Consider the following 72,089-nt stretch of genomic DNA (forward strand, 5'->3'; position numbering starts at 1 on the left):
CTTCATCTTCGTCCTCCGGCTCAGAAAGCTCTTCATTAACGACCTCTAAGGTCGCGATGCGATCATAAGCCTCTTTTTCCACCATGTATGATGACAGTCGTTCATGTATCGAGTGGAAGGCCTCTATCCCCTCCTCTGAGAGGTCGTAATCCATTAATCGGTTAGGGATTTGGGCACAGCGTGGCCAGGCCTTTCCAAGCTTTCTTTCGCGAGCGTGAGCCCCCATTGTGCCAGTTCAGAAGCCGTCACCCCTGTGGGGCGGCCCTTATCATCGATGCCACTTACCTGCAATGGAGTGATAGGCTCCAAATAGTATCTGGCATCTACATAATTTGCGGAGACTGGGAATGGACGGGGGTCTGCTTTGACTACCTCCGCCGTATCTGTTCCCCTATTCCACATAACCAGCTCTTGATGAAGTGTCGAGGGTACACAGTAACTACTGTGGATCCAGTCTCTGCCCAAAATGGCACTGTAGGCCGCATAGCAATCCGTCACGAAGAAGGCATAGACCTCCTCTGCTGGGTCGACCTTAATGCGCAAGAACAATAGCCCTAAGGTTTTTGTCACTGTGCCTGCTAAATTTTTGAGTGCAAGAGACGTGGACTGGATTTTCTTCCGCTTAATCCCAAGCAAGTGCATGGTCCGAGTAGTGACGACATTAACGGCTGCTCCGGTGTCAATCATGATTTTGCTAACTTTGATACCGCTGATGTCTGCCGTAATGTATAGTGGTCGCATGTGCTGGACCATAGCTGGCGTTGGCTTGGAGAAGTGCATGAGTGACCCCTTGTTCGGAATCTCTTCTATTTCCTGCTGGACTCCATCTTCTGCAGGCGTTGCCGCTGCTGAAGTAACCTGCAACTGCTGTACACCCTCTTCTTCTGTCCCCACGCAAACCTGAGCAGCGACTGGCAATGCATATCTTGCGGGGAGTACATAAACCATGTTGCAAGAAACGTCAGCTGTCTCGGTCCCTTCCATGTCATCGTCCAACTCAAGCTTGGGCTCCTCGACCGGGATATCGGTTTGGAATTGCTTAGCCAAATAATCTACCAACGACTCTTCCGTGAGGCCTTTTACCTCGCAATGCTCACGCTCTTATGATTCCAGTTCCTGCTCCACAACAACCGGCTTAGCGCTTTCCGGTTCCAAGCACTCCTCTGAGGCAGAGATGACCATGCTTTGGATTTTCTTAGGTCGCCACTGCAAGGTGTCACCAGTCCTATCTTTGCCCCCCAACCTATCAAAGACTGAAGCTTTGACCACTGGTGCTTCCCGGAATAGCCGGCGCCTGACATGCGGACGCCGAGTTGGCAAGCTCTCCATTCGCGCAAGAGGTGGTGAGTGCTCCTCTGTAATCCTGCAAAACACACTGGGCTTTGAGGCCCCTGTTAGTGAATCTGTTTGTTTGTTAAAACCACGGGGAGGTCTTAACGGTTTAGCAGCCAACGCTTCCATCTCTTTCTGGTATTGTTCGGGCGACTTGACCAGTTGGGAAGGTTTGATCAGGCCCTGATCTAAAGCCGCTAGAGCGCGCTTGGCTTCTCCAAACCACCGCCTTCCCCTTTTCCCTGGTGTACCATCTGCCCTCCTTGATAGGGTTAGCTGACGTAGGTGGTATATAGGGCTTGGTCAGCATATCTTTGCAATCGCTTCTGGACTCTTCCTGTTTCGGACCAACTGCGGCTGCTTTTAGCTTCATGAATAAGTTGGAGTCTCTGGGGGATGGTGGTGATCTCGTCTTCTCCCTTTCTCTTGGGCTGGAAGGCTGATAGTTCCGTGACGAGGAAGCCCACTTGATTGGTGGTAGGGAGCCAAAGTGAAACGTCTGCTCGACCTCCTCGTGCGGTATTTGGATACCGCACTCCTCTTTACATCGCGAGCATAGGATCACGGGTGAAGGCTGGTTGGTTGGCTCAATTCTACCCTTGGCTGGCGCTTCACTTGTGATAGACTTATCAGTCTGCTTGCTCGGAACCAAATCCAGAGTTGTTTTCCGTCACTGCTGCTTGTTCCAATCCACATTGACCATATTGATCCCGGTGTCAGGAAAGGGATCCACGTCAACTAGTGCCGCCGCTGTGACTAGAGCCTCTACCTGCAAGCTACCGTTATTAAGCCATACCTGAATCTGGTCTTTGAGTTTTACACAGTCCGCGGTATTATGGTTCCAAAGATTATGGAACTTGCAGTACTTCTTTCCTTTCAACTGCTCTGGTCGCGGAAAAGGCCCAAAATCAGTCTTCACCATCTTCGCAGCGATCATCTCGTCGAGGATCTCGTGAGCTTTATTGGCATCATAAGTATATGTCGCGAACTCCGACTTGGTGAGGGCTATTGATTTGAGCTTAACAGGCTCCTTTGAAATCTTCAACTGCTTCAAGGACAAGTTCTTCTTCCCGGTTAGCTCATAGGCTGCTATATCATTATCCTCGTCCTCTTCATCGTCCTGGATCGCTTCTCCGGCGTTGTGAGGGTAATAAGGGTCGTAGGTGGCCGGCTGGTAGCTCAGGGCTGCTATAGTACGGTGTTTACCTAGCACATACGTCCCTCTGGAAGCATTCTTCCTCGCATCTGTTTCTCTGAGGAGATGCTCGAAACTGCCCACCTCCGTGATGAGTTCTCCCATCGACTGAATCATGCTGCCATGCTGCTTCTTTCGTTGTCGAGGTTCCAAACCCTTGACCGCCAATTTGACTAGCTCCTTCTCAGGTAGGATGACATTTAGTTTGGCTTTCTGGATTTGAAAGCGCTGAAGATAAGCGACTGCCGATTCTGTAGGCTGTTGGGCCATCTCAGTGAGAGAAGCTAGGTCTATTTTAGGTTCAATAGTCCCAAATGTCTCACGAAAAAGTAGTTCCATTGCCGGCCAATCCGCCACTGTCCCTGGTCTGAGTTTAGAAAATGATTTAAAGGCAGCGCCCGACAGCAAAGTGCCAAAGATCCTGCACTTGAGGACATCATCATTCTGGTATTGGCCACATTGTACCCTAAACCTGGCCAGATGTGTTGCCGCATCTTCAGTGTCCTCCCATGAAAAAGTAGAGAAGATAATGTTCTTATAACCTCGGGGAAAAGGTGCGAGCATGATGTGTGGCGGGAAAGGTCCCTTATAAACCCCATCCGGCTGGGCTCTAGGGTTTGCCAATCTGATCATCTCCTCTACCTCATCACGTCTCACATAACCTGGTCCCGGAGGCGGAGGAGGCGCCACCGCAGTATGGTGAGTAGCTTGCATAGGTACTGGCTGGTTCACCATTGTGGACTCCCCCCCCCGACATGCACAACGCGAGTAGTAGCCTGTTGCTGAAGAGTTACCGCTGGCCTAACCTCGTCCTTCGACAGAGCTGTTATCTGGATGGGGGTGCCGGTTTGGTCGAGCCCATAATAATTTCCCGGCAACTCGTGATACACCATTTCTACCCCATCGCTGTCGTACTGGACGATAGTCACGGGTTCCGGCACCGTTCCGGCACAGGTAGTTTTTCACTGTCGTCTGATTATAGAGTTTGCTGTTGTCTATCTCAATGCCGTCTGATACATAATCAGACAATACCAAAAAACTGTCGTCTGATAAAGTTTACTACAACAGCGAATACTATATTGTCTGTTGTCTGAATACCACGAAGAACAACAGCAATAATACCAAAAAACTGTCGTCTGATAAAGTTTACTACAACAGCGACTACTATATTGTCTGTTGTCTGAATACCATGAAGAACAACAACAATTGGCAACTTAACTGTTGTGCAAAGTAATTTCAGTTGACAGACCCTAGAAGAATATGGACGTGTAATCAAAATTTAGAGAACATTGATTTGTAAAAAAACTGTTGTCTGAAGGAAGCTTGTACATCTGCAAAGTAATTGAATACTATTGACTGACTTTGAACAAGACAAGAGCAAAACTATTAAAGCCATTGTGTATCATTGCTTCATACTATTGTATCCTAAAATAAACTGTTGTCTGAGATTTTGTTGAACTACAGCTTTCTTGCTTCATGGATCCTTAAAGTCTCTTTTCAACCATATGGCCTCCCAAGATGTTGTACTAGTTGATCAATTCATACAATTGTAGCTTTTCAATTCTCTATGGTCTTCGTTTTCATCAGACAATAGAACATATTATTATTTTTTTGTGTTATATCTTGTTAGACAACTGAATATTTTTAATAACTATTGTAGATAGATGATTCAGACAACAGATTTTTCTTTCTTTTTTCATCATGTTCATTTGTTAGACAATGGTTTGCTGTTGGTTTTGAATTGTCTAAGATATAAGAGAAGACATACATTCTGTACAATTGAACACATCCTTGATTCCAAAAGCCATTTCATTCATCAGCAATATTCATCCAGACATTTACATAAGAATTAACATTGCCTAAGTGGCTATAACTGCATATAGCCGGAAAACATAAACGCGTCCACATTGCATTAACCATGCCTATAACTAAAGCAAAAACTAAAACTAGCTAGCAGGAGGCTCATGAAAATACCAAAACAAAAATGCCTTCAACTACGCATTAACCATGCCTAAAACTAAAACTAGCTAGCAGGAGGCTCATCAAAATACCAAAACAAAAATGCCTTCAACTGCGCATTAACAATGCCTATAACTAAAGCAAAAACTAAAACCAGCTAGCAGGAGGCAGGTGATCAAAATACCAAAATAAGAGCCCTGCCTTGAACAACCATCACAGCTATGCAATATGATACTTCATCACAAACTTAGCCCACTCTGACCTCACAACATCAACGTCCTTTTGGGTGTAGAACAATTTGGATCGTCGCTGCCACTGAAACAAATGATCATTGTTAACAAAGACAGATACGGAACTGATGACATATCATAAACATGCATCTCTGGAATAACATATAAACTTACATCTGCAATTAATGCATTTTAAGGGATTCATATGCATTCATTTTACGAAGTTATCTGTTAGGGGCCTATAAAATCCCTTTGTAGCCTGGAGAACGAATCTAGAATATCATATTTGAATCAGAATATTAGAGAGAAACTCTCAATCTATCTTTTGTTTTCTTAACTTTCGCTTGAGATTCAAGGTCCTTACAGAGAGGGCTCTCTACGACCCTTGGTTTTTACCAGGCATTGGTTCTCTTGCTTGCTTCCGCTACATTAGGAATATAACAAGCGGAAGCGGGTCACATCTTTGACAAAAAAGTATCCAAGGTTGATAAACTACATTCCTACCTTTGTTGTTTTAGACGTCCTCTGTTATAAGGTAGTAAAATTATCATATGCGTAATTCGATCTGGGGAAAAACATCCCAACTTTAACAACAAAAACAAAGATAATAGTTGAAAAAGAGAGAGATACTGTTAATAAACTAGTTTACTAGCTAAGCTCCTCACGCAGAAGTCCAGGAACTAGGGCACATACCTCAAAGCAGTCGCTCTGTAGTCAAATTTGAACTTATTCATGAGAAATAATCAAACCAATATCTTCAAGTCCCAAGAGAAAGATGATAGAAACTTACAAATCGTTTCACGTTAATTTTCACCCAATCTGCTGGCTGTCCAATATCGAATACCTTCATATCTAACCTATAAACAAAGAAAAATAAACATTGAGCTCTAACAAGAGAAAAGGTACTTATTAGTTATTATAACTATTACTATTTTGTTGTTATTATATATGAACAAAACCAATGACGCCTGAGGAAACGTAGTAACCGTGGCTTTGTCGCTTTCATGTCAGTAATCTGGGCAGCACAATCCCCAGGAGATAGCTTTTTCCGCTTTAACAAACCTGCGTAGAGAAACCAATTTTCAAAAAAGAGAAGACCAATACTGCAGCAAAATGTGGTCAAAGTATTACACTCATGATACCAGAGCTCTTGAGCTGCTTGTCGCTTTTTGGCATAGTACTCAAATGCTTCTCCTAACATACAAGCAAAAGAAAAAAGGATTACCAGGAAAGGAAAAAGGAAAACAGAATATAAATATATATATATATATATATATATCATCAAAATTCTCCAGGCCTTGGTATTTGCATCACCAACCTCGCCATTTCCAAAAAGGCATTGAGAGTGCCAACCCTGCATGGCACGAGCTGCACTGCTGCAGCATCCCTTAGTGTCCTGCCTGATCCACAAGTTTGACTACCATCAGCCTGCATTATAAATCCAAATGATCATTTAATCAAAAACAAATAAAAATAAACCAGAGACAATCAGGTATAGTTCCAATAACTAAGTACTACTGATTTAACACTGAGCATTGCTTTAATCATCTTATACACCCTAGTAAATAACAAACATATACACCCTAGAAGGCGCAAAGGCAGAAAAAAGAGCACACGTTTTATAACTGTAGAGAAAAAACCATCAATCTTCTTGAAGCACTTAAAACAATATTAGCATCATAAAAAATTAGCTAACTTTTATTACCCGAATCTCAACTCTAGAAGGTTCAGGAAGAGCAAGCTCACTGCCATGCCATCTATGCTTTTCAAACTCAAGTAATGCCTGAAAAAAAATGGTAATTGGGACTCAAGATCCATACAGTAAGGCATACAGTAACCAAAACATAATAAATAGAGCATAACCTTCTCGTAGAAAATCCGAAAAGTCAAAGAGACAGTAGTACAAGTCCTGTGCAGCATGAGAATCTACCCCTAAAACCCAAACAAATACCACAAAATTAAACCAAAAACTGAAACACAGATAGGGAATTGGCGATGAGATAAAACCCCGAAATCCCTCAAAACCACCAAGTCGAAGCTTTTGATTGAAAAAGTAGATCAGGTAAACACAAACACAGAGAGAGAGAGAGAGAGAGAGAGAGAGAGAGAGAGAGAGAGAGAGAGAGAGAGAGAGAGAGAGAGGCCGGAGTACCTGAGAGAGGACGGAAAGAAGCGGTTTGTGTAGGTTTGGCTATCTTCTTCTTCGCTCTAGTGGTTCTTCCTCAGATCTGAAAGGAATTTAAAAAAAAAAATCAGAAACAATCCTCAATTGTAATTGGGAGAGACATATTTACTCACCTAATGACCGGATTATTGGCTGCCTTTACACTGATGGCTTCATACTTTCCAATCATGTTCAGTGTATAGTTTATACTTAACTATAAAATAGTTTATACTTTCCAATCATGTTCAAAGAATTTTAGCATCCATACAACATAATTATACACAAGAACTGGTAAAGTCATAATCATAAACACCCATACACAGTCAGAAGCAAATACTTCAAGTTCAAAGAATCAAAACCCAACCAAGCACACACAAGTTTAGACGTTTATTACCTAATCAAAGACCTCGATCACCTGTCTGCCTCAGGATAAACTGATAAACCCTTAACTCAAATCCATGGTCAATACCTTCAAGCTTCAAAGGACTTTCCTACCAAAACACATATTAACATATATGTTAGATAACCACGATCAATTTCAACCATGAAATTAACATAATCAACAACAGAATCCATTTTTTTCATACAGATTAGGGCAAAAAGAGTAACAAGAGAACAAAACTAAAAAGAAAATGATTTTACCTAATTATTTGTGCTTGAAAACACCACTTGAACACCGTATAAGCCTCCGAGCAACCACGTGAACCAAGCAACTGATCGAACGATATCTGGGTTGGTCGAACGATTTGGGGATTTCAAAATCAAACAATATCTGGGATTGGATTGGGGCTGGGGTTCGCATCAATGTTAGTGAGGTTCTGATCGATTGTTGTTTTTGGGATTGGATTGGGGCTGGGGTAGTTCTCAGAGGAACTGAGGAACGGCGTACAAGAGAGGGACGAGACTCGAGAGAGAGAGGCGCTGCAGGCAGAAGTCGCAAATGACCTAATCGGATAGAAAAATTTGGGGATTTCGAAAATCAAACGATACTGGTTGAAATTTATGTTAGCGAGGTTTGCATCTTGCTTAGATTGTGTTTTTGGGACTGGAATTAGGGGTGGAATCAACAAATTGGGGCTGCGTTCTGAGAGAAAGAGAGGTTGAGAGAATGCCAGAATCATGTCGCGAGAGAGGGAGAGAGAGAGGGTCGAGAGGCTGCTTTCGGGAATGAGATCCCTAACTGACCCCCTTAGGGTTTTCCCACTTTCGACTCAGATCCAATGGCTTAAACTGATTGTTGATATACATCAACGGTTAATAACACGCATACTAATTAAAATAATAAAAAAATAGTTAAAATCTATCCTATTCGGTCGGTTCGGCAATACCGAACCTCCTCTATTTGCTAAACCGCTACCGAGCCGATTATCAACATTCGGTACGGCATTACCGCACCGCACCTCCGGCTGCCGTTTTGGTCAGCGCAGACTCCACCGGTTCGGCCGGTTTCCGATCGGTTCCGGCAGGTTCGGCATTTCAAGCCAGCCCTACAAAATATGGCTTAATGGTATATATTAATAGGCATATAAGGATTATATGTGATCCAAAAATTCTGAAATGGAAATTGACCAATCTGAAAATTCTCATATGTTTATATAACATTGATAGGTATTGTGTAAAAAAATTAGGCCGATCTGCCATGCATAAGGCGCCCAACGTAGCGGTCAACGCTTTGCACAAGCAAACTTTCATAAGGGGAGCGGCACCATGCGCGGACAAACGTTGCGGAATTTTGACATCCGTAAGTAGACCCCCTACCCATGAGAGTGTGGGAGCTGAAAGATCAAAAAAAGTGAATTGCCAAGGACCGGTTAAGAGCATATTTGTTTTATGTTCTATTTAGGGTATTGAGTTGACCGGATAGATCGAGGTCCAACCGAATGCGGAAATTGTTGAAATTTCTACCACTAACATATATTCATATGCAAACAACATCCAGCGGTTCATTTTAAAAAATTCCATTTCGTCCCCCATTTTGCTCATGGAGGGTAACAAGCCTAATAAACTAGTTATACATTACAAGACATATAAGGATTATATGTGATCCAAAAATTCTGAAATGGAAATTGACCAATATTCTGAAAATTCTCATATGTTTATATAATATTGATAGGTATTGTGTAAAAAAATTAGGCCGATCCGCCGTGAATAAGCCACCTAACGGAGCGGTCAACGCTTTGCACAAGCAAACTTCCCTAAGGGGAGCGGCACCATGCGCGAACAAAAGTTGCGGAATTTTGACATCCGTAAGTAGACCCCCTACCCATGAGAGTGTGGGAGCTGAAAGATAAAAAAAAGTGAATTGCCAAGGACCGGTTAAGAGCATATTTGTTTTATGTTCTATTTAGGGTATTGAGTTGACCGGGTAGATCGAGGTCCAACCGAATGCAGAAATTGTTGAAATTTCTACCACTAACATATATTCATATGCAAACAACATCCAGTGGTTCATTTTAAAAAATTCCATTTCATCCCCCATTTTGCTCATGGAGGGTAACAAGCCTAATAAACTAGTTATACATTACAATACATATAAGAATTATGTGCGATCCAAAAATTTTGAAATGAAAATAGATCAATCGGAAAATTCTTATATGTTTATACAATAGTGATAGGTATTGTGTAAAGAAATTAGGCCGATCCGCCGTGAATAAGCCACGTAACGGAGCGGTCAACGCTTTGCACAAGCAAACTTCCCTAAGGGGAGCGGCACCATGCACGGACAAACGTTGCGGAATTTTGACATCCGTAAGTAGACCCCCTACCCATGAGAGTGTGGGAGCTGAAAGATCAAAAAAAGTGAATTGCCAAGGACCGGTTAAGAGCATATTTGTTTTATGTTCTATTTAGGGTATTGAGTTGACCGGGTAGATCGAGGTCCAACCGAATGCGGAAATTGTTGAAATTTCTACCACTAACATATATTCATATGCAAACAACATCCAGCGGTTCATTTTAAAAAATTCCATTTCATCCCCCATTTTGCTCATGGAGGGTAACAAGCCTAATAAACTAGTTATACATTACAATACATTTAAGAATTATATGCGATCCAAAAATTCTGAAATGGAAATCGATCAATCGGAAAATTCTCATATGTTTATATAACATTGATAGGTATTGTGTAAAAAAATTAGGCCGATCCGCCGTGAATAAGCCACCTAACGGAGCGGTCAACGCTTTGCACAAGCAAACTTCCCTAAGGGGAGCGGTACCATGCGCGGACAAAAGTTGCGGAATTTTGACATCCGTAAGTAGACCCCCTACCCATGAGAGTGTGGGAGCTGAAAGATAAAAAAAGTGAATTGCCAAGGGGTGGAAATAACATATATTCATATGCAAATAACATCCAGCAGTGCATTTTAAAAAATTCCATTTCGTCCCCCATTTTGCTCATTAAGAAGTTAACATTACATTGGTAAAAAGGTTTCAACTCGACCAATTGATTATTTTTAGTTATGTTGATTACTTGATTTATTTCAAAATTGGTATTACATGAATATATTGTCCAATTTGAAATAATAGCTTTGTAATTATTGCAGTTAATTAGTTAACAGTAGTTATTGGTAAATATTAAAGGGAATACCCATAAGATTATATTAAAACGGCGGCGTTTTTGCCGAATTAACGGTTAATTCTTTAAAAAAAATTATTTTTTTCTTCTCAAAATATGGCTCAATTTAAAAGACTCATTTCCTAATATGGCAGATTGAAATAATTTTCTACACTTCCATAGTTTTATACATATAACACATGTAATAGAAAATAACAAAAATAAAATATAAATTTTAGGGCCGGGCTTTAAGGGCCTGGCCGGGCCGTAGGGTAGGGCCGGGCTTTATTTGTGTGACCCATACCCTACCCTAAATAAAAAAGGGTCGGGCCGGCCCGCCCTAATGGAAGGGCCGGGCCGGGCGGGCTTAGGGACCAAGGGACATATGATGAGGCCTAGGGGAATCTAACTTCAGACAACAGCATTTAGGGTGCATTGTCTGAAGATAATGTGACAACAGATGAATAAAAACAGTTGTGTGAAACCAAATCAGACAATATCTTTTAGCAAGTATTGACTTAAAAGTTATTGCACAACAGACAATGAATAACAGTTGTGTGATTGAACAATCAGACAACATCAAAAATCAACCATTGTCTGAATAAACCTTGGACTACATTGAAATAATAACTGTTGTCTGAATTGATCCATTCAGACAACATAAAATATCAACCATTGTCTGAATAAACCTTGGACAACATTAAATAATAACTGTTGTCTGAATTAATCCATTCAGACAACATCAAAATCAACCATTGTTTGAATAAACCTTGGACAACATTGAAATAATAACTGTTGTCTGAATTGATCCATTCAGACAACATCTATTATATCAACCATTGTCTGAAAATTAATTGCACAAGAGCCAAGTAATGACTGTCGTTGGATTCGAAAATTCAGACGACATATATTTTTTTGCTGTTGTCTGATTATTTCAGACGACAGTTAAAATGTTTGCTGTCGTCTGATATGTGTTGTCTGATTGAAAAATTGGTGTAGTGTGGAAAGCGAAGTAACATAAAACATAGGGTGGGACTACTGCCACCCTACTAAATACGATGTTCACCCTACTTGTAATTTTTAGACTATAAAGTTCCATTTTTATCCTTGAATTCAATCAAAAATAAAACAAAATGAAGTGAAAAAGATACAAAATGTAAATAGTCAAATACTAACTGAAAAGCTATTACCCTTCCCAATAGAAAAGCTCTGCGTTTTCGTATCCCTTGAAATTTTGTGTTTGTTTCTGCAACAGAAAAGCTAATACCCGCCCTTTGTTCCATGATCCCATCTAACAAGACAACTATGTTGTTGAGACTTGAGAGTACATTCATACATTCAATGACACAGTTAAACCAAGAGAAGAAAAATATGTTCATATTAATCTCGCAACGATACTAAAACAACCTCTCCATTGATACACACAAAATTAGGAAACTGAATGCCTCAATTGAATGTTTCTCAGAGAGAGAGAGAGAGAGAGAGGATGTCAGCGTTGTTGGTTGCGGCAAACATCACAGGTTTGGGTTGCTGGATGACAGCCTAAAGGTGAGTTGCTCGAATAGGACTGCTGGCTTATTTGTTTTTGTTATCTTGAATTATTATTTATTTTTTCAAAATTCAAATACTCAAGGGTAAAATTGGGTTATTATCATAAAAATACATATGTAGGGTGGATATAGCCACACCCTAAACATATAGTGAAAATTTTTGATAATGTAGTGGTGGTATTCAATTACTTTTATCCTACTCCACTACTTTAGTCTTTCAATTCGGTATTGTAATCCTTCAACTTTTACTAATGTGTTTTCCGTCTTACTCCATCAGACTTTTGTTACATGTAAAATGGTAAGTCCAAGTCACCTCCTTGTTTTATGTCATCAAAGCTTCCTTGTTAAGCAATTCTCATATTGACATATTCTTCCAAGCTTGCAAACGGGGAATGCTCAACCTTCCGACGCTTCTGTCTACTTTCTCTTTGAACGCTCTCAATATGGTCGCCCTCATTCTTGTCATCTTTAATGTCAATAAAATCATTATACTTTCTTTTAGATGTCTTTAGCTTGATAACATCTCATAATTTTTGTCCCGGTGCTTTTAAACTTGGAAAAATAGTTTTCAATGGTGGTCATAAACTCACAAATATTGTCATATTGAGATGAGATGTGATTGGAGAATCAAACGGTCTCTAGTGGGACGGTCGAAACATTAGGTTCGGTTGATCGTCTATCCAAGTCTCTTTATGTGTTAAATAAAACGAATCGAAGTTTCTTTCGAGTTTTTGCATCGAAGAGAGTGATGATTTTGGTGTAATTATTATTATTACTCTTAGTTGTGATTGGTAGGGGAAAAAATAATAAAATAAAATAACAACACATTTTGGGTAAATTTTTGTGTTCATTCTGCACGTTAAATTTTTGGGTTAAAAAGCACTGCAAGTATTTTCGAACACTCATGCAGTGTGATGTAGTTGTGACACTGTTTGGACCTAAAATGAGCATTTTGGCCTGACAAGGCATGTGTTGGAGAAATTGAGCCAATGCCAGTGGCTCAAGCTATATATTGTCGACAATTTCAAAATATATTATTTAGAGGCTAAATAAAGCCTACTATGGAGAATTATGCGAGCTGTAAGAAAAGGAAATGATGGAAGCATGGAAATGAAAAGTCAACTTTAGCACATTTTCTTACTTCGGCTAGGAGAAACCGAGCTAAACAAGGAAAGAGGGGCAGAAGACTAATCAAACAAGATTCAAATAAGTTGAAACTTTCCAGATTTATACTAGACATCCCAAGGATCATTTCTTATGAATAGTTCCAGAGCTAGTTTTGAGTGGAAGGCCTTCAAACAATCAGTCCAATTTTCTACAGAAGCAAAACTGGAAAACCGGACCTGTAAGAGGTCCAGCAGCATTTTCGGCCCAACCACATGGAATAAAGCTCTGAAAATTTTTCAGAATGATCTACACTCATAGTGGAACATTTTTTATGAAGAAGTCGAAGGCTCATTCTGAATTCTTATTGGAGAAATAATTGAAGGAATAAAGGGGCAGAAACTGACCTAAAACCAGCTCAATATTCACATGTTCATGTTTCCTACCCACATGAAGAAAGCTAGATGCTTTTCTTTTTTTCCTTGGATATATTTTTCTACTACAATCTCTTTAATAGATCATCATCACTTCCATGTTTCTGCACCTTCATGCTTTGCTTTCATTTCATCATTTCTCTATCTTTTCCATATTTTACAAATCACTTTCATACTTCACTTTCATTATTTTTCTTCCACTCATCATTTCACTCTTCTTTTTCTTCCCTATATAAACACCTTCTCCTCTCATTCTAAAGACACACATTCACAACAACAACATCTCTAAGATGATCTAAGTTCTCTCAAGAGCAAACCTCTCTAAGAGCAACTTCTCTCCTTTTCTTTCTCTTACCGGTGATCACACTCCTAGTCCTAGTCTTCCCAGAAGCCGACTTTCAGTGCCACCAAATCCTCTGTCAACGTACTTCGGTCCTAGTCTCCTTGAGAGCCGATTGTAGTACCACGACCAAACACCAACACCAACACACATTCATAACAACAACATCTCTAAGATGATCTAAGTTCTCTCTAGAGCAATCTCTCTAAGAGCAACTCCTCTCCTTCTCTTTCTCTTACCGGTGATCACACTCCTAGTCCTAGTCTTCTCAGAAGCCGACTTTCAGTACCACCAAACCCTCTGTCAATGTACTTCGGTTCTAGTCTCCTCGAGAGCCGATTGTAGTACCACGACCAAACACCAACACCAAGACACATTCACAACAACAACATCTCTAAGATGATCTAAGTTCTCTCTCTAGAGTAATCTCTCTAAGAGCAACTCCTCTCCTTCTCTTTCTCTTACCGGTGATCACACTCCTAGTCCTAGTCTTCTCAGAAGCCGACTTTCAGTGCCACAAACCCTCTGTCAATGTACTTCTGTCCTAGTCTCCTCGAGAGCCGATTGTAGTACCACGACCAAACACCAACACCAAGACACATTCACAACAACAACATCTCTAAGATGATCTAAGTTCTCTCTAGAGCAACCTCTCTAAGAGCAACTCCTCTCCTTCTCTTTCTCTTACCGGTGATCACACTCCTAGTCCTAGTCTTCCCAGAAGCAGACTTTCAGTGCCACCAAATCCTCTGTCAACGTACTTCGGTCCTAGTCTCCTCGGGAGCCGACGGTAGTGCCGCGACCACAACGGTTACAGAACCAGCCAAGCAAGGGTAACGCCCTAGCAACCCAGCCAAGCTAAAGTCACGCTTTAGCAAGATCTCAACACTTTCCGGTGATTTCGCTCTGCTCAATCTACAATATTGAGTATCGATTGTGTGAACAAGAAGAAACTACAGCAAAGTCCTCACCACGAGGCACAAAGAATCCCGCGACGAGGTTGGTGCTCTCCTCGTCTACAATCGCTCGACAGAAGTCAGGTCAAGGGACACCCCCGACGACCGCACCCGATGGCGCTGGCACGCCCGCGCAAGAAAAGAGACTGTTGACCAGCTGCAACAAAACTAGAGCCAAACAGACACTACACGGTTTTACCAAATAGCCACCGCCAGTTGCTGAGAAGGCATTTGCCTACTCTTTTTCTCACTTCAAAATCCAAAATTTCCAATCTCCCCCATTTTCCATTATCAAAACAGAGAACCTCTCTTCTCTTTGCAAAAAACCCTAGTCTCCTTTGAATTGCAATTTCTGGGTTGACTCGTACAACAATTTCATTCTAACATGGTCAGCTCTCTCTTTCTCTCTCTCTCTCCCCCTCTCCTTGTGCTTCCTTTAAGAAATGCGAATGTCTCATCTTAAACCCATTTGCCCAGTGTTTTTTTTCACTTTGAATTGAAATCTTAGTGGGTACTCTTAATTGAAGCTAATTTTGGTTTGATAATGGTTGTGAATTAATCTATTGGATTTCATCCTGCTAAATTATATTTCTTTTATCAAACCCAACATTGCAACAATTGGATAAAGCTCAATGGAGAGGGTCAACGTTGCCCCATGAATTTTTCCAATGTTTTCATTTTGATGTATCAAGAAACACTACTACAAAAATTACATCAGACGACACCTCTCAGACGACACATTACAATTTTCTGCCGTCTGATTGATTTTTTTTTTTGGACGTCGTTTTTGTAAAACCTGTCGTCTGATATGAAATTATGAATCAAATTCAGACAACGTTTCAAGACAGAACTGTTGTATGATCCTAAAAAAATTGAGCGGCAACTTTCCCACCATGTTAGTGGTGCCAAATCTCATCTCAAAGTCAAAAATTTTGCCCAACAGGTGTTAATCATACAACGAGAAACAATAAAACTGTGGTATGATTTATACGATTGACAGAAAGGAGGGAGATTTCCCACCATGATGTTTCCTCCAGCTCCCCAAAAAGAGAAGCCAAATTAATAGGAGACTAATCTCAAATTTAGATGGCTGCATTCATACCACATTCTTAGACAAATCTATTGTGTGAGTCATTGTCTAAATTGATAGGCTCTCATCACAAACCCAGTTGAAACCCTACACTTAAGCAAAAAAAAAGGGCAAAAAAGAACGTAAGTAGACTGACACAAAATACAAATACCGAAACCTTCTCTCTCTCTCTCTCTCGACAGACCCGATCGAAACAGGCCAAAGCCCTTTCTCGACTCGCCTCTCTCTCAATAGATGACCCAAAACCAAAACCCTAGCTAGCTCACTCTCTCGCCAAAATGTCACTCTCCCAAACCAATCTCATCTCTCCGAGTGTGATGGTAGACCGCGAACGGGATTGAGACGTTGAACTGAGATCGATTTTATTCAGCTCGACTCGATTCCCTTGGAGCGAAGCTGTTGGAGAAATCTGGTAAGACTCAGAACCCGGAGCGAAAACTCAGAACTCGGAGCTGACAAAGCCGGCCGAGCGTGTTGGTGAAGCGAATACACATATGCAAGACCAAATTGTTCGCGCGCCTCCATTTTTTTCCCACATTGGATGCGATTTCAGGTATTAAAACTTTCTTTCTGTTGATTCTCTCCGATTCTGTAAATGAGTTTTGATTATTGTGTCCTGTTTTCCGTTGAGTTCTCTCAAGTTTTGATCTTTTTCTTGTAATTATCATGGGGTCAACTGCGCCTAGTGTTTTATGATGAGGACCCAAATTTGTGGATGGGTTTCTGGGTTTCCTCAATCATCATAAGCCTCCCGAGCCGCGGATCCGACGAGTTCAGGCCCTTCGTTCGACCTCTCCTCGAGTTTAAATTCTGGTAGTTTTGACTTGGTTCTTCCCCATGAACATCTTCTCCAACCCAATGCCAAAGGTCAGTGCCCTAGCTCTTCCCCAATCTAATTCTTTTGAATTTGAGTTGAATTTCAAGCACTTTGTTTGCTAATTGGATCTGAATTGTGCATGTGATTCTTAATTTTTGTTACAGAGACTTCGGGAAAGCAAGAGAGAAATGGCTAATGGTACTAGAGGTAATTGGTTGATCGTTGATCATGATCCTAAGGTTAAATTCATATATAGCATGGAAATTGTAATGTCTGTATTGTGTTTGTTAATGATATTGGTGGATTGTAAACTATTGGAATAATTGAGGAATTGGGGTTTAGTTTTGGGATTGCAATGCTTGAATAGACTGGATTAGATTTTGTGACTAGGTGGTTTTGAACTGTGAAAGTACTCTTATTTCAGGTTCGTTAGCCTTGACGTTCGTTGTTGGTTTCATAGAGCAGCGAGTACCTCCCGCTCCTTGCAGTGGAAGGATAACAGGTTGGTGCCTCCCGAATCCACCATGACTTGCTAGACTCTGCCAATTGGACCTTAATTTTTGTGTTTGGCTTCATTGACAGTTCCCCTGCTAAAGTGTGTTTATTATTTTGCAGCTTTTGCTATATTTTGTTTGTTTGCCCTCAGAAAATTGTAGTTGAGAAAGATTTCATGAGAACAACATGTGTAGTCTAACTTTTATGGGTTCTTTTCTTCCTTTTGTGTTTTTACTGTGATGCTTAATTGGGATATTGACCCTGTTGTTGGTTGTACTCCTGCAGGTGATTACTAAAGAATCTCTTTTGGTGGCACAGGTAGGAAAAGAATAGTCTTTAGTACTGTTTCTATGTCGTCACTGATTCATCACAATTTTTTATATTGATGTTTGAGTTTGGTTGCGTTGAATGCAGAAGGAGGATTTGCGTAGAGTGATGGACTTGCTATTTCTGAGGGAGCACCATGCCCGAACTTTACTCATCCATCACCGGTGGGATGTTGAGAAGCTTTTTGTAGTGCTTGTAGAGAAGGGAAGAGCTTTCTTGTTTGCAGAAGCAGGTGTATCTGTTTGCCTCAAAATCTTCTCGGCCGAAATGAGAGCCGAGGGACTTGTGGTTGAATCGTCCTTCTGAAATTGCGCGGGCGTGCCAACTCGCGGCCGAATGGCCAAGCGAGGTTTCTGATTTGAATGGTGCGTGATCTGACTTCTTTCAAATGATTGTAGGCCGAGGAAGGAACCCTCTCAGCCTTTAGGTTCTGATGCCTCTGTTGCAAGGACTTCGGTTAGGCGTCAATCCTGACCGGGATCTTCTATCACACTCACTTCTTGAGTAAACTCAAAGGTTCGGGTGATAAGCGAGAGATCTATTGGGTGAAGATACTCGCAAATCACGGTAAAGACGAAGGTGAAGTGGATTCGGTTGTCAAAACGTTGTGAGATGATATATGTGTGAACGACGAATCGCATCAATCCAATCCGGACTGGCCGAAAGAGATCAATGGATGATAACTCTATGTTACGAACTACTCCTAAGTGCGAAAAGTAAAGTGCATATAAAATAAAGAACAAGAAAGTAAAATGCTTGAATGTAACGACTGAAATAAAAGTAAGAAACTAAAATGAAAACAAGTTATGAAAGTTGAATAGAAGGCAAAGTACCTATGAAAGAGTAAGAGAAAAGTTTGAGTAAAAGTTGTATATTGATTTGTTTGTGTGGTGCAGGACCTTTTACAATGAGTTACAATGTGCTATATATACAAGTCAAAAACCCTAGCTAACTTGTCCTCCAAGACGTGGAATTGAAGTAGGATTCTCCTTCCTTCTAGGATTGATTCGTCTCATAAAATCCTGACTTGGCTGATATGTGAAATCTTCACAATTGAAATCTATAATTGATTCGAACTCCTTCCTTGCGAGGATTCCTCAGTCGATATTGTTGCCTAAACTTGGCCGAACACTTTTAATTCTCATTTCGGCCCACCTGCATAACCACCCTTTTGAACTTGGACTAAACCAAACATATGGCTGCATGGTCCAACTCACTGATTTTTGGGTCGTCCGTTCCTAAAACCTCAAATCAAGCTGGGTGACCGACCGACACTTTTCCCTCGGTTGTATGACTTCACTTTTCCCTCGGTCGTCCGTTCCTAAAACCTCATATCAAGCTGGGTGACTGACCGACACTTTTCCCTCGGTTGTATGACTTCACTTTTCCCTCGGTCGTCCGTTCCTAAAACCTCAAATCAAGCTGGATGACCAACCGACACTTTTCCCTCAGTTGTATGACTTCACTTTTCCCTTGGTCGTCCGTTCCTAAAACCTCAAATCAAGCTGGGTGACCGACCGACACTTTTCCCTTGGTTGTATGACTTCACGAACTATTTATCTTGAATGGGTGCCAACTCAGTCCCATTTCTTCTCAACATGGTCGTACACGAGAGTAGCTAAATTCAGGTCCAAACATTGCCCCCCCCCAGTCTCATAAGCATTGGCTCTTAAGCCAAGTGGTTATGAGACTTGAATAAAAATGGAATATCTCAAAAATACCTGGTCGTGATAGTTCAATTTGGTTGCGCAACTTGAATCACAAAACTCGGCCTTGACATGTAAAACTTGAAAAAACTTGGCCGATACATCCCAAGTTTGAAAGCACGGTCATATTATCTTGGGGAAGAAAAACAACCCGACCGAGACTTACTACTCGGTTAAGGCTACTACTCGGCCAAGGCCTACTACTCGGTCGAGACAACCTACTCGGTCGAGACAGCCTCTTCGGTCGAGATTGCTTACTCGGTCAAGACTTTCTACTCGGCCAAGGCTTTCTGCACGGCCATTTCCTATGATATTTCCAAATCTCGGCCGAGATGTCTTGAGTGAAATTCAGTCAAACATTTTTTTTCACTGATAACCTGGGTCAGGTGGTACACAACTTGTGAGCTTGGTCGTAAGGACCAACACTGAACCCTTGGCTGTGGCATTTAAAATGGACCGAGATATTCCTATGCAAGGCCTTTCTTTGAAAAGAACACGAAAAGCCCAGATCTGAAACCAAAAATTTCTCTCTCAAAAATTCGTCCACGCTTTCGCAGTCTAGATTCTTTGAAATTTTTGTGGAGATTCATGACCTATTCCGATTCGGGTACCCAACCCGAGAGTTGAGCATGATACCGGCAAACTGTGGAGGATTCAACTGGGACTGCAGAGGATCAATCTGACACCGGCGAGTTTTGAGGTGGGTTACTGGTCAGAATCTGGGGTCGGCGGGCTGCAGAGTGGGTTGTTGCGGCCTGGGTACCACGTAGGCGAGCTGCAAGGCAGGTCATGGTGGAAGAGGGAGTCCGGATCAGCTTCAAATTATTCACAATTCCCCCTAGTCTCATGAGCATCGGCCCTCAAGCCGAGTGGTTATGAGATTAGGAACAAAGTGATCAAACATTCCAGTCCATCATCTGGCGCCAGTTATGTGACCGATGAATATCTTTAAAAAAAAAATACCTTGGTCGAGTGGCCGAAGATTCGGCCGTGCTACTTTGCTAACTCGCCAGACACAAACAATTGGACGAGCCTAAAAATGAAAATTTTGGCCGTGTCAGCTTACTGAAAAAGCCTGATTGAGGTGTCCATTTGCTTTGGCCAAGGCTTTAGGCTTGGTTGAGTCCACATCTTTGGGTTAAGATTGGCTGGGTTTAGGTCGTCTTTAACTTTGGTTGAGCCATTGTTTTTCAGCCGGGGTTGTTTCTAGGCTTGGCTGTGTTGGCCCACAAATCAACTTGGTGGAGTAACAACCAAACTGTTAAACCTTGGTCATATGTAGAATGCCTGACTAATGATTTTCCCTTCTTGACAGAGATGGCCGTATTGATCACTCTTTGCCTCCTTATGAGAGTTCCATGGTTGAGATTGACATGGATGTAAGCCTCCCACATTCCCTTCCTTGGATTTCATTGCTTGCTTGGCTGAGATTGTTGACTCTTTCTTTTTACAGGATTCGCCGATTTGGGTGGGACTCATCTTCCTAATACCTCGGGCATCGGCCAACAACTTACAGTCTCAACCAACTGTTCCAAGGAAACTGAAGATATCAATGTGCTCGGCCAAGAAGTACTGCTTAACCATCACCCACTTGTATGTGTATATTTCATTCCGCCTTAGTGTTTATTGTTTTCAATACTCTAGAGGAAGCAACTTAAAGCTTTATGTTTGCATAGGTTAGAGAATCTCACAGTAGTACGACCCTGGAGTTGGCTCTTCTCAACCAAACTAAAGCAAATCCCCCTATGTTCGGAACGCTTACTTCTCTTCCTATCGAAGGGATGTCCACAAGTGAGCAAGGTACAGTTTGCAATCCATCATCAGCCGAGCTTGTGGTGAGTGCCTTAACAACTTCAAATTTTGTTTACCTTCAGCCGAATTATATTAATCTCATGTCTTTACCTTTTTAAGACTGTACGTCGGGTGATCTCGGTTTAGAGCTACTTCAATTTCTAGATGCTTTAGACCACACCATGAGCCCCGTAGAGGAAAAGCATTTCTCTCAGGTAGAGGCTTATGAGGTTCATGCTCGTTCGGCTGTTGTAAGTTTTAGCCTCTCTCCTTGCCTAGAAGCCCAAAAGGAGCTTGAAGCCGGTGAGAAATGAGAAGTGAGGATGATGAAATCCGCAAGCACACAAATTTTGACTAGATTCGTAAACTGAAGACTTCTTTGGTTGTGGGGAAGCATAAGGTGAATGTTCTGAAGGTGAAGATGGATGATCTAAAGTGGTAATTAGCCGTAGTTGAAGAACAAATTGAAACTATCTCAAACTCCATCCAAAACATGACCTCGCCATGCGTATTTCTATTGTGTCCTCAGCCAAGTCTTGTGACAATAAGAGAGACTTCTTGAAGCGGAAAGTTAATCGCGGCAAGCAAGGCTTGGAAAATGATAGAAAAGCCATTGAGTTTTGATATTTTACTAAGCCGTTTGGCTCATTTGTAGTGTCTAACTATATTTATGTGTATGGTCTTGGTTGACTCGGCCGTTAATTTTGTAAAGTGACTTAGCCGCTCTCTTTATACATCTCGGCCAACTATTTTATTGTCTAACTCAGCTCATTTCTGTATTTTGGCCGACCCAACTCTTTTCTATCTTGGTCAACCAATCCTCTTAGTTAAATTCGGCTGACGCTTCTTGTTTACCTTGGCCGACCCACCTCTTAGTTAAAACTCGGCCAACTCTTCTTATTTACCTCAGCCAACCCATTTTTGATCGCCTTGGTCGACATTTCTCTTTTTACTTTGGTTTACCAAATTCTTGGTCGACTCGGTCCAGATTTCTTTTTACTTCGGTCAACAAAATTCTTGGCGGACTTGACCGACTTCTCAAGTACTTCGGCCAACCAAACTCTTGGATAACTTGGCCGACATTATTATTCCAACCAAATTCTTAGTAGCCTCGGCTGACTTCTAAAGTACCTCAACCAACCTAACTCTTGATTAAAACTCGGCCAACACTTCTTGTCTACCTCGGCCGACCCAACTTTTGGTTAAAATTCAGCCGACATTTCTTATTTACCTCGGACGACCCAACTCTTGGTCACCTCGGTCGACGTTTATTTTTTACTTTAACCAACCAAATTCTTGGTCGACTCGGCCGATATTTCAGTTTACTTCAACCAATCAAAATCTTGATCGATTCGGCCGATATTTCATTTTGCTTCATCCAACCAAATTCTTGGTCTACTCGGTCGACTTCTAAAGCACTTTGGCCAACCCCTTTTTTATTTACTTCGGCCAACCAAAATCTTGGTCGATTCGGTCGACTTTTGAAACACTTTGGTCGACCCTCTTCTTATTTACCTCGGCCGACCTAACTCTTGGTTGCGTTGGCCGAGATTTCATTTTACTTCGACCGACCAAATTCTTACTCTACTCGACTGACATTGCTTTTTCGCTTCGGCCAACCAAATTGTTGATCGAACTTAGCCGACATTTATTTTTTCTTTTTGGCCAACCAAATTGTTGGTCGAATTTGGCTGACACACTTCTTGTTTACCTCAGCTGACCCAACTCTTGGTTAAAACTCGGTCGATACTTCTTATTTTTCCTCGGCCAACCCAACTCTTGGCCGCCTCGGCTGAGATTTATTTTGACTTCGACCAACCGAATTCTTGCTCGACTCGGCTGACCATACTTTTTCGTTTCGGCCAACTAAATTATTGGTCGAACTTGGCCGATATTTCATTTTACTTATCTCAGCCGACCCAACTCTTGGTCACCTCGGCCGAGATTTTTTTTTTTTTTTTTAGTATTTACCAAAATGAAAGCAAGAAAACAATATGTAAACATTCTTGTGGCTGTTATGGAGGTGGCCAACGATGTTTTAGTTCAAACACATAAGTTTCTTTGTTTTCAGCATTTGGTTCAAGCTTCTGGAGTACATGAAGCATCATACTCAAAACCCTTGTAGTATGTTCTTGATTTTTGGCCACTATGTAGGCCAACATTTCAACCTTCAGACATGTTTCTGAATCACAAGCTTTAGCTTTTACCTCAAATTTTGCTGATTGTGATTTCTCTTGATCAGCTTTGTCTCCAACAATCGTGTCAAAATGTTCAATTTCTTCAACCAATTGATCTCCGTACTCAACCACATGATTGTCTACTTCTTCGAACGCACTTGAGTGACCAATTTTGGGCTCAATCTTCAAATCAGCCAACCGCGGAGCTTCTGAGCCGACTTTATCTTCTACAACTGAACTAAAAAATTTTTTGTCGTGTTGGATGAATGGGTGAGGTGGATGAGATACCATTGAAATCATATTTACATTTTCTCGTGCTCGATAATCTTCCTCGGCCTTTCTCCTTCTCTCCATGGACTCTTCCTCATACTTCCTCCAATCCTCATCCAGTTTCTCTTTACGCTTTTGAAAGTATTCATTCAACTCTTCTTGGCTCTTTCGAGAGTTTTCATATAAGCTTTCTGTACTCTTTTTTATGGATTCAAGGATTTTCCAACAATTTTGTTGGTGATTTGAAACAAATTTTGGACGTGGGTTGACCAAATATCCGGTCTTTTGATCAGTCCATGTTCCATCCATGTATTGGCCATTAAAACCATATTGAGTTGTTGGTGTTTGTAAACTCCATTCGGCATGACTATTCAAATCAACAAAACTATTGTACATCGCATTGCTGTATCCACCATTGGCATCATATATTGAATTAGAGCCGTTTGCATTCGGCTCATAGAAATTCATTTGTAAATATGCTAATACATTTCTGTCCCACTGGGCGTGCCACAAGATGTTTGCCTCAAAATCTTCTCGGCCGAAATGAGAGCCGAGGCACTTGTGGTTGAATCGTCCTTCTGAAATTGCGCGGGCGTGCCAACTCGCGACCGAATGGCCAAGCGAGGTTTCTGATTTGAATGGTGCGTGATCTGACTTCTTTCAAATGATTGTAGGCCGAGGAAGGAACCCTCTCAACCTTTAGGTTCTGATGCCTCTGTTGCAAGGACTTCGGTTAGGCGTCAATCCTGACCGGGATCTTCTATCACACTCACTTCTTGAGTAAACTCAAAGGTTCGGGTGATAAGCGAGAGATCTATTGGGTGAAGATACTCGCAAATCACGGTAAAGACGAAGGTGAAGTGGATTCGGTTGTCAAAACGTTGTGAGATGATATATGTGTGAACGACGAATCGCATCAATCCAATCCGGACTGGCCGAAAGAGATCAATGGATGATAACTCTATGTTACGAACTACTCCTACGTGCGAAAAGTAAAGTGCATATAAAATAAAGAACAAGAAAGTAAAATGCTTGAATGTAACGACTGAAATAAAAGTAAGAAACTAAAAATGAAAACAAGTTATGAAAGTTGAATAGAAGGCAAAGTACCTATGAAAGAGTAAGAGAAAAGTTTGAGTAAAAGTTGTATATTGATTTGTTTGTGTGGTGCAGGACCTTTTACAATGAGTTACAATGTGCTATATATACAAGTCAAAAACCCTAGCTAACTTGTCCTCCAAGACGTGGAATTGAAGTAGGATTCTCCTTCCTTCTAGGATTGATTCGTCTCATAAAATCCTGACTTAGCTGATATGTGAAATCTTCACAATTGAAATCTATAATTGATTCGAACTCCTTCCTTGCGAGGATTCCTCAGTCGATATTGTTGCCTAAACTTGGCCGAACACTTTTAATTCTCATTTCGGCCCACCTGCATAACCACCCTTTTGAACTTGGACTAAACCAAACATATGGCTGCATGGTCCAACTCACTGATTTTTGGGTCGTCCGTTCCTAAAACCTCAAATCAAGCTGGGTGACCGACCGACACTTTTCCCTCGGTTGTATGACTTCACTTTTCCCTCGGTCGTCCGTTCCTAAAACCTCATATCAAGCTGGGTGACTGACCGACACTTTTCCCTCGGTTGTATGACTTCACTTTTCCCTCGGTCGTCTGTTCCTAAAACCTCAAATCAAGCTGGATGACCAACCGACACTTTTCCCTCAGTTGTATGACTTCACTTTTCCCTCGGTCGTCCGTTCCTAAAACCTCAAATCAAGCTGGGTGACCGACCGACACTTTTCCCTTGGTTGTATGACTTCACGAACTATTTATCTTGAATGGGTGCCAACTCAGTCCCATTTCTTCTCAACATGGTCGTACACGAGAGTAGCTAAATTCAGGTCCAAACAGTATCCCCTTTTTCACAACTAATGGGTGTAGAAAGATGAAAGGACTGTGGACATTGCTTTTGCAACGGCTATAAGTATCTACCCATTATTTGCACTTTCTTATCTTATTAGTCCAGCTAAGATGTATGGAAAAGAAATATTTGTTTTATATTCCGCCTGATGTCCCAGCCTGATGTCCATGGCTACTACGCACTCCATTGGGCTGATCTCGCCCACTACATAATTCAGGTATATATATTCCGCTTCTACGATTTCCTCTGTGTGGAAAATGATAAATGAATAGCTTGTTTGTTGTTGATGATTGTTAATGCTTGGATCCGTGGGGATCTAATTAACGATAAGTAAGAGAGAGAGAGAGAGAGAGAGAGAGAGAGAGAGAGAGAGAGAGAGAGAGAGACACAAGATGTATAGTGGTTCGCCTCCGCATGAGCGGAAGACTACGTCCACTTGAATGTTTAACTATGTGTGTTGAGCCTTGCGGCCTAACAAGATTACAAAGTGTGTTGTAATGGAGTGAATTGGAATGAATTTAAGTGGGAGGAGGCATTCCTTTTATAGGTAAAGGAATGCTTCTCCTTTACATTTTCTTAGATGTGGGATGCAAAACTACTATTCTAGTCTAGAAAGCCTATTTGTGAGGGCATGTTGGCAAGGCCGGGAAGGTGGCTTCCCGGTGACGGATTTGCGACTTCCGGATACCGTAGCGTAGCTTGAACATAGGGCTACAAGATGCATGTCTCGGTTGGGCCTCACCATGGCTTGTGGGTGTCTCAAAGAGGGTGTTACTTATGCTTGGTGATGTAGTAAATACTCCATATTGTTGGAGGTATGTACAAGTCCCCGAAGTCCCCAAGTAAGAGGAGCTTCTTGGTTGGGGAGTTATACACATGATGTCACCAAGCATAAGTAACCGGGCGGTACGGAGCCCCTACAAGTCCCCGAACTCCGTAAGCAAGAAGGGACTCGTTAACCTGCACAACAAAGACAAAAAACGCGCATATGTAGAATGCTTGTTGTATTGGTTACCGTTCGTATTAATGGAATGCGAAAAGAATTCGATTTGTAGTGAGCAACAAATGGTAGAAGAATTCAATATTCCATTAATGTGTATGAACATGTAAAATATTGGTAGTTGTATATGTGGATCTTATGGCCATATAACACGCACAATAGATAGTGGCAAGTGTAATGGGTGTCCATATAAATTTCTGGGAGTAGTCCCGGTGACATCGTATGAAGCGTTTGTGAACTTGGGGCTTAAGTAAAGCATGTTGGACATGATCGAGCAAGTCGGGTTGTTCGAGCAAGTTGGGTGTAGTTGAGTGTGTAGGCGTTGTGCGAGCATGCGAGGCGTGGCCCAAGCGCAAGTCGTGGCCATACTCGATACCCAAGCGAGTCGAAACCCGAACAAGTCGTTTATCCGAGCATGTTTTAGTAAGTCGTAAGTGTCACAAGCTTCTAGATGCATGTCACAAGTAATTGAATTTAAGCATGTATGTGTGTAGCATGTACTTGTAGTAAAGTTGCTAATAACATTTTATAGGCATGCTTAAGGGTCATGGAGACATGTATAGTCATGGCATCAGCGGTAGCTCAAATTGTAAGAGCGAAAAGATAAGAGGAAGGCACTTATCTTATGCCGATTTGAGGTTCATTGCTTATGGCGGATAAAGTACTCCAATAATGTCCGTCGACTCGTAGTGGAGAGTGCATGCGCCATAGAAATAATTGAATTTCCTTAGAACAGAATAGGTGATTAGTTCATGAGTATGTAGAATCAAGACTAGTATTTTGCATATGTACTTTGACAAAATTGTAAGCAAAGTGTATAAGCAATCGAAGATGAGTTGCTATTTGGCCATGAATTTTGTTGATATATACATGTGTATACCTTGTAAATATGTGTAGACGCACACTTAAATTTCATTTGAATTTGGGTGACGCCAAAAATGAAGTGTGATGCTACTGTGATTATGAGATATCTTAAGGTAGAGGGACCAATTTGGTCAAAAGTGATGCAAAGATGCACTCGTCTGACTGATCAACCATCAATGACCGTAAAGCCACAATAATGTGGAGTGTAATTAGTGGTGGCATTGAGTGAAACAATATGCACGAAGAATTATATCATGTGTATGATTGGAATTTCATATGTTTGAGTAGATCAAGTGCATAGACTAAGTGTACGTCAAGTATGCTATGTACCATGCAGCATGTGCTCATAAATTGTTATGTGCAGAACAGAAGAAGCATGCAGCACAGATAAAGAGTGTGTTGACTTCATTTAGAGATAAAGGAGAGCAAGGTCACAATTAAATGCATGTGTAATTGCATGGCAAGTGTAGGGACATAAATGTATTGTGCTATGTATCATGCTGCACGCATGACAAATAGTTTGTTTGTGCAGAACAGAGGCATATATGTGGTTTTCCGAGCTACATGTGCACCGCCAGAAAATAGTGTATCATGCTGCTGATATGTGGCAGTAAAATAGCCATGCTTTCTCACAAATAAGCACGTGGTCTGCTTATGAGTAAGGATCAGTCGATCAGAATATCATATAAGTATGAGTTGTAAATCAGTGGACTTATCTTGGCTGGTCTTTGGCTCGAGCAAAGTGAGTGATCGATGAAGGTCATTAATTAGCTGGAGGCCTTTGCTCGGATTGAAAGGGCCGATACCAGAGTTAATGTGAAAATGGGTGGATGGCCGTCGATGGAGCTTAGCGGAAAAACCACCGCTGATGGATATTAGGGGAGCGGAGGCCGGCTAGCAGAGATGGGCAGCAGTGGTGCCTGGCGGTCTGTGCGGCTCGAAGGCAGTGGGTGTGCAGCGGAGCATTGCCGTCCGAGATGGCTAGCGGAGAGGAGCCGTTGGCTAAGTTCGGCGGAGGTGTGCCACTGAAGCACAGTCCGGCGGAGGACTAGCTAGAGGCGGAGCACTTGGTTGTTGCGTTTCGGCATCTGCTGCCAGCGGAGCTTGGGTCTCCTAGCGGAGCGCCGAGGAGCTGCGGTCGCCAAAGCCGGGTGGAAGAAGCTCGAGTCAGCGGAAAAAAGGTTCAGCGGAGGAACTGAGCGCTGATGGCTAGCAGTGGAGCAGCTCAGCAGAACTTGGCCAGCGGAGGAAGGTAACAACAGTGCAGTCCCTGACCTGCAGTGGGCGGAGCTCGTGCCGGCGACCAACGGTGGCGGATGCCGTGTTTGTCTGGAGGACCTGGTTCGCAACGGTGGTTGTTGTCTGGCGGAAACCACGGAGCTCAGCGGGGAACTGGAGCTCGGCGGATGAGGTTGGGCGGAGCTATTCCCGGCGGAGCACCGGAGCTGCAGAGCTCGGGGCTGGTGAGCGGAAGTCCCCGGCGTGGGCGACCGCAGTTTGGCGGAACTCAGCTTTTGGTGGAGAGCTAGGCCAGCGGAGGAGCGAAGTGCGGCGGAGAGTCCGAGTGCGGCGGTGCGGTGGCGCTGATGGTGGTGCAAGGTCGGTGGTGTCCGCTTGGCGGAGGAGTTCGCCGGTGCCTGAGCTCAGTGGAGATCGAAGAGTTCGGCGGAGCTGCAGGTTGAAGTGCAGCGGAGATGAAGTCTGGCGGGAAATTTGAAAATTGGAGGGGTGCCCAGAGAAGATTTCTGGGTGTCCAGAGAAAATTTGGCCGCCCAGTTTTTTTTTTTTGGAGTCCAGCGTTGACTAACCTTGGTCAGCGTTGACCAACCATCTCCAGCGTTGACCAAGCATTGACCAAGCCTTGTTCGGCGTTGACTTTTGTGAGTTGGGCGTTGACCGACCCCGCCGGGCGTTGACCAGCCATGTTGGGCGTTGACCAGCCCCAATTTGATGTTGAATGAGCGTTGACTCGACATTTTCAGGTCAAAGTTCGTGGTAGGTGACGAAGCCCTTGTGTTGGCTTCCCACAGACGGCGCCAATGTTAATGCTTGGATCCGTGGGGATCTAATTAACGATAAGTAAGAGAGAGAGAGAGAGAGAGACACAAGATGTATAGTGGTTCGCCTCCGCATGAGCGGAAGACTACGTCCACTTGAATGTTTAACTATGTGTGTTGAGCCTTGCGGCCTAACAAGATTACAAAGTGTGTTGTAATGGAGTGAATTGGAATGAATTTAAGTGGGAGGAGGCATTCCTTTTATAGGTAAAGGAATGCTTCTCCTTTACATTTTCTTAGATGTGGGATGCAAAACTACTATTCTAGTCTAGAAAGCCTATTTGTGAGGGCATGTTGGCAAGGCCGGGAAGGTGGCTTCCCGGCGACGGATTTGCGACTTCCGGATACTGTAGCGTAGCTTGAACATAGGGCTACAAGATGCATGTCTCGGTTGGGCCTCACCATGGCTTGTGGGTGTCTCAAAGAGGGTGTTACTTATGCTTGGTGATGTAGTAAATACTCCATATTGTTGGAGGTATGTACAATGATGAAGCATATATTTCTGTGTAACTATACTTCTATTCTGTGTTTGGCTTTTGACTGCTCAAGCTCTACTGTTTGTTGTTTATGTTGTTAAAGCATGGCGGGGACTGATTGAGAATATAGGGCAGACAGCATTGCATTGATGTGCTCTTGCAGACTGGAGCTAGGGTTGAGGCTGCTGATTTCAATGGGTACCGGCTAATAGTCTCATTAATTAATTAATTAATTTTGTTTCTCCTTTCAGTTGGTAAATTCTTCTTGGTTATTTTTTTATTGTCATACATTGCTGCTTACTGGTTTTCCTTTCTTTGCTCTAAGAAACACTACAAAAAGGATAATCACCTTGGTCCATGAGCATTTTGTTCAAAACTATTTCTAATTGGAAAATAACTTTACCCCTACTATTCCCCGTGGCCCATACTATCTTGTCATTAGTTCTGTTAAGACTTCCTGTAGAAAAGCGTATACTAAGCCAGAGAACATGAAGAGCTACGAAGGTCAAAGAAAAAGAACCGAATACGAAAATCAAACCCATTAGTGAAATAGAGGAAAAGTTTTACTCTGAGGTAAAAATTTAATTTCTAAAGAGACTCAAAGGAGTTTTCTTACATAAAAATGGACACAATCGGAAGCTAACTTACCTAATAAGGTACTGCTGTTAAAATTTGGGTTAATTTATTCTTCTATTTTACTTTTAAGTTTGGCTTATGCTCATGGGAGGATGAATAATTGAGATATGGTTTAAAGGAGACAGCGTTCTTGGAGCCTCTTGCCCCATCTGTATCTGATGTGTAAAAAGGCTGCTAAAAGTTTAGAATCATTTGCTGCTTTTTATTATGTTATGCTGTGAACTAATAACAGAAATGATTGATGAAGTCTAAAATCAGCTAAGATCAATTTCATGTAATCCCTTATGTAAGAGTTATAAGTTCTTTAGAGGCAAGAAAAAGGGGAATTGTGCTGGAAGAGAGCTGTGGACATTGCTTTTGCAACGGCTGTAAGTATCTACCCATTATTTGCACTTTCTTATCTTATTAGTCCAGCTAAGATGTATGGAAAAGAAATATTTGTTTTTGCTTGGTTGTTAACTTTCTTGTTATGTACATCTTACTGAAAAATCTGTGCTATCCATTAGTACTATTGGTTGAGGTTTAATGCCTTATTGTTGTCTACTTGCATGTTCTGTTGATTATATGTGCAATTTCTTATCTATCTTGCATACTGGATATTAGCTTATTAAGCTAACTTTGGTTTTTCTGTGTTGATATTACAGATTCTCATGGCACAAAGAGCAAAGTAAATGACAACAAGTGCAAAGAATGGAAAGATATTGTTGACACGTAAGTATTGCTTAATGATTGTTTATATATTGTTAGTCCTTTCTATTGTTGGTCAGCAGAGAGCTTATATATTGTTGGTTCTTATGTTGGTATGCTTTTATATAGTGCTATATCAATGTTTAAAGGGGAACGCAACAAGAAAGGACGGAGCTCTGTTCAATGGAAGAACATGGCAGTATTTTCAAACTATTACAGTGGGCTAGGAGAGCCAATCATGTTTATGGTCAAGTGGAAATTGATGAAGTGCGTAATGAGCTTGCGAGTTATGTGTTGAAAAACATCCTCAAGCCGTAAAGTATGCAGTTGCTCAAGCCCTAGAAGCTGTGAAGTGAAATAGGCTAGAAATGTATTTTTGTGCTCCAAAGTGACAATCTAAAGTGCATTTCTTCACTTATTTTGCTAGTGGAGTAGCTAGTATAGATGTGCTCCATAATTTGGTGTTGGAGTAGTATAGTGCTCCTTTTTGGCAATATTGTCTAATACATTTCAGTACAATTATGTGGATTATAACAATATTAGATATATATTGGTAATTACTGTTCATTTGGTGATTTTTGATTTCATCTTCTGCTGTACGTACACAATGTTCACAACAGCCTTATAATAAAAACTGTTGTGTGAGAGTAATACAGATCACAGATGCAATCAATGTTTTAGTTGTGTGAATAACAGTCACACAACAGTTTTAACAAAAAAATGACTTCTGAATCATCTTCACACAACAGTTTTAACAAAAAAAAAGACTTCTGAATCACCTTTACACAACGGGTTCTTAAGTTGCACGTCGTCTGAGTGACGTTCACACGACAGTTAATGATGTCGACAAGCTATCGACAGCCTGTCGACATGCTGTCAACATGGATGCCGAGTTCTTCAGACGACAGTTCTCCAAATCATGTTTCATCAGACGGCAGCGAGATGTACGACAGTCAGCTCCGCATCAGACGACAGTTTTTAGCCGTCGTCTGATTCAATTTTTGTACTAGTGAAAGACTACTTTTTAGATTTTACTCCTATAGAATTGAAGCTGTAGTTTTGAAATCTGCATTTCATTTACTTCTACCTTTCACCACTTGAATATCACTTGAATTTTCTGACTTTTGATCTTTGGATTATCTTTACATGTATAAAGATCGATATTTTGATGTTTGAAAGAAGAAAAGAATGGTGTTTTAGGTTCTTAAAATACCAACTGAACTCAATTATGATTCTTTGAATGGTCGTAGCTTTCGATATTCCTAGTGTCTGGGAATTCCTCTCATTAAGAAAAACGAAAGAAAGATAGATTGATCATTGATGATGCTTCTTTATATTGTTTATCTTGTGTTTGTTTTTGTGATATGACGTATATCATTTGTAATCTATGCAGTTGATTGGATAATATCTCTGTTCAAAATCGGGTAGGGAGTATTCCAAAGGAATTTATGGCAGGTAGCGGCCTGCCATCTCTAGGTCGTGTGAAGCTAGCTGATCTCGTACCTTCTGAAGGCCTTCCATCAGATTCTTACAAACTATTTGTTTCAACTTTGTCACAATCATTGGCCGCCTAGTATTCCGCTGCCATTATTCAATTATCAGTGAGTGATGGAGCTTTTAAAGGTTCGGTTTAGATTCTGCTCGCCTCTACTTTCATCAAAGAGCATCATACCCAGCTCCTGACATTGTTCATACCAATGACCCTCGCGAATGGTGCAAGACTTCTGGTTACAATGCAGATCCTCACTTGTGGCTATGAAGTAGACATAAAGAATATATTACATCAATAATTCTTTTATGTTTTGGTTATGTACTAGGGTCAAGATCAATGGACACATTATTTGACACAATTTTTTACACTTCTTTGCAGCCCTTAGATATAAAGCATTTAATGGTTGTGATTAATTGTCTTTAATGACATGGTATTAAATTTCTTACTTACAAAAATTAAAATAATATTAGATTAAGTTTTCTTTTGTAAAGAAAAAACACGTAAAAATTTAGATACAGAAAAAAATAAAAATAAAAAACATAAGAGAAGTGTAAGATTGATCACACTGCATATGAGCAGAATGAACTAGATATTATATATTGTATATACATTAGCTTAATGTAAACAAATTATTTTGATTATAAAGTACAACTGCAGTTACTTACATGTATATATATGTAGACTTAATTTAGTAATCGAATTAAGATAATGTGTAAGTATATCTGTTTTGAATTCAAAATTCAAAAGGTATGATCATTTGGACAAATCTGATTAAGACAAACAGTCACTTCGATAGTTCCTTGATGGAAGGAACTGTCATGTAACTGCTGCTGTCACAACAGCTTATATATGTGAAGATTTCTTTTGATCTCTGCTAGAACACAAACACTTTCTCATCTGGTTTTGTCCCATCAAGCAAAAGGAGAAATACAGTGTGCATCTAGGAGAAGATCGAATGGATTGCAACAGCAATCAACCAAGTCAGTTATCATTCATATCTGTTTATTTACATTTGATCTAAATCTGTGCTAGTTTATTATGTTTTCATGTTTAAATATAGTTGTAATCTTTCAATAGGTATCAGAGCAACTATGCTTAGATTTAGATTGATGTATACTTTTTCATACTGAGATATGTATTCTGGGACTAGAAAATGAAGATATTGATTCATTGAAATCTGCATGAAACATAATACAGATAAAGATTGATATTTTGACAGTTAACTTGTTTAGGACTATTTTCGATTCATATAACTACTACTATTTTATAACATCGATGATCATATATGCACATTTATATATATGATAATGTTACCAAATAGAAAGACTACTGCGTATTTCATGTATATCCATAATGCTGCCACAGTAGCCATGAATATACTGATTTATGCAATAGATCAAGTAATTTTCTTTTGAAATGTGGTCTGCTTATACGTTCAATACTATCAAAATAGTTGAAACATGTATACAGATATACATTCATAAAGGAAACCATTAAGATAAATCTGAAAGTTCAATACTGTATCTAACTTCCAAAGCAGTTAGAAATCTAAATGAGACTTTCTGGTTTAATACATCTATATGTGTGGTAATAAACATCCATGTATCCTTGGAGATGAGTGTATTACAAATGATACCAACATCTTGAAAATGATATATGTTTACTTATCTATACATATAAATTCATTTAAATGTTTATTCCATATGAATGTAACATTTGGGATTAGCGTATATATATCTCTGGTATATAGTCAAACTGGAACATATATATGTGTAAATTTAGACATAATGAGTGACTGATTTGAAACTGAACAATTTCAGCAATGCATTTCCCAATGAGCATCAATCAAGTTGAATTGCTCAATGGACTGAATTTCAAAAAATGGAAAGGAGACATAGAACTCAACCTGGGAATATTGGACTTTGATCATGTTCTTAGAGAAGATCCACCTACTGAACTAACAGCAACATCATCAAAGGAGGCCAAAGATAGGTACCTGCTGTGGCACAAACACAACAGGATGGCACTGATTTGTATGAAAAAGAGCATGACTGATGCTGTCAAATGAGGTATACCAGATTCTGAATTTGCCAAAGTGTACTTCAATTCAATTGCTGAGAAGTACAAGGTTTCTGACAAGGCTGAGGTTAGCACACTGATGAACGCACTGACCGGGATGAAATTTACTGGACAAGGAAGCATAAGGGAGTATATTATGAAAGGGATTGATATTGCTGCAAAACTGAAGAGCTTGAACATGAATATTGATGATCCTTTTCTGGTGCACATGCTACTGAATTCTTTCCCAGATCAATATAGTCACCTGAAGAGCCTCTATAACACACAGAAAGAAAAATGGAGTCTTAATGAGTTGATTTCCATTTGTGTGCAGGAAGAAGAAGAAATGCTCAAAAGGGGAAAGGTAGTGAGCATTAACTACATTGCAAAGCCAAAGAATAAGAAAACCTTTGGCAACAAGAACTTTAAGGCCAGTTCATCAAAATCTCTTGTGAAGACTGATCTGTACAAAAACAGTCTGTCAAAACAAATGGTCCAATGAAATGTTTCTTCTGCAAGAAATCAGGTCATTTCAAGAAGGACTGTGAGGGTTTTAAAAATTGGCTGAACAAGAAAGGTACTTTTTTGTTAAAATCAATTTTCACATTAGAGTCACATGCATCTGTTAGTAATGCATCATGGTGGTTTGATACTAGTTCACCCATTCATATTGTTAATTCCTTGCAGGGATTATCAAGCAAAACAATCCCAAACAAGAATGAAACAAGGGTATGCACTGCAAGTGGCCAAAGGGTGGCAGTTCAAGCTGTAGGAAGTGTCAAATTAGTATTTAGGAATAAGTATGTTTTGGTATTAGATAATGTGTATTGTATTCCCTCAATAAAGAGAAACCTGATATCTGGTTCTCAATTTGTAATGGATGATGCTTTCAGCTTTTCAAGTAATAATAGGGCTATGTATTTCTATGAAAATTCATCTTGTTTTGGTGATGCTATTTTAATTGATGGTTACTGGCATGTCAATTGCACTAATGCAGCTATTCAAAATCATCATGTTTTCAATGTGTCAAAAACAGTTGTTGGTGTTAAGAGAAAGAATAAGTAACATACATCATCTTTTCTTTGGCACAAAATATTAGGACACATTTCAAAACAAAGAATGCATGAGCTAGTGAAACAAGAAATTTTACCTGCATTAGATTTTAGTGATTTTGAAACATGTGTGGATTGTTTAAAGGGAAAAATAACAAATTTGAGAAATCTGCATTCCAAAAGATCTGATTGTTTGCTTCAACTAATCCACACAGATGTTTGTGGTCCATTTGCTGTAAACACCATTTGTGGAAGCTCCTATTTTGTGACTTTCATTGATGATTTTTCAAGGTACTGTTTTGTTTATCTAATTTCTGATAAGTCACAAGTGCTAGACGTTTTCAAGATTTTCAAAACTGAAGTAGAAAGACAGACTGAGAAACTCATTAAGGTGATAAGGTCAGATCGAGGTGGTGAATACTATGGTAAGTATTATGAGAAAGGGCAGCATAAAGGACCTTTTGCTGCATATTTAGAACAATGTGGCATTGTTGCTCAATAAACCACACCATATACACCACAACAAAATGGTGTTTCTGAAAGAAGAAACAGAACATTGATGAACATGGTTTGAAGTATGTTCACCAGATCAGGTTTACCAAAGTTCTTATGGGGAGAAGCATTGAGAACAACAAACTACATCTGCAATAGGACACCAAGCAAAGCAGTCCTCAAAACTCCATTTGAGATTTGGTGTGGCTACAAACCAAGTCTGAATCATCTACATGTCTGGGGTTGTAAGGCAGAAGCAAGAGTGTATAATGGAGAAAATGATAAACTTGAATCCGAGTCATTAAGTGCCTATTTTATTGGCTATCCAGAAAAATCAAAGGGATTCAAATTTTATTGCTCTACCAGGCACAATAGAATTTTTGAAACACATAGAGCAACATTTTTTGATGAAGTGTTTGATCAGAATGCAAGTGTGACAGAAGAGACAAGCTTAGACAAAGAGTACAGCAACATGGATGACTGGTTTATTTTTTCAGAAATTATGCAGACAGGTACTCATGCTATTTATGAAGATATCATTCCAGAAACACAAATAGAAAATCAAACTCAAGAAGCCAATGTTGAAGATCAAGTTGATGGTGTTAGTGTAGATCAAAACATGGAAATGCAAAAGTTCCTATCATGGAAGCAGAACAAGTTCTAAGAAGATCAGAAAGAACCAGGAAGCCTGCAATATCCAATGATTATCATTTATATTTGACTGCAATTGAGTTTGATTTGGGGGAAGAAAATGATCCTCCATCACTAAAGGAGGCTATGCAATCAGACAACAGTCACAAATGGAAGCTTGCAATGGAGGATGAACTTCAAAGCATGTCACAGAATGGTGTTTGGACATTGGTAGACAGAACTGCAGATTTAAAACCTATTGGATGCAAGTGGGTTTATAAAACAAAAAGGGATGCAAATGGCAAGGTTGAGAGATACAAAGCTAGACTCGTAGCAAAAGGGTACAATCAAAAGGAAGGTATAGACTACAATGAGACTTTTTCACCTGTCTCAACTAAGGATGCCTTCAGAGTCATAATGGCCCTAGTTGCACATTACAATTTAGAATTGCATCAAATGGATGTTAAAACTGCATTCTTAAATGGAGACTTACAGGAGGATATCTACATGCTTCAACCAGAAGGGTTCATAGAAGATGAAAAGAAGGTTTGCAAGCTTAACAAGTCAATTTATGGACTGAAGCAAGCATCCAGGCAGTGGTATTTAAAGTTTGATGCTGTGATCTCTGACTTTGGATTTGAAGAAAACAAATTGGATGAATGTGTGTACTGCAAGGTTAGTGGGAGTCATTTCATATTTTTAGTCTTATATGTAGATGATATCCTATTAGCTAGCAGCAATGTTGGTTTGCTAAAAGCCACAAAACATTTTCTGATGAAGAATTTTGATATGAAAGACATGGGGGAAGCTCATTATGTACTTGGGATAGAAATTAGCAGAAATAGAAGTCAATGTATGCTAGGTCTGTCACAAAAGAATTATATTGACAAGATTTTACAAAGATTTGGCCTAGAAAAATGCAGATCAGGAAATGCACCTATTTCTAAAGGTGATAAGTTACATAAAGGACAATGTCCTCAAAATGTATTGGAAAGGAAATGCATGGAAAATGTGCCCTATGCTAGGTTGGTTGGAAGCCTTATGTATGCACAAGTTTGCACAAGGCCAGATATAAGCTTTGTAGTAAACATGCTATCCAGATACCAATCAAATGCTGGTCATGAACACTGGGTTGCAGGGAAGAAAGTATTGAGATATCTGAAAAGTACCAGAAATCACATGATGGTGTATAAGAGAATAGAAGATCAAGAACTGAAAGTAGAGTGCTACACAGATGCTTCATACAAGCAGGATTTAGATGATTTGAAGTCAACATCTGGATACATATTCATGTTTGCTGGAGGAGCAATTTCATGGAAGACTAATAAGCAATCATTGACTGCCACTTCAACTTTCCAGGCAGAATACATTGCAATATATAAGGCTACAGCACATGCATTATGGCTCAAAAATTTTATTTCCAGAATGAAGGTAGTGGATTCAATTGAGAGGCCATTGGCTATATACTGTGACAATGCAACAGCTGTGTTCTTTTCAAAGAACAACAGAAGAACAGCAGGGTCAAGGAATATAGATGTGAAGTATTTTTCAGTAAGAGAGAGTGTGAGGGATAATGAAATAGAAGTGATGAAGATTGGAACAAAAGAGCAACTTGCAGATCCACTGACAAAAGCATTACCAGTTTCTGTGTTTGTTAATCATGTAGAAAACATGGGAATTTTAGATAGCATTGATGTTTAGAAGTGTAGGTTGCTGTATGTTACTGTTAATAAGTAATGCATTTGATATTAACCATTTCAGTCAGTCATCAGTAGTTCATTCATACATTTTGAATGATATCATTATATTCAAATATATTGCTGCATGATTCAGAGAATGTATACATTAATATGTTGCTGAGATCACATCAGCAAACATGCAGATTTGAATAAATTCCATCAGGATCATCTATGCTTGCAATATCGATTTCTACATGACAAGCATGATCATACTTGGGGTAATCCATGTAATTCTGTTCATCATGATGTGATCATAAGAGACTGATAATTTATCAATTTATCATATTCTTTTGTGATTCAGCTTGGTGAATATTAATTGACAGGATTTTGAAAACAAATAATGCTTTAGATTCAAAGTGCACAATCCAGTTATAGTTTGCTTACAAGCTATACATTATATAATCCTAGTTCAGTGGGAGATTGTAAGATTGATCACACTGCATATGAGCAGAATGAACTAGATATTATATATTGTATATACATTAGCTTAATGTAAACAAATTATTTTGATTATAAAGTACAACTGCAGTTACTTACATGTATATATATGTAGACTTAATTTAGTAATCGAATTAAGATAATGTGTAAGTATATCTGTTTTGAATTCAAAATTCAAAAGGTATGATCATTTGGACAAATCTGATTAAGACAAACAGTCACTTCAACAGTTCCTTGATGGAAGGAACTGTCATGTAACTGCTGCTGTCACAACAGCTTATATATGTGAAGATTTCTTTTGATCTCTGCTAGAACACAAAAACTTTCTCATCTGGTTTTGTCCCATCAAGCAAAAGGAGAAATACAGTGTGCATCTAGGAGAAGATCGAATGGATTGCAACAGCAATCAACCAAGTCAGTTATCATTCATATCTGTTTATTTACATTTGATCTAAATCTGTGCTAGTTTATTATGTTTTCATGTTTAAATATAGTTGTAATCTTTCAAGAAGAACAAGAACTCGTCCTCCTTACAGATCAAAGACCAATTATGAAACCATAAGAGGGGATGATAACTTGATATATCCATCGAATTAGAGTTGTAGATTGGGGTTAATAGTCCTACGAATGGAAGAGTTCTTTTCAACTTCAGAATGTCTTTTCATTTTTGTAACTTCAGTGGTGAAATATCAGACTCTTTGGCACCTGAAAAAAAATTTCTCTATCAATGCAGCGCTGCCTTTGTTTGCATTTGATAACTCTATAGACTGATCCCTAGGGGATCTTCTCTTCAGTGTATGTTTAAGAAAAACAATAATGGCCACTAATTACTGTTCATCTCAGCAAGAACAGTGACTGAGAATCTAAATACCGCACCATCCCAGCAATACCCTTTCCGATAGTCAATGCTAAATTAAGAAGCACCAGACTGGCTAACCTTCTTGCTTATCAGTAAAATCCCCAATTAAACTGGCTTTGTGCTCTGATCTCTCACTCATACAATCCTCTTCCTTCTCTAATTCTGGTTTTTCGCCCTTAAGAATAGTAATCTTGTTCAAAGTTGGAGTTCTTATTAGATTTTGATCGTGTTCTAATCCCATCTTCTATTTTAGTTCTTTTTTATAAAGAAAATATATTTTTTTTTGATCAAATAAGAACTTCATTGACTATGAATCAATTACAATGAGTTGTGGAAAGACTGTAAGCAACCACCAAGATGATGAAATGCCCAAAGTTTTCCATACTAGACTTCACACTGAAAGTCCATACTGACACACTGATGGAGCCACTCAGGCCCCGACTCCAAACAAAGAAAAGGCTGACTAATTTTTAAGGCTTCCTTTGCTAGCCGGTGAGCAATTCCATTGCCTTCCCGTTTCACAAAGTGCCCACTACAGGAACTAAAAGACTAAACTAACAACTTAACTTCATCCAAAATATGTCCTTCAAGACTCAAATCTTCAAGACTATTATTGATGCTACTAATGACTGAAAGAGCATCACCTTCCACCTCCAGGTTAAGGAAGCCCACGTGCAATGCAAACCGTAAACCATGCAACAATGCCAAGGCTTCCACCTATCTTGGAGGAAGATTACCAACTTGTGGTACTGCCATCGCGCCTTTCAACTCTCCACGACAGTCTCGACAAACCACCCCCAGCCCACTGCAACCGTTCTTCATATCACAGGCTCCGTCAAAATTCATCTTGATACAGTCAACAGAAGGTGGTTGCCAGGTGACCTGAGTTTGACGAACTGCCACCTTAATGGATTGAACCTTTTGTGTAGCCTTTTCAAATTCCAGTTGCCACTCATCAATAGCTTGTACCAATGCATCCGGTCCCAGGCTTTTCTCCCCATGTCTGTGCAGATTTCGGTTACGCTAAAGCCACCATGAGATATAACAAAATTTAGTCAGCTCAGATCTAGAGGCAGTAGAGTAAACATGATGTAGAAGGTCAAGGAAGGATGGTTCCTGCCAACTTTTAAGGACCACATGTAGAAAAGACTCTTTCCAAACTGCTTTTGCTCTAGGACACTCCCACAAAATGTGAATCATCGACTCCAAAAAGTCCCCACACTGCCAACAACTTGGATATTCAAGAATTTTTCTAACTTTCAGATTTAGACCACATGGTAGGTAGTTGTTTGCAGCCCTCCACATGAAGACTTTGACTTTGTGGGGTAGATTGAGACTCCATAGTTTATTCCACAAAGACTTGTTGCCATTATGACTAGAACCAACTACTGTCCCATTTTTTCGAAATTGCAAGTCCCTAGCCACCCAATATCTTGATTTCACACTATAAACACTAGACTTAGTAAAATGCCAAACAAGCTTGTTAGGTACAGTTCTCAATCCAATAGGCATACTAAGAACCATATCAGCTTCATCAGGTAGGAAAATAGATTGCACCAGAGGCACATTCCATGCTTCCGAGGCCGTGAACAAATTGTCCACCTTCTGATGGACGAGGATTGGAACCGGACTTACCACCTTAAAACTAATTGGACAAGGCAACCACTGATCCTTCACTATACTTACTCTTGCTCCATTCCCAATTCGCCAACGAGTACCATTATCAATCACTTGTTTGCCCCACAACAGACTTCTCCATATATCTGAAGGTGTAAGACCCAATGAAGCATCTAAAAAACAAGAATTTGGGAATTATTTAGCTTGACGTAATTGGCTTACCAAAGAATGTTTACCCCAAAAAATCCTCCAAACCGTTTTTGCTAGCATGGCTTGATTAAAGGCCCTCAAATCTCTAAAGCAAATACCCCCCTCCTCCTTTCTTTTACAAAGCTTGTCCCAACTACACCAATGGATTCCTCGCGTCTCGCCTCCTTTTCCCCACCAAAACCTACTCACTTTTTATTGAAACTTCTTGCAAACTCCAATAGGCAACTGGAACACACTCATTGAATAAGTGGGAATTGCTTGAGCAACTGCTTTAATCAATACAAGCTTACCCGCTTTTGAGAGGAACTTCCCTTGCCAACCTTGGAGATGAAAATCAAGCCGCTCATTTAACTTCCTAAAGACTTCTTTCTTATTCCTTCCTATAGTAGTAGGGAGCCCCAGATACTTTTCATGAAATTCAACGATCGGGACATTCAAAACATCTTTAATTTCATTCATCACTTGACTATCAACATTCGGACCAAAAGACATGGCTGATTTCTAAAAATTGATGCATTGGCCTGCTGCTGACTCATAAAGAAGCAAACACTGCTTTAATGACACACTCTCCTGAGTTGTAGCATTGACAAAAAGAAGTCTATCGTCTGCAAAAAGCAAATGTGAAATAGAAGGTGCTGTAGATGCTGCTTTAACTCCCTGTATCAACCCAGAAGAATCAGCATGATGTAATAAAGCCGAAAGGCCTTTAGAAACAAACAGGAACAGGTAGGGTGACAATGGGTCACCCTGCCTAATACCCCTTGTTGGCTTGAAATTGGCTGACCTTTCCATAAAACTGAAAAAGAGACAGAGCTGACACACTTCATTATTAAGTCTACCCAACCCTCCGCAAACCCCAACTTTGACATCACTGCCTTCAAGAAAGTCCATTCCACCCTGTCATACGCCTTACTGATATCCAACTTAAGAACTAACTTAGGAGATGTAGTGCCTTTTTGTGTTCGGATCGTATGGATAGTTTCAAAAGCTGCAATAACATTGTCCTGAATGTTCCTCCCAGGCACACAAGCACTATGTGTACCAGAGATTATGTCCGGGAGAAAAACCTTGAGCCTGTTAGCTATAGTCTTTGAAATTAGCTTATAAACAATGGAACAAAGGCTAATGGGTCTGAATTCTATCACCTGTTGAGGACTTACACACTTAGGGATTAGAGAAATAAGTGTATAATTGAAATCCTGAATCTCTTTACCATCATTCAATACTCCAAGACAAGATTCACATACTGAATCACCCACTACTGACCAATAAGTTTTGAAAAATAAAGCAGACATACCGTCGAACCCTGGAGACTAAATTAAAATATTTTAGTTTTAATTTTTGTTGGGAAGAAATTTAATGCCATGTCATAAAAGACAATAAATCAAAACCATTGAATGCTTTTATATCTAAGGGCTTTAAAGAAGTGTAAAAAATCATGTCAAATAATGTGTCCATTGATCCTAACCCTATGTACTATGTTACTATCGGATCCCAAAGTTCGGTACCCATGGATCATTTCTTGCGTGATATATATATATAGGCCCGTTCTGAAGCCGACGTCCGCACTTCGCTAAAGTACGGATGACGACGCAGCAACGGCTTTTCAGGCGGCGACAGTGGCTCGAGGCTTTGCCGACGGAGACCCGAGGCATCCCGGATGATTCTAGGCAGCGATTGAGGTCGGAGCAGGTCGGGGTTGCAGGTTCTGGGCAGCCACCCGACCTGCAACTACAAGTTTTCTGCAGTGAGCTACAACCACGTTGCCGACGACTCCACCGATTGCAGATCGGTCCGTCCGACCCCTGGCCTCAGTCAGGCAAGCCCTGCCGCTTTATCGCGCCCCGAGCCGAGCTGCAGCATCGACGTCCGCACTTTAACAATAGTGCCGACGTCCTCTTTGGAACGGCACCGATATAGATATATATATATATATATATATAAATACACACACACATATACATACATACATACATATATACATATCCTATCCAGAGCGGAGTTCCGCTTTGAAATTACGGAGTAAACTTCGAGTTTTGGGTCACTTTTAGGTCGCATATCCACATCTCGACCGTTCAGTTTTTAGGTACTAGTGTATATATCATCTATGCAAATTTTCAGCTAAATTGATGATCATTAAGGCATTGATAACTGCCTTAAAGCTAGTACGGTTCAAGTTGGACAGATTCAGTTCATCGATTGTTTTAAGCGAGTTAGATACCTTAACGATCATCAATTTGGCTGAAAATTTGCAGAGATGATCTATACACTAGTACCTAAAAACTAAACGGTCGAGATGTTGATTTGCGACCTAAAAGTGACCATAAACCCTAACCTCGCTCTGAAATTTTAGAGCGAGACATCGCTCTGGATAGGATCTGTGTATATTATATATATATATATATAAAAGTGACCAAAAACTCAAAGTTCACTCTGTAATTTCAAAGCGGAACTCCACTCTGGATAGGATATGTGTATATTATATATATATATATATAATATACACAGATCCTATCCAGAGCGATGTCTCGCTCTGAAATTTCAGAGCGAGGTTAGGGTTTATGGTCACTTTTCGGTCGCACATCCTAAACCCTAAATTTTGCAAAGATGATCTATACATTAGTACCTAAAACTAAACGGTCGAGATGTGGATCTGTGATAAAAAAAGTGACCCTAAACCCTAACCTCGTTCTGAAATTTCAAACCTCGCTCTGCATAGAATCTGTGTATATATATATATATATATATATATATATATGGTCCGTCCACTGAGGGATTCATTTTTTTGGTGTTTTATAGGGATAGGGCATTAGACCAACTTTTCGAACACATTTCAGCATCTCAACCGTTCAGTTTTTAGGTCCTAATGTGTTGATCATTTCTGCAAATTTTCAGCCAAATCGGTGATCGTTAGGGTATCAAACTAGATTAAATCAATGGACGAATCAAATCTGTCAAACTTGAACCATTCATACTTATAATCTTAAATCACCATTTTGAATACCTTAACGATAATCAATTTGGCTGAAAATTTGTACAAGTGATCTACACATTATGACCTAAAAACTGAACGGTTGAGATGCCAAAATATGATCAAAAAATTGGTGTAATGCCCTATCCCTAGAAAAGACCAAAAAAGGGATCCCTTATATATAAAATAGAAGAGTTTGGTTTTGTAATTAAATTTTCAGTTAAAAGTTAATTTTATTATCAGTAATTCATTCATATTTTATGCTTAAAAGTATTTATTCTTCTTACGCTCTCGCTCTCTCCTCTTTCTGGTATCAGAGCCGTAAGAGTTGATGGTATTTATTAAAACCACTCAATCCCCAGGTGGCGGATTACCGCCTAGGTGAGGTATTTGAGTTGATATCTCATATTCTACTTTTATGCTAAGTGATTAATAGTCTGGTGCTCATTCTTAAGTTTGTAAGCACTTATTTACCTTGTCTTTTCCACCTTTAGTCTATTTATTACTTTCTCCAACCAAACATTAAGTCCAGGTCCAAACAATGAGTCCCGAGTGAGGCATGAGTGGAGAAGAGAGATGCCTAGTCTAAGGTAGAAAATTAAGGTTTTGCAGTCTTCCACACTTAATATTTAGTTCCAGCGTTTCTAGTTACTCCTCATCATGAGTAGACTATTTAGACCCAACTCAGTTACCTCCAGTTCGTCTAGATCTTCCCTAAAGAGGATCCCTGACATAGTTAATAAAGAACAAATTGAATATCAGTCAAATGATAATATCGACATGAATGATTGGAATATACCCAGAGTCCCCAGTAACGAAATTTATAAGAAAAAATGGTCCATTTCTTCATTCAAAAGTGAACACCATATTAAAACAGTAGAACAAGTTTATGCTCTTAGTAAACAACATGAAAAATGTCAGTTATTTAGTCCAGAGTCAATCAAAAAACACAAAAAAGACGGTCACAATTTCTTGCATATTGGTTTAGTCCAAATCGGTGTTAAACCTTTAACTCGAAAAGGTCTAAATGCCTCTATACTTTTGTGCCTCAGAGATGCAAGATTCACCGACTTCAATGACAATACCCTAGGAATTATTGAGTCAAGCTTATTTAACGGTCCAATCCATTTTGATTGTTACCCAGACTTTACAATTAGTCTTAGTGATCCTCACATCTTAAAATCCTTAACCTTAAATATTAAAACTTCGGGTTATAATGTTCTAGAAGGAACCCAACCTTTAGCCTTAATTTATAGGATCCACTATAAAGTCACTGGTACAAACATGAATTTTCAAGCCATAAGTAAAAGCCCAAAAGATCAAACTCTTCTAATTCAAAGTAGTAAAAAAAAATGCTAATATTAGAGTTCCCCACACAATCAGACGGTCAGATGTTCATCTACTTTCTGAATGGTCTCTTACTAGTAAAAATCAACCTATCAACATACAACATAATTTATCTGATTTGAACTGTATCCAACAATATAATGATGGTACAATAAGAATCAATTTTCATAATCCTAGACTAAGTCAAAATCTTAGAATTCATGAATTAGGACAATCTTCAAGACATTCTTTCACAGCTTCAAGACATTCTTTGCAGAATCCACATTTGCCGAAACTGTGTCAAGGCAAGACTGTGAATTAGATAAAGAAATAAAAAATATTAGAATAAGAGAATTGGAAGAAGAATTACAAAAACTAAAAATTAAAATATTCAAACCATTTCACAAGTTAGTTACCCCAATTATGTAGAAACTCAACCAGTCTTAGATGAGGAAGAACAAACATCTCCCACAGCTACTGACTTTGAAGTAGTTCCTCCCATAAATCCTCAACTAAGTACACTAAATAAACTATTTACAGTTAATTATTCAAAATTTAGATAAAGACCTTGAATCTCCAAAAAATATTCATAGACGAAACCTTTATAGAAAACAATATCCCTTAATTGAACAACAAAAACAATTGCTTAAAAATTGGCAAGCTTTTATACATGAGACCCAATCTGAAATATTTTTCCTTGATTTCATTGACCAACAAAGTTACAAAAATATTCAAACCCTTACCAAAGCAAAATGGAAAACACCCACTAACTCTATTGTTTCTTCCAGTCATCCCCCTATTGAAACTATAGTCATAGATCACCTCCAGACATCCATAACTGCATCACCTTTTAAAGTTGCTGGAGATAATCCAAAAATAAAAAAAAACTATTGAACAAAATAATTATACAAATCAAAGCCTAGTCACTATAGGAAACCAATTAGACAAAATAGAAACAAAAGTAGAGAACATTTTTTCAAAAGTAAGCATTCTACCTCAAAGATAATCAGAAACACCATTAATTCACTTTAGCGAAATAAATAAACCTAATCTCAAGCCCATCTCCACTGCACAAAAAATTGAACAAATGCTCAAAGAACTCAAAGCTAAACCCAGCAGAATTGCAGTCATTCATAACCACGAATCATCCTCAGACTCCTCTGATAGTGATTCTGAAACCATTTCCCAGATAAACCAAACATTTCAAGAACTCCAATTACATAGGATAGTTCACCCAAAGAAACAACATTTCAAAAGTTGGACGGAACGTCCTCTGCCATTAGATATTCAACCCACTACTTATCCCAGTAATCAATTTTCAGTCTCTTCCGATAAAACATACGAATGGAACATTGATAATTTATCAGAACAAGAAATATTAAATAAATTACATCATATGTCCATGGCGGCCAATAGTTATGTCACTAATCATAATTTCAGCCAGCAGCCTGAAATTATTGATACCTTTCCACAGGATTCACAGGAATGCTTCATTCCTGGTGGGAAAAACATCTCACTCTTGATTCTAGAGTAGCCATCAAACAAGCAGTTAAACATGACGAAGATGGAATTCCAATCTTCGATAAAAACATTGGCATGGGCATTTCTGATGCTGTCAACACTTTATTTTACACGATTATTCAACATTTCATAGGTACGCCTAGTCACATTACCTCTAGAATCCATGATCAACTTAGTAACCTTAGATGTCACACCTTAAACGATTTCAAATGGTATAAAGATGTTTTTATTTCTAGAGTTATGCTTCGAGATGATAGTAACCAACCCTTTTGGAAAGTAAAATTCATAAATGGTTTACCCAAACTATTTGCTCACAAAATTAGACAAGTCTTAAGTAATGAAACAGGACATATTAATTATGATACCCTTACATATGGAAATATAATTACAGTTATCCAAAAAGTAGGCTTAAAAATGTGCATAGATATGAAATTAAACTCTCAAGTTAAATCAGATAAGAAAACAGCCAAATATGAATTAGGTAACTTTTGTGAACAATATGGTCTACCATCTTTACCTCCTTCACGACGACATAAAAAGAAAAACAATGAATTTTACTCGAGAAGAAAACTTACCCGCAATAAATTTTACTCAAGAAACAAAAATGATTTCGAACCAAACAAATTTTACTCTAAAAACAAATTCCGAAAATCCTGGCCCAGAAGAACAAATCATCCTTCCAAAAGCAAGTTTTTTGACAAAAGTAAAACCAAATGTTTTAAATGTAATAAAACTGGTCATTTCGCCAATAACTGTCCGGTCAAAAATACCATCAAACAATTAAAAATTAGTAAAGAAGAACAAGAAAACCTTATCCGACTTTTAGAATTAAGAAACACTGACTTAGAAAATGAACATAATGAAAATGATCTTACACCAATCGAGTCTTCCACCTCAAATGATTCTGATGAACACTCTTCACCAGATATCACTTTCGGGTGCAAAGATACTTGTTGCAAAACAATAAATGTTCTTTCTAAACACAGGAAGAACAAGAAGAATTATTAATTGATCTAATAGGAAAAATCGATAACCAAGAATTAAAATCGGAATATCTCAAGAAATTGAAAAAATTAATCACACAAGAAAACATTATTAACATCCCTCAAGAAAAAATTTGTCTTACTTCAACTTTTGACAAATTCAAAATTAGTAAAAAAGAAATAACAATCCAAGATTTACAACAAGAAATAAAGACGATTAAAACACAAATACAATCTTTACAAAAAACAAATTTAGAAATTAGTCATGACAACAAAGAAATCAAACATGACTTAAATATTCTTAAAATCGAACAACAATTTCTTCAAATACGGAATCCTCATGATACCCTTCCTAATAATGATCCACCTGAACAAAATGATGTAGAAACATCTTAGCAAAACACTAATAGTATCATCTGTCAAATCCAACTCAAAAAATGGTATACCACAGTACAACTTAAAATCAACGACTTTCAATTAGTCACAACAGCGCTTATTGATTCCGGTGCAGATCTCAACTGTATCCAAGAAGGCTTGATACCTTCCAAGTACTTTGAAAAAACCAAAGAGTCGTTAAGATCAGCTAATGGAACCAAAATGGATATGAAATACGAAATCCCTAAAGGACATGTCTGTCAAAATAATGTATGCTTCAAAACACCATTTGTCCTAGTCAAAAACTTAACCGACAAAGTAATTTTAGGACTTCCTTTCATTACCCTAATATACCCCTTTACCATAGAATATGATGGGATTATCACCTATCCATTTGGTGAACCAGTCAAATTTACCTTCTTATCCAATCTTGAAATACATACACTAAAGGCTTTCCAAGAAAATTCTATTTCAAAAACACTAAATTGTATTTAGGCCAAATATAAGCAGATAACCTTCCTTAAAGAAGAAATCAATTTCAAATGAATTGATACTCAACTACAAAAACCTTTCCTTCAACAAAAAATCAAAACATTTGAAGCAAAAATCATTAATGAATTAAGTTCGGATATTCCTACTGCCTTTTGGCATAGGAAAAAACATATTGTCACTCTCCCTTATATCAAGGGGTTCAATGAGAAAAATATTCCTACCAAAGCTCGCCCAATCCAAATGAATCAAGAAGTCATGGAATTTTGCAAAACAGAAATTAAAGATGGACTAAATACTCGTTACTCCTCATACTTTTGCATGAAAAACAGTTTAGTCCAAAATTTTAAAATCAAACAGTTTAGTCCTTATTCTTTCTAATGCTCACACAACAGGTCCTAAAATGACTATTATACCCCTCACTTTTCATTTTTTTTTATTTTTTCTGCCTCTCTCTCTCTCTCTATATCTCTATATATATATATCTCTCTCTCTACACACACACAAACACACACACACATATATACATACACACACATACCTATATACACACACATATATGTATACACACACACACACACACACACACATATATACACACACAGACATATAAAAACACACACACACACACACACACACACATATATATACACACTAGGCCAATAACCTTAACATACAACACTTTTTACACAACGAAAAAAAAAAATTGTTGTGTGATGAGGGAAAGTGAATCATACAACACGTTTACAAAACTTACGTTGTATAAGGCTGTTAAAATTATGAAGTTTTTAGCTAGAAGATCATTGCATAACACTTACAAGAATAATTCGTTGTGTGAATGAAAAAACAAATAGCGGCAGATTTTCCTCCTAGCTTGACTCAAATTTAGCTTTAAATTGATACTACATAGTACAACAGAATAGTTATATCTGTTGTATGAGAGTAGCGTGCAAAATATCATACAACAGTTTTTGACTTTGTGTTGTACGATCAAGAGGGAAAGGTTTGGACGTGCCTATATTTGCCCTAAGATAGCACTCATTCCCCCTCAAGACCTATAAATTTTGATTGAAATATATCTGGTAATTGATGATTCCACAACCAAATGACTTATTTGTGTTGTATGAATGAGTAATGCCTAACCAGTTGCAAGAAAGAAATATGTCCACCAACATTTCCCCCCAAACTATTCCCCCCAACCTCTCCCCCAATTCATTTCCCTCCACCCAGACAATAATAGGCGGCAAAGTGAAAATTTAAAGTGGCATTCAGACAACATTTATGTGGAAAACCATTGTCTGATTGCTTGTTCATGTATCAAGTGATGACTTCTCCATATATCAAAATCAACCCATTTGGACCATAGTATACTTGAGCAAAAAAAAAAAAAAAAGAAAAAGAGAAAGAGCCTTGGAAGAGACATTCACTCCACTGTCACTTGGCCAAGGCATTCGTGCTATGGACCCCTCACAAACGCCCTTTCTTCGACAGACCCCGACGCATTATTTTCTTTGACAAAGCTCTCTATCTTCTTGACAAACTTCGACAAACCCTTTCTCGGCAGACCCCACCTAGTTTTTCTCTGACAAGCCCCAACAAAAGCTCTCCCTCTTCGACAAACCCCGACCAAAACCATCTCTGCCTCTAGCTAGGTTATTCGATTTGGGAAATAGGGAAGGGAAAAAACTTAATGGGTAGCCTCTAGGAAGTCTCAGAGCACCAAAGAGAGAGAAAGATAACGATTTTTCGTTTCTAGGGTTTACTCTGCGCGATCAATCCGAGTTCCAAAGATCCAGAAGCTAGGGTTTCCGAGTATGAGGAGCTTGGATCAGTTCAAGTCCCTATCCAAATCGGTCTCAGAAGGACCTCCGAGGACGTTCGCCTACTCTTCACGTCCGCCGGAGTCGACTTTGTTGGGAAGCTTGGCGAATTTGAAGCTCACCGCAGGTTCTGATTGATTAGAATTTCTCAGTTTTCTAGTTGATTTCATTGGTGATTTTGAATTTCCGAGATGATTTCTTGTTCGTTCTCTTCGTTTGCAGAGAAATTGGTGAAGGAGCAAGCTTCTGTGAAAACAGATCTGGAAATGGCAGTACTCTCTCTCTCTCTCTCTCTCTCTCTCTCTCTCTCTCTTCTGTACGATGAGCTTGTGATTGTGCGAGTGTGAATTGTTAGGGTTTGGTTCAATTTCATGTCAATGTAGATGTTTGTTGTCTCTTACTTGAAGTTCAAAGGCATATGAACGAGTAATTTATTGATAAATGCAGAACACTAAGCTGAAAAAATTGATTTAATTAGTTAGATTCGTAGTTAAATTTATGGATTAACTCTGATATACTTACTGTTGATTCGACCTGAATTATCCTGTAGGCTTTGATTTGGTTTACTTAACTAAGGATAATGGCTATTGGGATGTGAATTTCTGTCTCAAAGGTAGAAGGTTTGTAGGTTTCTTAAAAAATGGTGGGGAAGATCATATTTTCTTTGCTACTTATTAGAATTAAAACTAAAAGTCTAGAACATGTGATATGTTCTTTGCTATGAAGCATTTGCTTTCTTTGTTTTCAGTTGTAGAAATGTAGTTCATATGTGATCTTTCTAAGGGCAATATGAGCTTTCAAATGATATAGCTAGTTGTATTGTTTAATAAAATTGTGTGATATGTATCTTGAAAGCTTCCTCTCAATTTCCCCTGCGTCTTTTTTATGCTACAGACTAATAGTGGGCCAAATTTTCAAGTGCATTTAGTGTGTTTGCTAATATCTTTTAAGATTATAGTGCTTATGGTTGTCATTGTTAAATTTTGTTAGCTCCGGCTTGGCATCCTTTTCATGAAGAATATTTTGTCAGTGGGAGTTCTGATGGATCCATTTTCCATTAGCTTGTTGGGTAAATTCGATTCCTGATCCATAGTTTCTGTGTGTCAATTTTCTTTAATCAGTGTTATAGAGTAGTTTGATCTATTCATTTCTTAGATCTTTACTTATCATGAATGTCATGGTCTAATTAAATAACAATTAAGCCAGCAATAAATAATTAAATATTGTGACAGCCAAGTGAGCAAACATTGACAAATATAGTACTTGCTGCATGATCCTGCATCCTGTTATTTTACATACTGTATGGCTTCTGTAAAAATATATTTGGCACCTAGAATTTATTAAAATTTTTGGAATAGCACCTAAGTTATTTGTGTTCCTGTTGTAGGAGAATAGAATTGTGTTTATTATTGATAATAGGAGCCCTTTATATAGGGAGTTTACAGAGTACACAAAAGGTAACAGAATCGGAATACAATTAGTATACCTAGGGTACTTTCCTATTACAACTCTAAACCCTAGTTTGAAGAGGCACACATTATGTCGATATCCTTCAACACTCCCCCTTGTGCCGCTCAAACTTGGTAATGACGCTTTGATTGTTGCCTCGTTAAAAACCTTGCCAGGTAACAAAAACCCTGTGGGACAAAAATAACCCTGGTCGAAGGACAAAAAGAGCACAACACGTCCTTCACTCTTCAAGATCGAACATGTAGACATCATGCCTCCCCCTGATGTCAATATCTCCCCCTGATTGCTACAATCATGGGAGTTCGGATAACTTTCTCAATCCGATGCTCTTCACATGTTTCTCGAAGGTGGATTTTGGTAACGACTTATTAAATAAGTCCGCTACATTATCCTCTGATCGGATTTAGTTCACTTCAATATTTAGAAATGCTTGTTGTCATTTCGATGGAGGGGAGGAGGAGCACGGAAGGTGGCATTTTGCCTTGTGGGGTCCGATCCCACACTTCCGTCATCTCTTTTCTCTGTAGAGATAGAACAAGCCCATATCAATCGTACCTCTCAAGTATCGAAAGATTGTCTTTATACCATTCTAATGGAGTTGCGTTGGCGCGGGGCTATATCTAGCCAACAAGTTCATAATAATTGAGGTGTCCGGTCTTGTATTGTGCTAAGTACAATAATGCGCCTATTGTACATAAGTAAGCACTTCTGTTATTAACACGTCTTCGTCATCATCCCTGGGACGAAACGGATCCCTTTTAGGGCCAAGACTACGGACGACCATGATGCATCTTTGACTTTATCAAAAATGTCTCTTGACACGGTATACAAGTTCTGAATCTAGACAGAACCGTGTTCTCCCAAGGTCCTTCCTCTCAAACTCGGATTTCAGATGTTCAGCGGTTTCCCTTAACTCTCAAGGGTTCCAATTATGTTTATCAACATAAACCGCGACAATTGCAAATCCGGAACTTGTCATGGAAACGCGTGGGCATAGTTCATCATATCCCTTCCCAATCAAGTAGTCATTTTAGTGAGCATTTCAACCTCGTTGCAAATGCGCTCCGTGGTCTAGAGCCACTTGACTTGGGTAAATGAAGTCCACAAGAACCTTCATTGTATTCCGTATCTAGATCCCCATAAAGATACGTAGTGACCACATTCGTAAGCTGCATGTTCAGTTATTTGGAAACTACCAAACTGATAAGGTAGTGGAGTGCAATGACATCCATTACGAGAGAATATGTCTTCTCGTAGTCGATTCCAGGGCGTTGTGAGAAACCTTGCGCCATAAGGTGAGATTGCCATCTCTTTTTCTCATCACGCTATCTAACGAAGACCTATTAATGTCAATAGGTTTTATGTTAGGAGGTGTTGGCATCTCAGGCCCTAAATCATTCATCTTCGTTAGTGAATCCAATTCAACCTGGATCGCATCTTTCCATTTAGGCCAAGTTTCTCTACGTTGGCATTCTTCAACGGAGTAAGGTTCGATGTCATTGGTCTCAATAATTCCACGTCCTCATGTACACTAGTGTAGTTCGTAGAGATCTCTATATTTTCAGGAATTGGTTCTAACATTGAGGCGTCCCCCAACGATGTCTCTTGGACATAACCACAATCCAAAATATTCTCATGAGACGGATTATGAGTATCAATGATCAATGGATCAAGTTGTGCCAAACTCGCTCTCTTCTTAGGGCGAGAATCCATCGAACCTATGGGTCTCCTACTCTCTCTAGCGGAACCCATGGCCTATGACGCCATTATGCCACTTTTGTGGCGTCACCATACTACCATCCATGGTAGTGGTGCAGTACCCATCTTCTCTGGGTGGCACCATGTCCTCTTGTGGGGACATCAATCCTTGCAGGCATCTTTGCAGCAGGTATATCTGATCTCGTCACTTTTAGGGGATCAAGATGAGACATAGTGGGGACAGACCACGACAATTCCTGTCGTTCCTGTTGAACATTGACGTTCTAATCTCCCCCTAACGACGGGAAGACTGTCTCATCAAAGTGACAATTCGCAAATCTAGCGAAATAGAGATCGCCTGTCAAGGGTTCTACATAGCGGACTTATAGTTGGAGACTCATGTCCAACAAATATATATATGCATTCGTTGCAATGACTCATGTTGATGCGCTGTGGCGACGCAATTGGCACATGAACCGCACACTCAAATATGCATAAATACGAGATATTAAACTCGAACCCAGTCACTAGCTGTAACGCAAATAAAAGTTGAGTGGCGGCTATGAGTCGTAGACGAATTAGCATAGCTGCATGCGTTATTGCATAACCCAAGCGGAAATATTGATGCGCATTACCAATGTCTGGGCTACCATTGTAGTCGTTTAATGGTGGCTTTTCCGCGAGACCAATTGGGTGTGTACATGGGAATATGATACTTGATATCAATACCCAATGAAATGCAATAGTCATCGAAAACTGTCGATGTAAACTCTCTAGCATTATCAAGTCAAATTGACTTAGTGGGATGATCTGGGTAGTGAGCCCGTAGCCATATGTTATGTGCTAGGAGTGTAGTATAAGCAGCATTACGAGTGGATAATGGCACAACACGTGACCAGCGTGTTTGCGTATCAACCAACACCATAAAACATCTATATGGTCCGCAAGTTGGTTGATCAAATCCATAGAATTCCCTTAGATTCTTTGTAAGAATGGAAATATTTCCTCAATCTCCTTTGCATAGGATGGTCTCAATCCTAAATAATAGACTTGACAGAACGAAACATGGGCTTTATAATCAACCAATAAAGGTTTTGGTGAAGCCATAGTGTCACAATAGACTTGAGAAGTAGAGAGAGGAGTTTATGGCGTCAATGCCATGTATTTGCCGCAGGGGGTAGGCGACACCGGCCATGTATGGCCTGTCTTTGCACAATCATGGCGCCATGAGGCGCATGTGCAGCTCCTCGAACCAATTCTTGGTTCTTACTTTTCTTCGTTCTGAAAATGGATGTCCGTGTAAGTCTTTAATACACGGATCATCATGTCAAAGCCTATATGTGCCAAAATCCCATAAGTCGTCTCTCATGACATAGTTGGATTCAATAACTCAAATAGTGGTTGCATACAACCCACTAGAGCGACACATAAGTTTCTCTAATACTCGTTTATATCCGTAGTCATTAGAGGTGATGCAAAGGAACTCTGTCCATTCTCATAATGTGTTTCCACATGAAAACCATTGGCTCTATAAAGTTCGAATTAAGGTATGTCCAAGACATTAAGTAAAAGAATTGACACTTTATTAATAGCCAATGATTACATCAAAGTTTCCAAAGTCTAATCCAAAATAAAATCAAAATAAGACACATTGTAGTCACTCTATCCATTTGGTAACTCCAATCAAATATGACCAGGAAAGTAGAGAGAGATGTTGGTGGAGCAAGGCTCTCTTAAGTACCAAGAATCTCAATGACTTTCCTAGACATCACATTTTATTGGGTCTGCCACATAAGAAAGAGTTTAAGACAATTGTCATTTATTGACTAAGGCAAATTGCCATTACAAAAGTTCTTGGAAAAATAAAAAGGACTAATCTAATCAAAGTCTGTCGCATCCATGTGCACTTCATCTTCAGCTTTGAAGTCCTCTATGGTGAGATTGACATCTCCACCATCTTCTTCTTCTTCTGCAAGGTACACTTCTTGCTCTCTCAGGTCCCTATATGCCCTGTAGCTTGCAGCTAGTTCCTCGCTTGCCTTGCATTGCTTGAACCAATGCTCACTTGATCCACATCGATGACACTCATCATTGTGGTTGCCTCCCTTTAATTGAGGTGCATGTTGTGCACGTTGCGGGCGTTCCCTAGGAGGGTTGGTGCCACCACCACGACCCATTGAGCCACCATTACGGCTAGGGATACCACGACCCCCTCTCCCACGTGTGGCATTACCACCACGTGTATCCGCACCAAACTTGCGGTTTCCTTCCTGGTTAGGGCGGTTATATGGGCCCATACGTCCCTCTTGTCCCCCATTCTTAGGGTACCGCTCCTTGCGCCCTCCTTTGGGTGCATTATAATTCGCCTCATGAACGCTCTTAGTTCCAATGGGCCTTGAATTATAATTCCTCACGAGTATGTTATCATGTTTCTCAGCTACAGATATAATACTAATAAGCTGATGGAACCTCGTGATCCGTCCAGCATTGACTTCAGTACGGTATTGCTTTGATACCACAATGGCTGAAACAGGGAAGGTGGAGAGAGTTTTCTCAATTAGCTCTTGCTCTGTGACAGGTTGTCCACAAAACCTCAACATGGACTGTATGCGAAGAGCTTCTGAATTATATTCAGCAACAGACTTGAAGTCAGCAAAGCGCAGATTGTTCCATTGAACCTTCAAGTCAGGGAGGAGGGAATCTTGGACATTGCCAAAGCGCTCTTCTAGCGCTACCCATAGCTCTCTTGCATCCTTGATCGACATATACTCCAATCTGAGTGCCTTATCCATATGGCGTCGCATCAAGATAACTGCTTGAGCATGCTTTGTAGATGTTCGGTTGAACAAAAGATCCGGGTTAGGTGCCTGGATTATGGGTAAAATTCCCTTTGAAGTGAGATGGTTCTCAACATCGGTTACCCAACTGTGGTAATCCGAGCCTGTTGAGTCAAGCATGGGAAAGTCGAGTCTAGGTTCATTCGACATCCTGAAAATATGAAGAGAAGATATATTAGTTTCGGAGCTAAACTTCCACGAAAACTAAAATAATAAGATTTCCGAGCTATGCTACCAGGAAATCAATTTCCAAGAATCTCTTTTGGATTAGACCAACAATCATGTTTTAATATGGTCACAATTTGATGCTAACGGACGCTCTTAGTCCAAGCATTGTGAACGCTCTTAGTTCACACGAACACTCTTAGTTCCTTTAATTATGAACACTCTTAGTTCATACGAACACTCTTAGTTCGTTAAGCGTGAATCCCCACAATTCCGCTTTGTTAAATACTCAAAATCATTTGGCAACATATATTCTAATATTCTGCATAAAATAAAAGAATTTAAAATACATGAAAGCAGCAACCTTAATAAAAACTTACGTGATTGTTCTTGGGTTGAATACACGCGCGTGTTGATGCAGGCGTGTAACTAAATTAGGATTGCTGGAATCTGGTCGGAAATTGGCAGTTGGTGGGCTGCCCTTCTCTCTTCCTTTTTTTTTTTTCTTCTTCTTCCCTTTTTTCTTTCCGGGCCCAGCCCTTCTCTTCCTTTTTTTCTTTTTTTTTTTTCTTTTTTTTTTTTTCTTTTTTTTTCGGGGCCGGGTCCCTCTCCTTTTTTTCCTTTTTTTTTCGGTCTTCTTCTTCTTCTTTCTTCTGTTCTTCTTCTTCTTCTTTCTTCTGTTCTTCTGGTTTTTTTTTTTTATTTCACATCGCTGGCAGTAGGAAGAGATGCAGCGGCAGGGATGGTGGTGCACGGGCTAGGCTTGCACGGGCTAGGCTGCAGCGAGGGCTGCTGGGTGTGCGCGCCGCTGTGCAGCAGGGAGGTGCAGGGGAGCGTGCTGCGGTGCAGCAGGAAGCAGCGGGGGCTGCTGTGCAGGTCGGAGGTGCTGGCGCTTGACTGTTCGCGGCCTGGGCTACTGGCGGCTTGGGTTGCTGGGAGGCTTGGGCTGCTGGGAGGTTGCCACGGTGGACTGACGAGGACGCGAACTGGAGAGGGAGGCCGATCGTGGAGGGTTTTGGTGGCCGGAAGGGTGGGATCGATCGGCAGGATCGGGGTTAGGCTGAGAAGATGGCCTGGGAAGACGGCGCCGATCCTTGGGGCTGGACGAGGCCGGTCTGGGCTTCTGCTGCTGCAGATCACAGCCTGGTGCTGGCAGGAGGGGGCTGTAGGCTTGCTGGTAAGTGTGAGAGGCGCTGGGGAGGAGGCTGGCCGGTGAGGCTGAGGCTGAGGTTCGGCCTCTCTTTTTTTTTTTTTTTTGTTATGGGTTGGCGGCAGAGAGGAATAGGGTTTTTTTTCTTTTTCTAAAGCTAGGGTTAGAACTCGTGCTGATAACGTGTTGTAGGAGAATAGAATTGTGTTTATTATTGATAATAGGAGCCCTTTATATAGGGAGTTTACAGAGTACACAAAAGGTAACAGAATCGGAATACAATTAGTATACCTAGGGTACTTTCCTATTACAACTCTAAACCCTAGTTTGAAGAGGCACACATTATGTCGATATCCTTCAACAGTTCCAAGTTTCTTAAGGTGGGGACTCAGGCAGCCGACCTATAGTTTGCCAAATTTATTGTTCATTTCAGGAGAAATTTGGATTTAGTAGTTTGGTTCTGGTTCTTAAGCTTTTTGCAATGGTTATGGATGGAAGTTGACTATGAGTGTAGTAGGGTATTACTAATGCAAGGTGTGCGGGTTGTGAAGTAGGGTTGCGTCATTTGGAAGCAATACGTTAATAAATTATGATATCTCTAGTGGAAAGCTGAATTACATTCTCCATGGTCTATTTGATGACTGGAGAAAAATGACTGAGGCCTCATACACAACTGATGGTTCCCTTTTGTTCGAGTTATTTTATTCTGCTAGATTGGAAGGCAACTGTATTCCAATCTGATGCACAGGCATGAGACTCCCCAGGTTGAAATTGCTAATGCACACGATGACAGTGTGTGGGATCTCCAATGGCACCCTATTGGCTATATTCTTTGCAGGTATACATATCTAGTCATTTTGTTTATGATCGTGCTCTACTTAGTGTGTTCATTCTTTTATCCAAAATAAAAGTCTATAAATGGGGAAATGCTCTCTCTATATCATTATGAATTTTATTTTCTACTCTATATATAATTATATATTCTTAGTCTGCATCATGTTATACTCCATTTATATAACTAAATGGTGAAATGTTGTCAAAATGGAAGTCTATAAAATCTAAGCAAAATTACCATCTAGGTCAATTTTTATAGCAACTTAGTTTTGCAAAGTTCTGTTGTTCCAACATTGAAGAATGAAAAACAATATTGTTCCGTCAACTGATCCACAACTGATGTTGTGCTTGTCTGAGTAAACAAGATAGTTTTCAATCTTCTTTGCAATATTGTTTTTTGCGTTATCATCTGGATGTAAAAGGTCAAACTGTTAATTTATGTTTAAATCTCTGCATTGTCAACTGTGTGTTTATATTTTGGATATATTGAATGGGAAATGACTGAATTTTGAAATCAATTGATGCATGCACCAAAAGTTGTTACTGTGAGATAAGATTAATCATTGTAGGAATTGTAGAGGAAGGATGAGAACAAGAATCATGAACAATTGTGAGCCATGTAACTCTTGTGTAGGGATGGTGTGGTTTTAGGTATACAAGTGCATCAATTTTTAAAATAACTTAGCTTCATTTTTGTCCCTTCCTGAGCTCTCCTCTCAACTCAGCTTTGAACAACCAACCCCTGCAAACTTCATTATATTGCAGGGGTTTGCTGCGGGATTAAGGTCATGACCAAATATACCTCTAATTAACAATTCAATGGTTAATAGGGCTTGTTTGCATCATGTCAGTTGCTTTTCCATGTTGCTTCAGTGATCAATTCTTGTGTTTTAACTTTGGTACCCAAATAACCCATTATTTCTTATTTTATCATATTTATGAATTATCAATCTTGTGGTTTTTTTATTATATTTGAAACCTTGTTAGCCTGTGCAATAGGAGTTTGGGAATTGGCTTGTTTGTCATTACACGTAGAGAATCTTTCCCTAAAGGGAATTCCATACTAGATGGCTCCAAAGGTAACCGTAAATTTATTTTAAAATCATAACTCTGAGTCTTAGGTGCAGTCTCATGCCCTATCTACTCAAAGTCCATTTATGATATGTCCAACTTGTGGAAAAAGCTTGATGAATTGGAACATACTAGATGATCTTTTTCTTTTCCAATATGATTATGAGTATAACCTGAAAACTTGCTTCATATTCTAATTTTGCTTAATGAAAATTGTAATGCAGGTTGACTTAACTACTGTAAATAATGTCCATTTCGCTTTTGGATGGGTACTATGTTGTTTGCTAAACATTGTTAGCTGTAGGAGTAAGTGATTTGATTGTTTGTGAACTCTTAAATTTATCTTTGGGGTGATTTTGGCTGATGATTTTGATTTGCAGGTCTCTCTCTCAAAACTGACTAGCCTGGAATTAAGGCCACATGCTATTGAGAGTTGTTATCTGTCAAAATATCAGGTTGTTTATATCTGCTGATTTCATGTTATGCGTGTTTGTTTGTTTGATCAATTGAAACTTTTAGCTATGATAGAGTAAGTGGGTTGTTTACATCTGCTGATTTCATGTTATATATGCTTATTTGTTTTTTTGATCAAATTGTATTATTTGTTTGTTATGCTTACACATATATTATAGCTCTGCTTCTCTTAGTGTACAAGGCTTGGTAATGTTACCTTGCAATGTTTTCTTCTATTTTAGCTTTAATTAGTTTGAATCATTCCTTCATAACCTTGAATTTTGCTTATTCTGTTTGCAGGTTTGGGAATATCTAGTGAAATGTTGCCTAAAGAGTCATTAAGTGATCAAGCATGGAATACCAAGCAATGAAGCAAAATATATTTTCTTTCATCATGTAAATTCAGCTAGCTAGGAAACTTTATAGCAATGACATGTTACTTGGATTCAATATTTGGTGGATATATTGGAATTTTATTGATGTATCACATTGCTTTTGACGTAAATATTAATCATTGTTCATTGGATAATGATTTCAAGCACTAATATAGTAAACTTCACACAATTAGTCACTGTTCATTAGGTAAAATGAGCATTATTATCAATACACAAAATCCAGAAAAGATGATTATCACACAACAGAATTTCTAATGTTAATTATGTTGTCTGAAGTAACAATTTGGATGTTCACACAATGAATCCTTATATAACATGCAACGGTTCCAACAAACATACGTTGTTTGATTTACAATCACACAACTGTAATAACTAAAATACGTTATCTAAAACTAACACACAATAATAAAATTTCCAAAAGTGAAGTGTGAGGATAACTCGTACAACAGAGAAAATAAAATGCTGTTGTCTGATTCGCCTTTCATACAACGGCTCGAAAACAACTTTCGTTGTGTGAATGATGCCAATGACATGTGCAGCATGACTGCGCGGCAACTGTGGCTGCCATCTGCCGAGAGAAGGCACAACAGTTTTAACCAAATAAGTGTTGACTGTTTGTGATTCACACAACGGGTTTCCACCGTTGTGCCATTTTTCATCACACAACGCTCCGATACACAACGGAGATCGTCCAAATCACACAACGAATTTGGTCCGTTGTCTGTTCGCTTTTTTGGCCTAGTGACATACACACACATACATACACACACACACACACACACACACACACACACACACACACACACATATATATATATATACACACACAGACATATAAAAACACACACACACACACACATGTATATATATGTGTGTGTGTGTGTATATATATATAGAGATACACACACACACACACACACACTATATGTATATATATGTGTGTGTGTGTGTGTGTGTAGAGAGAGAGAGAGAGAGAGAGAGAGAAGTGAGGGGTATAATAGTCATTTTAGGACATGTTGTGTGAGAATTAGAAAGAATAAGGACTAAACTGTTTAATTTAAAAAATTTGGACTAAACTGTTTTTCATGCAAAAGTATGAGGAGTAACGAGTATTTAATCCATTAAACATTTACTCCATAAAAGAATCATCAGACAAAGTAAATCTCCGTGGTCATGTCCTGCCTTCTATGTGCAAAAAAATGCTGAATTAGAAAGAGGAACTCCACGCTTAGTCATCAATTATAAACCTCTCAATACAGTACTAGAATGGATTTGATACCCTATTCCAAATAAAAGAGATCTCATTAACCGATTAAACAATTCTGTCATTTTCTCCAAATTTGATTTAAAATCAGGTTTCTGGAAAATACAAATCAGTGAGGAAGACAAATACAAAATTGCTTTTGTCACACCCTTTGGTCATTACGAATGGAATGTCATGCCATTCGGCCTTAAAAATGCCCCCAGTGAATTTCAGAATATTATGAATGATATTTTTAATCCATATAGTCATTTTTCCATAGTCTACTGATGCGGCTGAAATAGTCTCATAATTTAACCCTATAAAATTTAGTTGTTAGTATAGGATAAGCAGGGATCGTTCAGTCCGGGGATTGTAGGGTACACCTAAACAAAAAGGTTAATTTAAATTAGTAATTAATAAAACAAGTATTTATCTACAAATTTACACAAGAAACAACCATAAAAAGGGGGGATTTGAGATTTGATTTCTAATCTTCTTAAAATAAAAACAAAACAAATAAAATTATATACAATGATCGACTTCCGTAACCTAGACCACTACCACTCGAAAATTATTAAGTGTAAAAACAGAAAATTCATTTCAACATGCAACAAAAACGTGCCCATCTTAAATGGTAGATAAGAGCCCAAATGAAAAGCTATCACGGTCCAATCCATTTATATGATCCGTTCTTTGAATCAACTCACACGTGCAAATTAACCATTACTCATAGCAATTAACATGTAATTTCCAGAATCGTTTTATCATTAAAGCATGATTTTTACCACTCTTTAGAACTAATTACTACTTGTTTAACTCAGCGTCGTAACAAATAATAATTACTCTTGGCCAATTAAGCAAACACACATGAATACTCAGCGTAATTCTAGCATGCAAACTTATTAACCTAACTTTGAAAATTATCTAAACACATAAAAGGGCACAAGATTATAACATGCTTCATGAAAGAATTCTCGAAATTAACTCAATAATAAACTGAAAATCTCAAAAATATTAATAAAAATATTCTGAAAATCTCATGTCTCCAATTACACAACTCACAAATCCAAACACACAAAACCGAAACAATAATTATAAGTAGAGTCATAGTTACACTTTTGAAGCTTTCCTTAGCGGCTTAGCAACAAGGTGATAAACTCGTCTCCGCTATGGAATAATTTTTAGCTAGGAAGTGATCTTGGTCAGGAAGTGATGATTTTGGAGTAGAGAATGGCTGCTATTTATAGTGGAATTCTCATCTCTTGTGATGCAATCATGGCCAATCATCTTGAGGTGATTTCTCCTCCAAATTTGCTTTATTTTCTCTTGACAAAGTCATGAATTTTCTGATTTCTTTTTCCCCTTAATGGCTCATTGTATATGCCTTGAATAGCGACCAGATACATCCCTTATTCTTCTCCTTTGATTTGCACTAATTTCTTCCAAGAATTGTGCACACAATAAACTCCTACAATCAAGAAAAATCAGAATTTAATTAGAGTTTATAATCAATAAGAAATAAGATAATTAGGAATAAATATTGATTAAAAACAATCCATTTTATCTCCTCGAATTCTTCCTGATTAATCCTTCAATTTTTCCTTGAATACATCACTCAAGAGTTCTTAATGGGATGGACTCTTTTTAAAATAAGAAAATCAGAAATTAGAAAGTTTAAAAGAAGAAAGTTTCCTAAAACAAAATAGGAAATATTTCCTAAAATGAAAGAGGAAAGTTTCTAAAATGACTTGTCCTTAATTTATGCTCATTTATGCCCTTTTTTACCTATTTTCACCATTTCCGACCTTGAAGTAACTAAAAACATAAACTTTATTATAATTATTAATTTTAAGAGAATAACTTAGCCAAATGAGGGAAAATACATATTAAAAATGTCACACTTTGTGCTCCTATCATCTACATTGATAATGTCCTTATTTTCTCACAATCTGTTGATCAACACTGGAAACATTTACACCATCATCAAAAACAATGGTCTAGTCGTCTCCTCTTCAAAAATTAAGCTCTTCCAAACCAACATTAGGTTTTTAGGATTCAATATCCATCATCTCCAAATTAGTCCAATAGATCGAGTAATACAATTTGCTGACAAATTTCTAGATGTAATCCTAGACAAAAATCAATTGCAAAGATTCTTAGGATCATTAAATTATGTGGCAAAGTTTTACCAAAATCTAAGAAAAAAATGCAAACCTTTATTTGATAGATTACAAACCAACCCCCCTCCTTGGTCATCAATTCATACTTCTTTAGTCAAAGAAATTAAAAGTTTGTCAAAACCCTTCCATGCCTAGGCATTCCCCTAGCCAATTCCTTCAAAATTGTAGAAACTGGTGCTTCTGAAGTTGGCTATGGTGGTGTCTTAAAACAACAAATCTCTCCTACTCATCATGAACAAATAGTTAGATACTACTCTGGAGTCTGGAACCAATCACAAAGCAATTACAGTACTATCAAAAAAGAAATTTTATTTATTGTTTTATGTATCGGTAAATTTCAAGATGATTTATTAAATCAAAAGTTTTTAGATTGCAAAAGTGCAAAAGATGTTTTAGAAAAAGATGTTCAAAATATTGCTAGTAAACAAATCTTTGCCAGATGGCAAGCGATTCTAAGTATTTTTGATTTTGAAATTGCATTCATTAAAGGTAGTGACAACCACATACCAGACTTTCTAACCCGAGAATTTCTAGAGGGTTCCAAAACATGAAGACACGATCATCCACCGGGAGAAATCCCTCAAATCCAGTCAACGAAGACCCTTTTGATATTTACCCAACTGCTCCCAAAAATACAGTCAAAACAGAATCATCAATACCAATCAAACAAAAGTCATACTCTAGTCTTGTCCCATATGCTGGGCACCCACCACTACCGCTACCACCTAATAATAGATTCAATACCATTGGTAGCACCCTTGGTTCTAATCGTCCCAACTACCAGTCAGCCCTAGTCAACCAATATGACCCATTCAAATCTGATTCTCAAACAAATTACAAAAAAACCTCTCCCTATTACCTGAGAACTACTCACCATCTTTTTTACGTTGAACCAACCATGAGTCATCTCAAAAACCCAATGTCCTTAGTTAAAAATTATTACCCTCCTGGTTTTCACTTTTTACCTAGTCACCCTACTAAGTCATTAAAATTTTATAGAGATATTCTTTTTGAAACCAAATCAGTTACCATTAAGCCTATTCATGACACAAAGGATCCCACTAAGATCCTATATCATTCTCTATACATCATTTCTCTTTCCCAATGGGGCGATCCTCCGTTCATCTATCACAAATGCGGAGACCTATCTTTTAATTATTATGATTATGAAGAAGCCTGGAATTAGGGATGGCAATGGGGAGGGTAGGGTAAGGGGATTAAATTACCATCCCCATACCCGACTTTATTCTCCATCCCCTTACCTGCCCCAATCCCCGTAATAAGAAACTGGGGATTCCCTGTCCTCGTTCCCATTGGGGATTAGGTTCCAGTACCCACCCCAATCCCCGTTAACAATATTATTAATTTATTATATAAAAATTCATACAAATAATTATTGATTGTAAAGTAGGAAGTTAAAATCAAACATCAATATAAAATAAATTCTTCATTTCAATAAAACAAAAACAAATATAAGTCTCACTTAAAAAAGAACAATAAAAGTCAGCATTTAACAAAAAAAAAATTCCACAATCAACTGCTTAGTATAACCTAACAACTTACTCATTCACTCCAACAAGGTGAATTGAATAATATCAAAAATATATTGACTTAATTTAAATATTGATAAAAAGATGAAGTTTACATAGTTATTTATTTATAAATAATATCAAAAATATACATAATATATACATATATATATATATATATTAGATAATTCTTATTAGGTGGGTATGGGGATGGGGATCATAATACCATCCCCGCCCTGTACCCGATTTCAAAATTCAAATACTGGGGATCCCCATCCCCGTTACTCGATTTTGCCCGAATTTCTCCCCATTAGGGTTGAATACCCAATGGGGATTATTGCCATCCATACCTGGAATGCAATCTTCCTTCACCAAACAAATGATTTCAGTCATTCCTGGTTCTTAAATTTTGATAAAATATTCAATCGACAATTCCCAATGTGGTTCCTTGGATGGTGGAGGGCCCATGGATGCCCATTTGACATCCTTCCAGAAGAAATTAAAAATGCAGTCACCTGCTTCTCAACAGTCATGAATTTCACAAATTAAGATCTAAATTTTCCGGTCACACTACATTTTATGGCCAAATACAAGCTCCCCTGGATCTTCAAATGGCATTACGAAGTCAAAGAACATGTCGTCTCAAGGCATTTCCTAGTCAAATGGTGGGATAAATTCAAAACTGAAAGAATTATCTCCCAATTTAATGAAGAATTTCCAGTTACTCCATCACAACCTACTCAGTCAAGAGCTCCAGTCACTTCAATGCCACCCCAAACGGCATCCACTTCCCAGTCACAACCTACATCCCTCAAGTCACCTTCCTCTTCCAAGTCAAAGGGGAAAGCAAAATCAGCAAAATCAGATACATCCTCCAAGTCAGAAGAATTGAAAGAATTAGCAAAAAAGCTCTTAGCACAAGCAGCTACTCACAGTAATGATGAAGATGAATCTGATGAAGAAGAAGAAATTTATTCCCGTTCCTCATCCTCATCTCGCAGTCATCCAAGCACTCCCGGTAAACCAGTCAAATGGGCTGATTTCCAAGACAGCCAAGACCCACTACCAAGATAGTTTACTATTCATGAATAGTAGTAACTTTTTACTGTTCATTCACTAGGCAAAAACATAGCTAATCGTGCTGCTTCCTGTTTTTGGTATTTTTCAGTAAAAGCAGATTCCCTGCCAGTAAAAGCAGTTTCCCATCCCGTAATGTCCGGGCGTCAAGACCTATATAAGGAGCATCCCTCCTTCAGTTAAACCAAGTTCATTTTTTCATAAGTGCCATTTTTCATTTCCCTCTCTAGTTTTGGCAGAGCAACTCATGTGTTGAGTAGCCTCTATTTTTTCCCTTTCCTTCCTCCACTGTAATCACTATCAAAACCTTCATGCATACTTGGTTTTGAAGTAGAAAGTTTTTATGTTTTGTAATTTGAATTTGGTTTTGTAATTAAATTTTCAGTTAAAAGTTAATTTTATTATCAGTAATTCATTCATATTTTATGCTTAAAAGTATTTATTCTTCTTACGCTCTCGCTCTCTCCTCTTTCTGATATATATATATATACACAGATCCTATCCAGAGCGAGGTAAGGGTTTATGGTCACTTTTAGGTCGCACATCCACATCTTGACCGTTCAATTTTTAGGTACTAATGTATAGATCATCTCTGCAAAATTTCAGCTAAATTGATGATCGTTAAGGCATTGATAACTATCTTAGAGCTAGTACGGTTCAGGTTCGACAGATTCAGTTCGTCCATTGGTTTAAGCGAGTTAGATACCTTCAAGATCATCAATTTGGCTGAAATTTTGCAGAGATAATCTATACATTAGTACCTAAAAACTGAACGGTCAAGATGTGGATGTGCGACCGAAAAGTGACCCTAAACCCTAACCTCACTCTGAAATTTCAGAGCGAGACCTCGCTCTTGATAGGATCTGTATATATATATATATATATATATATATATATATATATGTATCTCTCTCTCTCTCTAAGGAGGTTTGTTCCTTAGCTAAGGAACAGATTTTCATATTTTGACCACTTTTCGATCACATATATACATCTTAACCGTTCAGTTTTTAGGTATATATGAGTAGATCATCTCTGTAAATTTCCAACCAAATTGATTATCGTTAAGGCATCCAAAACTGTAATTTCCAATTATAAACACGAACTGTTCTGATTGGATAGATTCGGTTCTTTCATTGATTTAATCGAGTTCGATACCTTAACGATCATCAATTTGGTTGGAAATTTGCAGAGATGATCTACTCATATATACCTAAAAACTGAACGATTAAGATGTGAACATGTGATCGAAAAGTGGTCAAAATATGATAATTCGTTCCTTTGCTAAGGAACAGACCTCCTTAGCAGAGCAAGCCTATATGTGTGTGTGTGTGTCTAGAGAGGATCCCCTTTTTTTGGCAATTGATCCCTTATTGAACCTTTTTTTTTTTTATCGTATTTCGGCATCTCGACCATTCAATTTTTAGATCATAATATATAGATCATTTCTTCAAATTTTCAGCCAAATTGATGATAGTTAAGGTATCAAACTAGATTAAATCAATGGACGAACCGAATCTGTGTAACCTGAACTGTCCGTGTTCATAATTGTAAATCTCAGTTATGAATGCCTTAATGATTATCACTTTGGCTGAAAATTTGTAGAGATGATGTACTCATATATACCTAAAACTGAACGGTCGGGGTGTCGAAATGTGATTAAAAAGTGGGTCTAATAAACTATCTCTCAAAATGGCCAAAAAAGGGATCCCTTAATGAAAGGGCCCTGTATATATAGTCGATGATTCTGGAGCGATCAGGCATCGACAGCGGCGCAACTCTTGCAGGATGGAGGCCTGGGGCATCCCAGATGGCTTCACCATGAAGATGAAGGCCAAGGAGATCGAGGTCGAAGGTTCTAGGCAGTGACGTCACCTGAAAGCCCAATCACCGTTGACTGCAAACTGGTAGCCAGTGTGTCCACCAACAAGAAGAAGGTCAAGAACGACGTCTGGTCTCGGTCTGGCAAGAGTCGCGCCGCCGTCAACACTTGATCACTGCAGAACCATCGACGTCCACACTTTTGCGGCAGTGTGGACGTCCACCTCTGATCCTACACACACACACACACACCCACTAGGGAGTTCACCTTTTTGGTTAGAAGGCCTTCCTATTGAGAAATGTGGGTTCAAAATATTAAAGGAGATTTCCACTTCATACAAGTCAAAGAGGCAAAATATGACTTTATCAAGAAATTTTCTAGAGGATAGAACAACTCGAAGACAATTAGGCTAAAGACGAACTAATCAGTTCCACGAACCAGTTACGAATGGGAACACTCTATCTATTTCGTCTTAACAGTGATATTGGGGACCCACTAACGTGTGGTTTGAGACAGTTGTATAAAAAAAACACTCACCTGACTCTATTAAGAAATCTCCTTGAGGAAAAACCACTTAAAGATAATTAAGCTAAGGACGAACTACAAACCCAAGACCAATTTGAGTACTCTATCTAAATCATCTTAAGGGTGGCGTAGTGGACCCACTAACAGGTCGGAGAGGCAAATACTAACTCTGTAAAAAAATCTCCTTGAGGACAGAACTACTCAAAGACAATCAGGCCAAAGATGAAGTAATTAATTAATCTCAAGAACTACAACGAAAGGGAGCACTCTATCTACATAGTCTTGAGGGTGACGTCATGTACCCACTAACGCATGACTTGAGTGAGTTGATGCAACTATACACACTAACTGACATATTTGGACCCCATGGTTCGGTATCCACGTACAGACCATTTTTTGCAATGTGTGTGAGTGTGTATAGCTCACTCGCAGCTAGGGAGTTCACCTTCTTGGCTAGAAGGTCTTCCTAAATATAAGCCATAACTCAGTAGGGTCTTGAAGATCCTAAAAGGACTCTAGAGGGGGGTGAATAGGCTCAGAACCAATTTTTTTGTTCAAAGTTTACTTTCTCAGAGATTGCAAATAGAGTTTCAATCCTGATACTGATAATGAACATAATGAAAGTAACATCAACCAAACCAACTAAAGCAGTAAAAAACACAAGTTTTTGTTAACACATTAAACCTCCTATCGAGGGAAAACATTTGCATGACCTTTAACTCTTGAAAGACCAAAACCAAATCACTAATGAACAACAAATTACAAGTTTACAAAACAGAGAGTGCACTGCCACGGCTACCCTTCTAGACTTACTCACTAGACTGTTTGTAATGCCTTCCTTGCTAATTGTTCACACAAGTGAACAACTCATAAATCTCAACAAAGACACAAGCTATGAACGCAGCAAGTTCTTCTTCAAGATTTGAAGCTCGCAGTACCCAAATGACCTTATGGGATTCAAGAGATGAATGTGAATGCACGAATGGTTTTGTGTTTTTCAAATTGTTTTCAACATGGAACGACATACTTTGAAAAGCAAAATAAACTCTTGATAAGCAAAGGGATTGAAAACCAAAAGTATTTTCAATACTGAGAATGAACAGAGTATCCAAATATATATAGGAGGAAGAGGAAAGTCAGTTCACTTAACAACCCCCTAAGCTCAGTTGGAGTAGGTAAAGCCAAACCTTTAATTTCAAGATAAACTCATACCTCAAATTTCAATTGGAAAAACCAATTCTACAAGCCAACCACCCAAATCCCTATAATCAAGGCTGACACCTGAATGGAACCTATGAAAAACCCATGACTTTTGTGAAAGAGATGCCATGCATGAGCTTACCTGAGCCATGAGGAAGAAGACTTCTTCTGATCTTCAAGCTTGATCTTGGACAAGACAGCAAGCTAAGATGAAGCAAGCTGCAATAAAGCTTATCTTCAGACTTGGTCTTTGACAGCAAGACCACCATAAAAGAGAAGAAAGTTGCAATTAAAGAATCATGGTCTTGGGCTTCATACTTGGGCTTCTAACTCTTGGGCTTAATGAGTAGAGATGTTTTGTTAAAACAAGGAATGCCAATACATGTTATACTAACAATCTCCCCCTTTGGCATTCCTAAACAAAAACACTATTTTGCAACCCAAAACTATTCTAACACTTAGACAGCAGCTACAAAACAAGCTTGAAACAATTTCACAAAAAATACCAAGTGAAGCATGGGCAATTTTAAGGGCACAAGGTAACCAATTCAACCAAGCATTTGAGTTCACATGAATAGCATTTGCAATAAGGAACCACCAAAAAGCCCCTAACATTACTCCCCCTGTTTGTGTAGGAATGACAAGGGGAAAACGCTATCAACAAAAACAGATAACATCCATTCAAGAACACAAAGTCAGCAGAAAAATGTAACTGGCCAACTTGGATAAGATTTTTGAACTAACAACCTTCAAGTTTGAAGTACACAAGAAGAACCAAAAATGTCATGGAACACTCCCCCTCAATATATATAGCTGATTAATGAGAATCCAAAAATGCAAGCAAGCAAGAATGAGAGACATAGTCAATCCTAAAATGATCTTGTCAAGTTGGGCAAAGAGCCACAGAGGATAGTAGACCACATTTAAATCCGTCCAGATCCCACAAAGAAACTCAAGACAATTTGACAGTTTCTTTTTGTAAGCACAGCTCAAACATGAATTCTAGCATTTCATGATTCTTGATTTTTTTGAGAAACTTGAGCTAAATCATCCAAGGAATAAGAATTGATGCACAAAAGATTATAATGGAATGAGATGAAGTCCTTTTTTTTTTTTATCCTTATCACTCCTTTTTTTTTTTTTTTGATTTATTTAGCTCATAATCATTGGCTTTGTTAAGCTTGAGCTTTAGGAAATAAAACCACATTTTTTGACCCATGTAACAAGTCTTGTGTC

The 72,089-nt window shown here is 39.0% G+C and overlaps 1 protein-coding gene and 2 long non-coding RNA genes across 3 annotated transcripts; 2 read left to right on the plus strand and 1 right to left on the minus strand.

Moving 5' to 3' along the window:
• Positions 1 to 5,051: 5,051 nt before the first annotated feature.
• LOC112182182 (AT-rich interactive domain-containing protein 5-like) lies at positions 5,052 to 6,922 on the minus strand. The gene is made up of 8 exons (XM_024320636.2): positions 6,869 to 6,922; positions 6,580 to 6,648; positions 6,422 to 6,499; positions 6,035 to 6,144; positions 5,859 to 5,910; positions 5,703 to 5,778; positions 5,507 to 5,573; positions 5,052 to 5,424 (listed from the first exon to the last, which is right to left on the minus strand). Exons 4-8 carry the CDS (start codon positions 6,074 to 6,076, stop codon positions 5,365 to 5,367), a joined length of 297 nt encoding a protein of 98 aa, XP_024176404.2. The 5' UTR covers positions 6,077 to 6,144; positions 6,422 to 6,499; positions 6,580 to 6,648; positions 6,869 to 6,922; the 3' UTR covers positions 5,052 to 5,364.
• A 9,096-nt stretch (positions 6,923 to 16,018) lies between these two features.
• Positions 16,019 to 17,759, plus strand: LOC112176422. Its single transcript, XR_002926933.2, has 6 exons — positions 16,019 to 16,460; positions 16,594 to 16,774; positions 16,889 to 16,931; positions 17,149 to 17,319; positions 17,505 to 17,537; positions 17,634 to 17,759. It is a non-coding gene; the product is annotated as an uncharacterized LOC112176422 (long non-coding RNA).
• Positions 17,760 to 25,566: 7,807 nt separating this feature from the next.
• Positions 25,567 to 31,702, plus strand: LOC112176417. Its single transcript, XR_002926932.2, has 4 exons — positions 25,567 to 25,632; positions 29,916 to 30,816; positions 31,093 to 31,159; positions 31,265 to 31,702. It is a non-coding gene; the product is annotated as an uncharacterized LOC112176417 (long non-coding RNA).
• The last annotated feature ends 40,387 nt before the right edge of the window (positions 31,703 to 72,089 follow it).

This window comes from Rosa chinensis, chromosome 1 (assembly GCF_002994745.2).
Source record: "Rosa chinensis cultivar Old Blush chromosome 1, RchiOBHm-V2, whole genome shotgun sequence".
NCBI lineage: Eukaryota > Viridiplantae > Streptophyta > Magnoliopsida > Rosales > Rosaceae > Rosa > Rosa chinensis.

Coding starts and splice junctions, on each gene's coding strand:
- LOC112182182 (XM_024320636.2), bottom strand. CDS start 6,076: ATGCAGGGTTGGCACTCTCAATGCCTTTTTGGAAATGGCGAG. Junction 5,779..5,858: donor CAAGCAGCTCAAGAGCTCTG/GTATCATGAGTG, acceptor TTCTCTACGCAG/GTTTGTTAAAGCGGAAAAAG. Junction 5,574..5,702: donor ATGAAAGCGACAAAGCCACG/GTTACTACGTTT, acceptor CTTTGTTTATAG/GTTAGATATGAAGGTATTCG.